General features: G+C 48.0%; 1 protein-coding gene across 2 annotated transcripts; it reads left to right on the top strand.

The window, feature by feature from the left end:
• Positions 1-37945: 37945 nt before the first annotated feature.
• SFXN1 (sideroflexin 1) lies at positions 37946-65927 on the top strand. Of its 2 annotated transcripts, none has more exons than XM_058677519.1 (10): positions 37946-38116; positions 39821-39991; positions 41893-41991; positions 44044-44119; positions 45191-45276; positions 46353-46480; positions 51168-51217; positions 60637-60686; positions 61296-61343; positions 65727-65927. In XM_058677519.1, exons 1-10 carry the CDS (start codon positions 37953-37955, stop codon positions 65821-65823), a joined length of 969 nt encoding a protein of 322 aa, XP_058533502.1. In that variant the 5' UTR covers positions 37946-37952; the 3' UTR covers positions 65824-65927. The 2 variants fall into 2 exon arrangements, with proteins under 2 accessions (XP_058533502.1, XP_058533503.1); XM_058677520.1 differs by having other exon boundaries at positions 37983-38116; positions 39841-39991.
• Positions 65928-71382: the final 5455 nt, after the last annotated feature.

Raw genomic sequence — 71382 nt, 5'->3', positions numbered from 1 at the left:
TGTTCTAAACATCTTTTAATTACCTGGCAATAGTTCTGTCCCTTCAGAGCTTTCCTTTTAAGATTTAAGGAGAACCTGGCAATAAGGGAAATCCAAATTAAAACATCAATGAGGTACCACCTAACGCCAGTAAGACTGGCCCACATGCATAAAAGCACCAACAACACTTGTTGGCGAGGTTGCAGGGAAAAGGGAACCCTACTCCACTGCTGGTGGGGCTGCAGGCTGGTACAGCCTCTATGGAAATCAGTATGGAGAATATTCAAACAACTCAAATTCAACATACCATATGATCCAGCAATAGCACTCCTAGGAATATATCCAGAACACTTGTTTTATGAGAAACCAACATGCATTCCTATGCTCATAGCAGCACAATCAGTAATTGCAAAAACATGGAAGCAACCAAAATGCCCATCAACAGAGGATTGGATAAGAAAGCTATGGTTCATCTACTCCATGGAATACTACTCAGCTATTAAAAAAAACAAAATGCAGTTCTTTGTGGCCAAATGGGCCAAACTGGAAACCATAATGCTAAGGGAAATGAGCCAATCCCAAAAGGTTAAATACCACATGTTTGCCTTAATTTAAGATGATATGATGTTATGTATAACATGCTATGTTTTGAATGTTATATGTTGTGTATAAACTAAAATTGAAGTGTAGGTGAGGTGGTCACAGAAGGTGGCTGGGAACTCGCATTTACTTTTAACATATTGGTTACTCCTTACTATGTCAATTAATTCCATAATGATGTAAATTTTTGCTGATGGTATGTTGGAGCTTTCAATTGACTGGGATGATACTCTGCTAGCTCTGTCTTCAGACCAGAGAGGGTATACCTAAGAAGCCGTTGAACTTGACTGGACAATAAGATGCTGGACTCTGTGTTTGGTATACGCTTGCAATGGGGGAATCTCAACTGAACTTGAGCTGTGGTTATGCAACAAGGTGGAGGAATCCACCATGGTGGGAGGGTTTGGGGAGGGGTGGGGAGAACCCAAGTATCTATGTAACTGTGTCACATAATATAATGTAATTAATGAAGTTAACTAATAAATAATTAAATAAAAAAAAAAGATTTAAGGAGAACCACAGCAACGTTTAATCAGGCTAGTTCTCTGGGTAACAGAGGCTAGATTTTGTGTGTTCTACCCAAGGCTCCATGGACTGTACGATTTTCTTGTCTGACTGGTGGCAGCAACAATCATGTTCCTGGTGCTGTGTGTGTGCAAATTATTATTCCTTCTAATCCTCACATTTGTGTTTCCTCACATTCCCTGCTGGATACTCAAAGGAAACACACTAAAGAGCCAAAAACTCTCTCCTGTCCCTCCTACTCACCGCCACTCCCTCCTTTCCAACATTGATTACACCTGCAGTTATCGTGGTCCCCTCAAACTCTCACTTCTGTCTCCTCAACTCAGGGAATCTCCCAGACACCACCTTGGTGCTCCCTGCTGCACAATGATCTGGAAACATTGCCAGGGTGACTTAGGGCTCACCTCACTGGTTTCTCAACTTTGGCGGCTCACTGTCCTTCAGTGCGTATTGTTCAATATCTTAAGAACCATTGTATCATTAATTTTGCTCATTGCATTGGTTGTTTCATGTGGGAGAATAAATCCAATCCCTGTTGCTCCATCTTATCTGAAAATGCAGATCAGGAAATGTCTCAACTTACAGATTTTAACCTCAACTCTCCAGATTTTTAAGTCTAAAAAAGCAAAGGAGTCTGGGGAGGTGAGGTTGGGGTTCAAAATGGAGACTTCTTTACTAGTATTGGTTGGTTTACAGTTTGTGAGGGGCTTTTTCAGGTTCATTTTTATTATTTGAAGGCAGAGAAATAAACAGAAAGAGCTATGAATCTTCTACCCACTGGTTCACACCCTTAATGCCTGCAGTCACCCTAAATGTGAGCCAGGTCAGGCAAAGCCAGGAGCCAGGAGTACAGGTCTCCCATGAGGGTCAGAAAGACTCAAGCACATCATTTGCCACCTTCCCAGGTGCATTAGCCAGAAACTGAAATGGAAGAAGCAGGACCCGATCCTAAGCACTACGATATGGCAGGTGCGTGCCCTCAGTGGTGGGCTAACCCATTGTGCCACAGTGCTGGCCCCTCTTGAGGACTTCTATATACCCAAACCACTGCTGACTCATGGCTGTGATCTGCCATTACCCCAAATCCAGCCCTGGCTGATGTGACCTTGTGTTCTTGTACCAGTCTTCTCTTGTGTTCATTTGGCACAGCCTTGCCTGCTGGGATTGTGGGTAAAGTCAGTTCTTCACTAGAGAATGGAAATGTTATAAATACTGTTACAGAACCTATGAATATTCCTGAGAGCCTCTTATTGCCAAGATCCTTTCCAGGTGCTGAAATTACAGCAGCCAACCAAGCCAGAGCGCTTGCCTTCATCTATTGCAGGGTGAAATGATGTATATAGAATTGCCACAAGTTTTCAGTTTGTTGAAAACACTGAATGTACTTATTAAACTGAGATCAAAGACAGGCTCCTTTGCAGAAACTATAGAACTATAGAATTTGTTTCAGTCACCTCGGAGAATCCTCCATGGGCCATTGGTACAAAGTGTAGAAACCCAGGGGAGAGTGGTGCAGAGAAAATGTTCAAGCAGATTCTTGCTTCCTTCTTGTAACCAACGAAACAGAAGCTGGAGAGCCTGGAAGTTTTCTGCCCTTTGTGATTCCGCCTTGATGGCTTGGCTGGTGGCTGTGTGGATTCCAGGCCTGACACCCAGCAGGACATGTGGCAGGTCACATAGGCAGACCACTCCTCAGGAAGGACGTACCTGGTGTTTCATAAGATCCACCACCCTATAGCTCATTGATTTGCACTATTTGAAAGTTGCTAGTTTCAAACCCACCAATAGAAGCCTGCTAGATCATGACTGTACAATTAATGGCCTGAAATGTGTAAAAACTGGGGGCTTGGGCTCTTGGGGGCTCTCTCTTGCTCTGGCTCGTGCGCTCGCTGTTTGCTAGCCCTGTGGATCCTGCAGCGGCTGCCCCTCCCCCAGCCCTGCCTTTGCCAGTAGTTGTTATTGTCCGCACAAAGACAGTGCTCACCTTGCTGCCTCTGCCCCAAGCTGCAGGTGTCCCAGTTCCACAAGACGGGAGCTTGCTTCCGCAGTAGAAGAATTACTGAGTCAGACTGAAGCTTGAGTCCCAGTTCGGCTATCTAAAATCTGGGAGGCCTTGGTCATGTTTCTTCATGCTTCTGACCTCCTTGTCCACTCTGGAAGATTCCCATGCTACTATGACTACGAGGCTGTGGAGAAGACTAAATGGGATCCTACCTCTGCCACAGCAGGCAAGTACAACACAGACCAGGGGGTGCCACCTCACTTTAGGCACAGGTACATGTCGCCATCCCTGTATCCATTTCACCTTTTGTGCTGAAAACACCCTAAATTCTTTTAGAGGAATTACTCGTTTATTAAAAGCATCCTGGTGGGCTGATATGGTAGGCTGTTCCTCCCTGGCCAGCGGGTGGACATGTGACCTGAGGGAGGTTTTCAGATGTTTTTCCCCTAAGAGTTGAAATTTTTTTTAAAGATTTATTCATTTTTATTTGTGATGTGGATTTAAAGAGAGTGAAGGAGAAATTAACAGAGAGAGTGAGAGAGAGAAACAGATCTTCCATATGCTGACTCACCCCCTAAAAGACCTAAACGGCCAGGGCTTAGCTAATCTTGAAGCCAGAGTTTCCCACATCAGTACAGGGGCCCAAGGCTTTGGACCATCCTCCATTGCTTTCCCAGGCCATGAAATAATGAACTGGATGGGAAGTGGAGCAGCCAGTACTCAAATCAGCATCCACAAGGGATGCCAGCACTTCAGACAGAGGATTCGCATGATAAGCCACAGCATTGGAAGCAAGGTTTGAATCTTAAGCAAGGGGACAGAGATATTGGAAATATTGGAATGAGGGCCCAGCACAGTAACCTAGCAGCTAAAGTCCTCACCTTGCACCTGCCTGGGATCCCATATGGGTACCGGTTCATATCCCAGCAGTACCGCTTCCCATCCAGCTCCTTGTTTGTGGCCTAGGAAAGCAGTCGAGGACAACCCAAAGCCTGGGACCCTACATCTGCGTGGGAGACCTGTAAGAGGCTCTGGACTCCTGGCTTCAAATCAATGCAGCTCTGGCCATTGTGGCCGCTTAGGGAGTGAATTAACGGACAGAAGATCTTTCTCTCTGTCTTTCCTCCTCTCTATATATCTGACTTTATGATAAAATCAAATAAATCTTTTAAAACAAGAAGATATAGGAATGAAATGTCACTCCCCCTGCCACATCACCCTAACCAGAGCACTTCTGCCTGGATTCTGTTGACCTCACTCTTGCTTTTAGAAGCCAAGGTACTTGACTCCTTGCACGGCCCCGCCTGCGTCTGCAGCCTTTCCCTCCGCTCAATGCTACCTTTCCAGGAAATTTCCCTTTGCCTACAGTCATCACAGCGACACTACTTACAACATCAGGGTGACATTAGATCAGCTCAAAGAGGAGAAAGAGACACATTTTGCATTTTATTTGAATTTATTTGATTAGAGACACCATATTTACTTGCCTGGACTGTAATAAGAAATATTAAGGGACCTTGAATTTCTTTCCCAACAGATGGAGCAACATAACTAACTTGGGGAGTTTATGAGTCTTCGGTGTGACTCATTTCATATGCAAACTTTATTCCCCACTGTATTAGTCCACTTTGCATTACTGCAACAAAACATCTGAAGCGGGCTAACTTGCTAAAGAAGAGAGATCCACTTAGCTCGCAGATCTGGAGGCTGACAGACCAAACAGTGTGGTGGCACAGACTCTGGCGAAGGACCCCATCACAGATGGAACATGAGGGATGAGGAGCTCACGTCTCTGCTGTCACATGGACTCCAAGAGCAGGCTTAGCTTTTCACAAGAACGTCCTCTTAGAGAACTCACTGCAAGAGACCAGCATTTCTTCCTGAGGGTGGACAGCCCTCTGGGATAACAAGGAGCTCCTACCAGGCCCCATGTCTTAAAAATCCCACGCCACCTCCCACCGCCCACCCTAGGAACCAAGCTCCCAGCAGAGACCCCACAGCAGGCAAACTGTATCCAGATCCTAGTACCCATAACAAAAATACTCAATGGATAGAAGAAACCATGCGATTTTTCTATCCCCTTCCATTGGACAACTTCTTGTTCTGGATCCCCAGAGCTTCCCAGCTGCCTCCATCTGTGGCACCTGGAGTCAACAGGCACGGAGTCTTCATGTAGCGGACACCATGACAGAATGGGCAGAGGTGCCCATTCAGCTGTGCGTGGTGAACAGGAGGATAGAAGGGCATTGCTCAGACACAGCAAGCCTGATCTTAAAGGAAAGGGAGGATGTAGTGAGATGGAGGAGGACAGGGAGAATTAGGTAAGCAAAGACCCCTTGAGCAGGTCTGGGGAGCAGGGAAGGGAAGGAGATGGTGGGAGATAGGACTGTGAGGGCAGAAGGAAATAGAATGGGGACCCTGTTCAAGGTCAATGTGCTGCCGTCTGTGGACTCCACAGTCCTTGTTTTGTTGGTGAGGCAGGCATTCTAGAAGCAGAAACTTCACACATTTCAACGGCTCCGATTTGGAAGAGCTGGACCTTGAGAAGGGCCCAAAGAGATGTCAAACGGCTCGCCGAAAGAGTCCTGGGGTCTCCTGGAAGAGTTTTCATCTCTACCAGATCATCATCTACCGTGTCCTTTAATAAATACACCCTCTCCAACTGCAGCGTGTACTGTTTGTCTTGTGATTCAGCCATCGGTGAAAAACATCTATTCTCTCCCTGCAGAAAAGGGGAGACCTGAGCCTTGCTTGACATGTCTGTCCCCTCCTGCCCTCACTCCAGGGGATCTACTCCTGTGCCTTCTTCCCCTGGAGTCATGAAGTCATTTGCCCCCGTTCCACATTTTTTGAAAGTATTTGTTTGTTATTTAAAAGTCAGAGCTACAGAGACAGGAGGAGAGACATCAGAGAGAAAGAGCTTCCATCCACTGGCTCACCGTGCAGAGTCACAGTGGCCATGGCTGGGCCAAACCGAAGGCAGGAGCTTCCTTTGGATCTCCCATGCGGGCGACCACATCAAACACTTGGGCCGTCGTCTGCTGCTTTTCTAGGTCGATTGGAAGGATCCAAATCAGAAGTAGAGCAGCCCAAGTCCAAACAGGTGCCCATTTGGGATGCTGGCATCACAAGTGGTGGCTTCACCTACCATGCCATAAGGTTGACTCCCTTTCCCTATTTCTGTAACTACCCAACATCGACCACAAGGGCGATTACATCTGACCTCCCAATCATTACCACCGCCTTTCTCTAGAGCTTATGACAAAGGCAAAAGTTGTAAGGTCATGGGTTATGTCAATGGACTTTTCAGAGAAAACATCTAAAATTACATCAGTCATGCCTTTAACTGCCCCTTCCATGTTCCTAATGTGAGTTTTCTAGATACGGCAGCTAATAGTGTACGCTACTTGTCCGTCTCTTTAAAATACATTTCACCCTCTGTAATTGTGTCTTGGTGTTTGTGGGGCCTTGGTTCCAGGACCTCCCACGGAGGTCAAGGACCTTATAAAATGCTGTTGTGCCTGCACAGACCCTTGCACGTCCTCCTGCATAGATTCAGTCATCTCGAGCTTACTTAGAATACCTATCACCGTGAAAACATTCTGTGAATTGTTGTTATATTATTCAGGGAACAGTAACAGGAGGGGAGAAGTCTGCACACATTCAGGCCAGACTCAACTTTTCACAACATTTTCAATCTCTGGTTGGCTGGGTCTGTGGGTATAGAAGTGGAGGACACAGGGAGCCACCTGTCTAGCCTTTTGTTAGTTCTTAAGTGTTCTATTGGATCAATTCCAATAAGAGGAATTCTGTGAGTCACCTGGTGTAAGAAACTCTCCTGCATGGACAGGAAGGGGAAAGCTGGTGTGACTGTACTTGGAGAAGAAATCTTACCACAAAGATAAATAAGCAAGTAAGCCTGGCAGCTTCCTCTTCTTCAGTGGTTGCCCATGTTTACAGTTCCATCCTGGCTAGAGCAGGTTCCTCTTTTCCATTAAGCCAGCATCTTTCTCCTTCTGATCATGTGGTTTTGGTGGGCCAGCCTTCATGGAACTCAATCCCTGGGGTCACCTGGGGTAGGCAGAAGACCCTGTCTTGTAGGCACCTGAACTTTTAACGGAGCTACAGAGACAAATGAAAGAAGGAGCTGTCTTTTCAACTAATGGTGCTGAAGAAAGTGCCCAAGAATAAAGTTAGAAACTCACTTTATGCCATCAACACACACACACACACACACACACACACACACAAAAGCAACTTCAGATAGACCGGAAAAATGAACTTAGGACTTGCAGCTGTAACATTTAGGGGAAAACTTCATGACATTGGATTTGGCAATAATTGTTTTACTATGACACAAAAACATAGGCACCCAGGGAAAAATAGAAATGATATTTGATTAGAATCAAAAACTCTTGTGCCTTGGAGGACACTGACGGCAGGATGAAAGCAGAGGCGTAGAATAAAACATCCGTAAAGCAAATATCTGATGAGGAGTTAGCACGCCCAGAGAACTCATGCAGATCAACAGCAGCAACAAAGTTAACTAGAACATGGACTTAAAAGAGACATTTCTTCACAGAAGCTATGAGAATAGCTGAAAAGCAGACGGGGTGGTCATCACCATCCCTAATCGTTAGGGTAATGCAACTCAAAACCACTTTCACATCCCACTTCAGACTCACTAGGAAAGCCATTGTCAAAGGAACACAAAAAGAAAGACTGCAAACTGGCAAACGTTCACAAGGAGGTGGAAACTGGGATGGGGTGGGCATTGCAGATGGAACCATTGAGAGTTGTACGGCAGTGCCTCGAGAAATGAAAAGCAGAACTACCCCCATGAAATTGCAACTCCATTTCTAGACACACCTCCAGAAGAATCGAAAGCAGGAGCTCGAACGGACTTATATGCACTGCTGTTCCTAACAGCACTTCTCACAGCACTGTTACAAGGCAAACGGGCACACTGAAATTGTGAGGAGTTTTTATTTGAGCAAATAGGGATTCGTGAATCAGACAGCACCATGCTCCAAGTGATCTGGGCTCCTCTGAAGGGCATGAAAGGAAAACGTTTGTAAGCTTTCTACTGGATGCCAGACAAAGGAAAGTATGTAATTTGGGCTTAGATGCAAAGTCCCTAGAAAGAGGTGAGTGGGTGGTTTGGGGCTGGTTGAAGCTAAATTTTCTTTTCCTAGGCTGTGATTGTTGACTCTGAGTCAAATTTTTCTTTTCTGCAGAAACTTGAAGTGCTGGAGGCCATCTAAGCCTACTGGGCTCCAGATGAAGTTAAAAATAGTCCAAAGGTAGAAAGCACCTAAGTGTTCACCTCTGAATGAATGGGCAAAGAACACAGAATGCATACACACAATAGAATAGTACTGAGTCTTAGCCATGCTACAACCTAGATGAACCTGAAGGGACCCAGTGCTAAGGGAAACAAACAGGACTGAGCCAAACTGGAGTTGAGAACCCAGAACTCCCCCTAGGTCTCCCACGTGGGTGGCAGGGCCCCAGGGACTTGGCCCATCACTTTACACCTCCAAGAATGTGCGTTAGTGGGAAGCTACAATCAAGAAAAGGAGTTGAGACTTGAAGCCAGGCACTCTGACACAGAATGCAGACGCCCTAAGCAGCATCTTCAGCTCTGTGCCCAAGCCAGCCTGCACAGATGTCACTTTTTTAAGGTCAAAATCAACACCTTAATTAGAGCATAGAAGATTCAGTGACAGAGCACAGAATCACTCAGCTAATTTACCTCAAATTAATTAGTTTAGAAATGACAAAATTCATTGAGTTAAGTTACTGAAAATGCCAAGCCAACTCCCAATGACTTAATTTTGTGAATTCAAGCCAGTATCAAAAAGTTGTTCTGTGTTTGCTGCGACATAATCAATGTTATTTTATTGCTCCTAAGTGCACAGATGAAACACACATTTCCAACTCCCCCCCCCCCCAATAGTAACTATTAAAGCAACAAAGTGTGGAGGAAATGAGTGGGGTTTAGTGCCCTCTGCTGGTCCACTCTGAAGTTTTAATACCTGTATTTTAAATACGAAGAACTTTGCCTGAGAACACATCCTGGTAAGAAAGAAGCAGAGTTTGAAATCACACCTAATTTGTTTTTAAGATTCATTTATTTGAAATGCAGAGAGGCAGAGAGAGAGAAAAAGAAATGATTATTCCACTGCTTCACTCCTCAATCCGTCACATCAGGCAAAAGCCAGGAGCCAGGAGCTCCATCCGTGTCTTCCTCATGGGTAGCAGGAGCTTAAGACCGTGAGCCATCCTCTGCTACCCTCCAGGGCCATTAACAGGGAGCTAAACTGGAAGTCGAGTAGCCAGGACTGGAACCGGCACTCTGACATGCGATGTAGTGGCTTAAGGCACTGCAGGGCAAAGCCAACCCCAGCAAGCTCCCTTCTAGGAAAGGAGACCCGAAGCAGGTTCCTACACTCCGTGAGGTGGGAGTTTTAGGTCTCTGCCACGTAGTGGGAGGCTTAAACACCACACCTGGAAACTGACAGAAAGGAGATAACAGAGATTCTAGCTCTTATCCCTGACGCCATGGTCTGCCACGTCCAGGTTTGAGCAGGAAGTCTTCCAAAACATTATGGGAAAAAAATGCTACTGATGAAAAACTGCATGGAGCTCAATTTTTTTGCCCTTTTCATCCCATTTTCCCACCAGTTTTCTGAAGTACAGTCAGATTAGTGGCCCACCTGGAAGATGGCTCACACCGCAGCCCATCTCAGATCCCTCCTGGTGTGTCTATCTGTGCCAGAGCAGCAGGAAGGCCAAAGGCATGTCTCCCAGGCTCCTGTGCGGTGTTGACACAGGTGTGCGGTCTGGCTCCCGCCCAGCTGAGGCACGAGCCTTGGAGGCAGCAGTGAGCGAGGGAAGCAGGGCTGTGGGGAGACCTCACAGGGTCCCACCGGGCAAGCTTTGCAGCTGAGACCTGACTCTGTAGGTGGGTGGTCACAGCAGCGTGGTGTTTCTCAAACAATGTTTGGCAAGATTGGTTCTTGTGCCCAGCTGTGTTGTTCTTGATTGCTCAGATACTCCGGAGATTTCCAAAGGAGTATCCTTTAATAAGTCCCTCCCTGTTTACACAGGCAGGGGTCTCTGTTGGCTAATACAACAGAGTGACGTGGGGACACAGGACAAGGTCCTGGCTAGAACACACTGAACTCCAAGCAGAAAAGCAATTTGCATCAATGGCTGTCCCACACCTGGCACGCTTCACGGTGGCATTTCTCCTAAACAAATCAAACACGTCTTGGCCTTTGCAACTCATAAACAGCTCCAAAAATCAAATCCACACGTGGCAGGCAGTGTTGTGGCTAAAAGAGTCCAGCTGCTTCCAGATTTGCTTGAACCTGCTTGGGGAGCCAGAATTGTTTTTCCAGCTGTATTTAAATTAACTGTCAGCATCCCTACACAAAGCCAAATACTACTGCTGACGATTTTGAGTTGTCTTAGCTGCAACCCAGAAAAGCAAGTCACAGGTTTCTTTCTGATTTGAGACCATCTCAGAAATTCTTCTTTCTTGTCTTCAACATAATTCCAAGAACACACCTGGTTTTCTCCTCCCTGCCCATCATCCACTCAAAGTAAGTCCAAGGAATTCCCCAAGTGAGTTCCCCCTGAGCTGATCTCTGTCACCTTGGGGACTTCTTCCAAGACAGACGAGGAAGAGAGGAAAGGGCACGGGACTGTGGCGAGGAACTGTGGCGAGGAACTTGGGCCCATGTCTTGGCCCCGCCACATGGACTTGTCCCTTTCCTGAACTGGCATGTCTTCCTCTGTACCCCTCCTTCACCCCCAATCTTGCAGGGTCCTTGTCAGGACTGCAGTGAAAACTTGGCAATGTGGGAGACAGACACGATGGGCTAGAGAGGCCGGGGAGGGATGCAGAGATTGGGCAGAAGTCACCTCCTTACGGAGGAGCCGGCTGAGTGGAACCACCTCCAGTCCTGATACATGCTGATACAAGTTGTGCCTCTTAAAATCATGTCTAAAGCCCTAACTGCTATGCCTTCAGAATGTGACCTTACTTGGAAATAGAAGCATTGTAGTGATGGTTACATTGGGATGACGTCATTCTGGGGCAAGTTGGGCTCTGTCCACTGCCAGCATCTTGGACTACAGTTCCCCAAAGTTACCCTCAGGGCACTGCAAAAAGCACCACCAATCCTCCAAAGTATCACCCTAAAGCCTCCCCTTGTGCTGGTCTCGAAAAGTTTACCTGTTATTGGCTAACAAGCCAGCTTCGTGTTCAAGAACCTCCCGAACTGTGAGCTCGATGGATCTATTTCTTTATAAAGTAGCCAGCCTTGGATATTTCATGATAGCAACAGAAACAGACCCGACGGAGCTGCCTCCAGAGGCACAGCATCAGTAAGTACTGGGTAGGGCTGGGATGAGGGGCCAAGGTGGAGGAGTCCTTGCCATAGCAGGTCACACATCACTGGGGACACAGGCGTCCCGTATTGGAATGCCTAGATTCAAATCTGAACTCTTTTACCAGTTCCGACTTCTTGCTAATGCGCACCCTGAGAGGCTACGAAGAAATCTCAGGTAGTTGGGTTCCTGCCAATCATATGGGAGACCTAGGTTGCATCTCTAGTTCCCAGAAATGGATATGCACACACATACATAAGAAAAAAAAAAGTGGGCCTGCCACAATGGTTCAACTGGGTAATCCTCCCTCTGCAAACCCTGAGATCTCATATGGGCGCCGGTTCTAATCCCGGCAGCTCCACTTCCCATCCAGCTCCCTGCTTGTGGCCTGGGAAAGCAGTTGAGGATGGCCCAAAGCCTTGGGACCCTGCACCCGCGTGGGAGACCCGGAGGAAGTTCCTGGCTCCTGGTCTTGACTCTGCTGAGCTCCAACCATTGTGATCATTTGGGGAGTGAACCAGCAAATGAAAGATCTTTCTCTCTGTCTCTCCCTCTCTGTATGAATCTGCTTCAGATGAAAATGAATAAATCTCAAAAAGAAAATGCACCAAGCATGACATTTTTCTCCATTCCTGTTCTTTACCACCCACGACAGCCTCATCTTCAACCTCCATGTGGCAGGGTCCCATCCCCACACCCTAGCAACTCCAACTTCGCCCTGTGGACCTCACTTTCTCAAAGCACTTCCTGAGCCAGAGGTTTGCAAGGTACTGATATCAGATTCACCAAATCATCCTAGAGGTAAAACCAGGGCTCAACCCCACCAACTCCAATGGGTGCTATAACCGGAGTTGAAGGGTGGGACAGGTGGGTGCAAAGAACCAACTGCTCCTAGGGAAAGAGCCGGGTGTGGAAGAAGAGGAAGCAACTGTCCACTGAACACATTCTCTCAGCCAGGGCCTTAATTAGAGAAACAGAAGCAAGAGAGGTTATTTTGACAGTCAGGATATAATGTAAAAATGATTTAACCAGGTAACAGAACATTGACATAACCATAAAACCATCACAGCGTAGCAACTGCAGGAACCAACTACCAACCTGAATGCTGAGGGAATGGCGGGAAGAGGCTGGGGTTGTGAATCTTCAAGACTTGAGGATGAGAGTGGAGCTTGGCTGGTGCTACAGCTGCAAGAAGAACTCACCAAAGTCCAGACCCAGAGCATGGAACTGAGGCACCACCCACCTGCAAGTGTTGGGGTCACCTAGGGTTGCGTTGTCTGCAGAACTCTCATGGCTCTGTTCATGAAGAAGAGGCTGTGGTGAGACCAGCAAGGACTGGCAAACAGGCAGGGACCAGTCCCTCCTTCCACTCTGGGGCTTCTATCCCGCCCCTGGCCCCAGTTGGCAGAGCCTACATCCAAGCCAACTGGCCAGGCATCAGTGTGGTTTGCACAGTCCCAAATCACAAAGCAGAATTCAGCAAATCGGGTTTGGGAGCAGACGGAAAATTATAGTAACTGCTTCCCAGGATCAGGGCATCGTGAGGGCATTTTGACTGCAAGCAATGGACAGGCCAATTTCATTAGCTGAGACAAAGAGAACATTTTCTGAGTCACCAGAAGAACTATTCTGGATTTGCTTAATTCCGCTGTTGAATATTCTTGTCAAGGAGCAACGTTCTTTCTTTCTATTCTGTCATCTTAACATGGTTTGATCTTCGGCTTGTTCTCTTCATGGTAGCAGGATGGCCAGCTCTGTTCTAAGCCTCACACATATGTAACAATGCCAAGCCACTTTTTAAAAAATGCACTCCCTGAAACTCTTTCTTTGAAGAGGCCAGCATTGCGGTGTGTTGTATCTTTTATGAGCAACATCTCCAAGCCAGGTTAATTCATTTCCAATCCAGCTCTCTGCTAATGCACCTGCTTGGGCTCCTATGACCCACATAGGGGACCCAGATGAAACTCCAGACTCCTGGCTACTGCCAGCCTTTGCAAACACTTGGGAAGTAAACCAGCAGATAGAAGACCTCTGCTTTACAAATAAATAAACATTTTTTTTGGAAGATATGTGTTTAAGAGCAAAAATTGTTCCCAGAAGCCACTGCACGACCACCCTCATTCCAACAGACTTTCACTCATATCTTCCTGGCCAGGGCAGGATTCCGTGGCCAGATGAAAACAAAGAAAATGAAACAGCAAATATCGGTTTAGATTAATCAAGGGTTGCCCCAGGGCAACCTAGAAGACAGTAGATCTCCAAGTAGGTTAGGGCTTGACCCAGAGGTGCAGGAGTAAATGTTTAGCAACCCGCCTCCCCCCCGTTCTGAAACACATGTCAGAAGTGTATTGTAAATACACTGATAACACATATGTGTAAAACCAATGTTCAGATGAGGATAACAGGGCACAATGCTCTTTATTCTAAGTCGAATGCACACAATTGGTTCTCGCAGGATGATTTCAATGACTATTGCCAAGTCATGGCAATGCATTCTTCATCAGGCTATATACTGTGATTTTCAGCGGTGATCTCAAAAGTTCATGTTTTGGAGACTTAATCCACAAAGGCAGTTGTTGAGGGTATTTGAGACCTATCGATTAGACGGGCTCATGAATGTGAGGCCTATAGTAGCATGTGCCATAAGAAAAGCATGAGAGCCATGGGAGGCCCTCTGCCATGTTGTAATATAGTGAAAAAGCCCTTACCAAGTGCCTACAAAATTGTGAGCAAATGAATGCCTCTATCTGCTGACTCATTCCCCTAAATGGCCACAACAGCCAGGGCTGGGCCAGGCCAAAGCTCAGAGTCAGGGGTTCCATGTGGATCTATCGCACGGATGTGAACGGCTTTCTTAGGCATGTTAGCAGGAAGCTGGGTCAGAAGTGGAGCAGCTGGGACTGGAGCCAGAACCTCTATGGGATGCCAGCACTATGGCTTAACTTGCTATGTCACCCTATTCTTCATAACTTACCTAAGTCTTGGATATTTTGCTATACTCATAGAGAATAGATACACAATGCCTGTGGTTTCAACTGCAGTTTAATTCTATCATGAAATCAATTAATACGGTAAGATAAAAGTGAAACAAGAAAAATCTGTGTTTCACTTTCACTACTCAGCTGCCAAAATGAGCATCTTCCATAACTGAGTTCAGTCTCTATCTTGAGTCTTTAGGCCACTAGGATGGTTGAACGATTACCAGTTAATTCAAGAGTCACCTGTGCTCCCACTTTTGTGGGGTGGGAGGACTCATCTGATTCCTCATCAGTGCAAAGAGGTTGCTACTTCCGTGTGCACACGTCCAGACAAGAACGTGGGCCTTTGCATCAGCCTCAGGTGTGCCTGACAGGACCCTTGGATTCCGCCAGCTGCGTCTCCAGATCCCACCCTGCAAGTGCTAAGGTACTTCAGCATGAAATCCTGTCTCCACAGACGTTGTGCGGCTCTGCCGGGGAAGCAGGATGCAGTCTCCTCTCCCTGGCGCTCATCAGTGTGGGAGTGTCTCCACTCTTTTTCCCTGCTCTCCTCTTATGTCAGAAGCTCAAATATGCCACTGCCTGTGCAAGGGCTAAAACCCTACACACCTTTAGCCCCTGACCCACCATTTAGTAGAATACAGGGAAGACCAGCTCACTCCTGGAAGCAAACTCCAGTTGAATTCCTACTTCACATCTGTATAGCAACCTTAAATAGATTCTTAGAATCTAGATGGAGTGAGGACATAGATGTGAGACAAGAGGCTTTGTCACTGAAGAGCTAAGCTTCTAAGCACATCGTGACAGCTTACGGTAGAGGGGGACCTTTTAGACGAGACCACAAAAACTCAAGACAGATGAACAGATGATGGGCTCAGTTACAGATTTCACTTAATGGCAAAGATTTCTGCCCAGCAGAAGGCGCTGCAGGCGACGCCAGCAGAAAGATGAGAAGATGTTCACATTGCCTTCCGCAGACGTGGGACACCTTCAAAGAAACAAGGACAGAAAGCCCGATTTAGAAAAAAACAAGACAACAACTATGATCGAGAAAGTGCTAATTAGTAGCTGTGAGGATTCTCAAATTCTTTTATAACTAATTAAATCCAAAACCAAATGAAAATATGACACTTTGTTCCCGGCAGATTGGCAAAATTTCGGATGGTTGACAGTGCAATCACAGCAAGAGCTCCCCCTGGTGGTGGCGCCGTGCATTGTGGTGGTCCCACACCAAGGAGCTTCACCAAAAAACAGAACAAACTACATCTCTGCAAAAAACTACGAGTATGTCCCCAAAACTCAGTGCTACTTAAACAAGTGAGAAGCCAGATAATATCTACAGAGGAACTATTTTTGAAAGAGGCCATGAGCCACTAGAGATTCACAATATGCTGATTTTGACCACAAGACAATAACAGGAAAAAAGGGCAGAAGGTAGGTGTCCCATCAGCAAGGGACAGCTGGGAGGCAAGTTTGCATTGGAAAAATCTGCAGAAAGAAGAGGGGCAGAGTAGGACAGCACGGATGGCAGTGAGCAGGACACGGAGGGAGACTACTGCAGCCAGCGGCTGGAGGGGATGCCATCTTCCTCCAGTGGGGTCAGAGGAACCTGTGGCAGCCCAGGCATCTAGCTCCTGGTCCTCACTGAGCTGGAGTCTCCCCTGAAGTGCCAGCAGGGGGCAGTGTGACCACCTAGACCCTATGAAGGAAGAGCATGTTGCACCTTGCAACCAGCAGGAAGTATTTAAGGCTTCTACAACCAGCCACCACTGGAAGACTTTCTCAGAGGGATGAGTCCATGGTTCCGGCTGCCTGAGTCTGGCCTGGAGGTGAGGCAGGGGCAGTCACACACTTAAGTCTGTGAAGCACTCCGTATCCTTGGCAAAGTATCCAGACTCAACATGCCGATGCAGAAAGCCCATCGGCCTCTGTTGGAGAGGCAACTGGTTCCAGGAATGTTGCAGCTCTCTGTGTGGACAGGGGAGGCTTCTAGGGCTAAGAGGCTGTCCTCCCTGCTGTCTGTGGCTGCAGTCTATGATCATATCAGCCAGTGCATCAACCCCCAACCCTCGCTGATGATAGAAGAGATCCACCATACCCAACTTGGGTATCACTCCTAACTCTTGAGCCACCTTTCCTGGCCTCACCCACCAATGTTTCTGGATAGCCAATGAAGGAACAGGCAATCCACAAAGCCATAAAGGCAGATTTCAAAACCCAAAGTCCTCAGAAGAGAAAATCAACCACAAATATCTAAAAATAGTTTTAAAAAACATAAAAATACAAAAAAAGAACAAGGAAGATAACATGATTCCCCCAAAAGAATGCAACACCCCAATATTAGAATGTGAACAGAGAGCCCAGCTTGATAGCTCAATAGTTAAACCTCACCTTGGAAGCACTGGGAGCCCAGAAGAGCTTCAGTTCATGTCCCAGCTGCTCCACTTTCCATCCAGCTCCCTACTTATGAACTGGGAAAGCAGTGGAGAATGACCCAAGGCCTTAGAACCCTGTACCCATGTAAGAAACCCAGAGGAAGCTCTTGGTTCCTGGCTTCAGATCAACTCAGCTCCAGGCACTTTGACCGACTGGGGAGTGAATCAGCAAGTGGAAGATCTTTCTCCATCTCTCCTTATCTGTGCAAAGCTGCCTTTCCAATTAGAATAAATAAATCTTTTTAAAGTAATGAAATGCCTGAAAAGCAATTTCATAAATGATCATAAGATTACTCAAACACCCACAGAAGTAAATGCATGACCTTATTAAAAAAAATCCATACGTGATATGGGTGAGAAATCACCAGGAGACAGGGACATTGAAGAGAAAACAAGTTAAAATATTAGAAGTGAAGAGCTAAATGTTAATAGACGTGGGAATCAATGGAACAGATTAGAGACCCAATAGCTAATGCATGCGTCTACAACCAACTCATCTTTGATAAACTAGCTAAAAGCACTCCCTGGACAAAGAACAGTTTCTTAACACTTACTGTTGGGATCATTGAATCTATACATGCAGAAATATGGAGCGAGACCTTTACCTTGCACCATATACCAAGATCAACTCACAATGGGTAAGAAATTTGAGCCTAAAACCTGAAACCATCAGATTATTCTAGGGCAACATAGGGGAAACAGGAGACAGTGGCTCACGCCTGGACTTCTTGGATAAGACCCCAGATGCACTGGCAACACAGGCAATAATCGACTAATGGGATCACATCAGGCTAAGAAGCTTCCGCACAGCACAGGAAACATTCATCAAAGGGCCATCAACAGCATGGGAGAACATATTTGCGAACTATACACCCGATAAAGGGCTAACATCCAGGGTACACAAGGAGCACCAGAAACTCAACAGCAACAAGTGAAGACATGAGCTAAAGAGATCAGTAGATGCTTCTCAAAGGATAAATGCAAATGACCAGCAAATACATGAAGGAAAGGCTCATGCTCACTAGCCATCAGGGAAATGCAAATAAAAGCCATAGGAGGTCACCACTCCCGGTTAGAATGACTGTCATCCAAAAACAACAAATACATAAACAGTAAATGCAGCGTGCAACGCACCGCTGGTGGAACGGAAATGAGTACAGTTGGTGAAAACAGTGTGGAGATTCTGACCATAGATCTACCACACGACACAGTCATGTCACTCCTGGAAAGTTACACAAAGGAGACAAACCAGCATCTGGACCACCATGTTGAGAGCAGCTCAATTCAAAAACAACCAAGATTCAACCCAGAATCAACCCAGACGTCCATCAGCTGATGACTAAGAAAACTGCTGCATATATACGTGATGGACTGCTACTCAGTCATAAGAATGAAATCCTGTCTTTGGCAGCAAAATGGATGCAACCGGAGATCATGAGGTCCTTCTGTCCACAACAGACAAAAATCCTGCTTTCCCTGATTTGTAGTAATTGATACGCACAGTGCAAACGAGCCAAGTGCATGAGCGAAGTCGGCATTCTGAGATCTGATGATTGCAACCCATGTCTGTGCTCCTGAGGAGCAGCAGTTTTCCTGTTCACTGTGTCTTGAATTACTTCCTTAGTATAGGGTGAAGCTTGCAGGTATAAAACTTGTATGTCATTATGAAAATTAAAAAAAAATAAGGAAGCGGAGGGAGAGAGGAAGGGGAGTCGAATGCAAACTATGTGTGTGCTGTTAAAACTGTAGATATGAAATACATGAAATGCGTTCCCTTTATGTCAATGTCTAAAATCAAAAAAGGGAAGCCTATGATCTCTGAAAACAACGTTGTATGTTCCACAGGATGTGTGCTAGCATCATCGCCACTGGGAGGGAGGAGAGCAGAAACGGAGGCTGGGAATCGAGTGAATGAACAAAGGCGAGGAGACGTTTCTTCCGCCCAGCTTGTCTCCATCCAGCCTCTCTCCATCTTCCCAAGGACTCAGGCTTAGGGAACCCTGCAGCTGACTCTTTTCTTTCCTCCAGCTGTCTCTACTTCACTTATCACTCCCTGAAATCGATCCCACGAGGCTCCGATGGGTGGGACTCAGTCTCTCTCACTGATGGGTGCTTGTCTTCCGCTGGACAGTGGTGAGGGAGCCTGGGAAGAGAAGCTGGCCAGCCTGCCTGCATCCTTGTCAGCGCGTGCACAGGACAGAAGCCCCTCCTAACACAGGTGTCAGTGAGGACATCATCTAGGTTTCTATATTAAATAAATAAATAAATACATCAGCTCGGAAGGACTCATGGTGATTGTCCGCACCTTCACGGTAATCGACGTATAACCACTATCTTGTGTCTTGGAAGTGGCCCGGTAAAGGCAGGCAAGTACCTTCAACCTGCAAGAACTCAGCAGGTGGGTCTCCCTGTTTTTATCAGCCTCTCTGATTATATCGCTTGGACTTTCATTTCCTCTTACGTACATAAAACTATACTTCTCGTCATTGTGTCCAGACATCTCAATTGTCATCGACACTGGAACAAGAACCCAGACTCTTCTCACCGCTTTTCCAGCAGCAACAGAAGGTGCTCAGCAAATATGGGGGAAACCGTCATGGAAAATGGATATGATGAAAAGCCATGCCTGGTTTTCAAACTTTGGCACCAAAACAAACTTCACTTTGAACACTGCTTTGCTAAGAAGTTATTAAAAAGAGTTCTTTTATTTTTTGTTGGAAAGGCAGGGGTTCAGCAGAGAGAGGGAGAGATAGAAAGAGATGGATCACAATGGCTAGAACTGAACTGACCCAAAGCCAAGAGCTGGGAGCTTCTTCTGGGTCTTCCACATGGATTAAGGGACTCAAGGACTTCATCTATCCTCCCCTGGTTTCCCAGGCCACAGACAAGAAGCTGGATCAGAGTGGAGCATCGGAGATACTAACTGGGGCCCAAATGGAATGCTGGCGCTGCAGGCAGAGACTTAGCCTAAAACACCACAGCACCAGTCCCTTCTCTGTGAACTTTTTGAAAGTTCACAAAAATTGAGTAAATGATAGATTGAGTGGAGTATTCTTCTTGAGAGTTGAAGAAACACGACAGCAAGTGCTGACAAAAAGAAACAAGAAGTATTATGTCCTTAGTTCTGTTTTCTTGTACTAAGACTCATTTGGGGACCAACATTGGAGTGCGATGGGTTAAGCTGTCACCTTCAACACTGGCAACACACAAGGGTACTGATTCAAGTCCTGGCTGCTTTACTTCCATGCATCTCCTTGCAAATGTGCCTGGAAAAGCAATGACAGATGGCCCAAGCACCAGGGCCCCAGAGCTCTACTGGGAGTCCTGGGTGGCCTGCCCAGCCACTGCCCTAACAGCCATGTGGAGCGTGAACCAATAGACCCTGCATCTCCCTCTCCTGCTTTCTCTTTCTTGAAAATGCAAACATAAGCTTAAAAGAGAGATTCGTTTGACTATTGAACTGGTTGTTTCAAACCCATAAGGAAGACCCCGGTTAGGATGTGCGTCTGCGTCCCCTGCCCAGCTGCAGCTCCTGATTCCAGCTTCCCACCAGCGCAGCCCCTGCGGGCAGCAGTGAGGCTCAAGCCATGGGCTCCTGCCTCCCACATGGGAGATCTAGACTGAGTCCCTGGATCCTGGCTGATGGGTGTTTGAGAAGTAAATTAGCAGGTACGATTTTGATCTCTCTCTCTCTCTAATAAATACAATTTTAAAAGAGAAAACAAACTCATAATGGAGTGACTCAGCTTGCTCAGAACAATCCAATTTCTCTTTAGACTCCAAGATCTAGTTAAAAGATATGATTGGCTTCCAGTGACAATGTGGCTTTCTTCTTACACAAAGAGACCACGCATGCAGGATGTGCCCTCCAGATGCTGTGTGTGAGACATGCTAGCGTTCCACTCCAAAACAAGATGATGCTTTAGGACTATTGCCCCTTTTATTGTTTTTTTCTAAAAGATAAACACACCGCTGTTACAAGAACTCAGATTTATTCAAATTGCCTATAGAGAAAGTCCATACATGTAACCAGAAAATGTTTCGTATAACTGTCCTACTGTCCAAGATGCATATGCAAAGCTTTGTGTGTGTATATATATACACATGTACATATGTTGTATGCTTGTTTTCTTTTTGATGATGTTTACATAGTTAAGAATGCATGGGCCCGACGGCGGTGTGGCCTAGCAGCTAAAGTCCTCGCCTTGAATGCCCTGAAATCCCAGATGGGCGCCGGTTCTAATCCCGGCAGCTCCACTTCCCATCCAGCTCCCTGCTGGTGGCCTGGGAAAGCAGTCGAGGACGGCCCAAAGCCTTGGGACCCTGCACCTGTGTGGGAGACCTGAAAGAGGTTCCTGGTTCTTGGCTTCGGATCGGCGCAGCACGAGCCCGTTACGGCTCACTTTGGGAGTGAATCATCGGACGAAAGATCTTCCTCTCTGTCTCTCCTCCTCCTCTGTGTATATCCGGCTTTGTAATGAAAATAAATAAATCTTTAAAAAAAAAAAAGAAAAGAATGCTTGCCGCCCATGTGGACCACAGATCAGGGTGGGGAGGATAAAGGAATGGGGAAAGTGGATGAGACAACCGTTTCCAATCTTTCTCCTTTTTCCTTCCTATATCTGGGGGAACTGGGGAGAGGGCCACTCCCAACAGCCTAACTGCATCAGTACCCCCAGGATGGGCAGTGGCCACCTGATATCATTCCAGGGCCCCCAATGTGCAACATGTTCCAAGGGCACTGCTCAGATATTTTCAATAGTTCTGAGATGCTGTTGATTTCATTACTCCAAGGTTGAGGAAATCCTTCCAAGGTCTATCACCTGACATAATTCACCTTAGTGTCTCCACTCGCCCAGATATTGGCTGTCAAAGCTTAGCTAGGAGAGCTGTCGAATTTGTTCTGCCCTCCATGGTATTAGATACCTTCTGCAGGCCTTAATGAACTGGCTGTCATGTCCTGAATATGCATCTGGACATGTTGTCCACTGCGCAGACTTCAACAACCGAGGAGACAGAGTTTTGAGAGGATGTTAATAATCAAGAAGCAAGGTCATGGCAAGTAACTGGTAACTGCCTGAAGTTGGAGAGGAGCCTTACCAGAGGGACCAGCACCGTGGTATAACAAGCTAAGCCTCTACCTGCAGGGTCAGCATCTCAAATGGGTGCTGGTTCAAGTTCTGGCTGCTCCACTTCCAACCCAGCTCCCTGCGCATGGCCTGCAAAAGCAGAAGAAGACGGCCCAAAGCCTTGAGCCTCTGCACCCAGGTGGGAGACCCAGAAGAAGTTCTTGACTTTGGATCAGCTCAGCTGCAGCTGTGGTGGCCATTTGTGGAGTGAAATAGCAGGAATCTCTGAGTCTCTCCTCCTTTCTGTAACTCTGCTTTTCAAATAAAAACAACACAAATATTTTTTTTAAAAGATTTATTATTATTGGAAAGCCGGATATACAGAGAGGAGGAGAGACAGAGAGGAAGATCTTCCATCCGATGTTTCACTCCCCAAATGAGCCGCAACAGGCTGGTGCTGAGCTGATCCGATGCCAGGAACCAGGAACCTCTTCCGGGTCTCCCACACGGGCACAGGGTCCCAATGCATTGGGCCATCCTCGACTGCTTTCCCAGGCCACCAGCAGGGAGCTGGATGGGAAGTGGAGCTGCTGGGATTAGAACCGGCGCCCATCTGGGATCCCGGGGCTGTCAAGGCGAGGACTTTAGCCGCTAGGCCACACCGCCGGGCCCAACACAAATATTTTTTAAGACAAATTAGTTTACCAGAAGACTGGAGGAATTTGGAGATGCATGTAAGAGAATGCCTACAAGACTGTAAACCTAGTGTTGTGATGAAAGCTTGGAAGTCCTGAATGCCGACAGGGCTGTGGATGGTCCGGGTTATGCTGGTAAAGTTCCCAAGGCAATGTGGATCCCACTGGGAAGTGGACTTAAGGAAGTGAGTTCTATTGGACCCCCTGACACTCCGTGGGAGGTGAAGTAAGAGCTGTGATGTGTTTGAAAAAGACGATTTTAAGGTGCCAGAGTGTCCCAGCTTCAGCCTAGATGTTGCTGGATGCTTTTAGAACCAGGTGCAAAAAGGAATAGAGAAGAAAGACTTGGAAAATTCACAGCCTCCTAGGGAAAGAAGGAAGCAAAAGCTTGTAACAGGAAGATGAAGTAGAGAAATGCACTAGCTACAGAGATTAGCTCAGATAAAAGGAAGGCATGTGTTACTGGGCACGACAGTTGGAGAGAGAGTCTAAAGGCGTTTCAGAAACGTTAGCAGCAAGCCTTCCCTTCACAGTCCATCTGAGGCCTGGAGGTGCTAATTACGCATCCCCAGCACCCTGCTGGCCCAGTCCAGCTTCTCAGGCGCAGGCACAGCTCCTCCTGGTGGCAGACCTTGGTATCATCCACTTCCGACTGGATTTGCAGGAGTGTAGGCAAGCCTGGGGAAGCAGGCAACGTTGCGCTGCAGTGTTAGAACCCTATACAGACGAATGCTGCTCTGGAGCTGTGAGAATGGAGCCACAAAGAAGACTCCAGAAAGACAGAGGTGCCGGCCATGTGACATATACCTGCTGACAAACACTGCAAGCAGAGCACCAGGCATCCTGGGAAGGACACAGGCATTAGTACATGAACTCAGAGAACAGCCACGTGGGCAGAGCCCAACAGAACAGCAGAGAATGGAGATTTTTCACCTCTGTTTCCACTTTGGACTAACTGGGAGTCCAGTTAGAGATTGGCCACAGGCATGGAATCAGTCCACCAAGGAAATACCAAGTGGAAATGTGGGGCCAGAGCTTCTGCAGCCAATTCCCATGTGGTTGATGTTGGTGCACCTGCAGAAATAAGGTTCCAATGGAAACTGAAGCACGGGCTGCCAACGCACAAAGCCCATGGGTGGAACCGTTCCTAGCCAGGTGGCCAGGACACAGGACATAGGTCTTTTTGGCCCCATGCAGCCTTCCTTTTTCCTGCTCAGCTTTTTTGGAATGGATGTCTATACCCTGTGAGGATTTTGACAGGGCGAAATTCATTTTTGATTTCACAGAGGTTCCTAACAGCTAAGGGAGTTTGCCTTGAGGTTCAGCGGATACAAACAGACTTTAGACTTTTGGATTATGATTGGACTCAGAGCTTGGAACTTTTGCTAATGGTGTGAATACATACTGTATGTGAGAAAGGTATGGGTTTAGGGGAACTGGGAGAGATCATGATAATTTGAGCCAGATATGAGTTTACAAATCCCCAAAGTCTTGTGTTGGTAACGGACGGGCTAATGCTAACAAAGTGGATGGATTAAAGGTGGAGAGTTTAACTACCAGGAAATGGATCTAGTGTGAGATTTTTAGGCTCCTCTCTTCAGGGAAGGTAGATTCTGTAGGTGATGTTCCTAGTCTCCTCTCTCTCTCTCTCTCTGCTTTCTGGCTCACTGTGTGATTGACCTGCCATGATTACCCAGCATCACCAGTTACCTGAACCAACAGGGATGCTCCCTCTTGGCCCGAGAACCTCCAAACAGGAAGGTGAAATCAGCCTCCTATCCTGACCATCCCTCACTCAAGTGTTTCAGTCGGAGTGGGAAAAGGCTGAGGGCTACAGGTGACAGACTTCAGCTGCCCAGATCAGCTGCCCACAAGCTTCCTGTGCAAGCTTTAAACAAGCTCTGTGGGCATTTCTCCAAGGAACTGTAACAGGAGATGAAAGATGGCTTTACCAGCCCTGAAGACAGAGGACCAGAGGAGGTTACCAACAGGTGAAAGTGGCCCAGCCAAAGCAAGAGTGGACCAATCCACAGCCAAGGTAGTGGCAATCGACTTAATTTTTTTCTCTTTACAAATAAATACTCAATGTATTTTGCTTGTGGGCTTTCGCTTGTTGGAGAACCAGAGAAGTATGACATCTATTTACTTAGTGAATACTTAGAGAAAGTTCGCTAAGAAAATGCCTGGGAAACTTTACCAAAGAGTCCTTCTCCGCCATAGCAATGTTCTTGGTCATTCTTCTTTCTTAAAAAAAAAAATTATTTGAAAGGCAGATTATTACAGAGAGAGCAGAGACAGAGAGAGAGACCTTCAATCCACTGGTTTGCCCCCCTAGATGGCCACTATAGCCAGAGCTGAGCCGATCCAAAGCCAGGAGCCAGGGGCTTCTTCTGGGTCTCCCATGTGGATGCAGGGTCTCAAGGACTTGGGCCGTCCTTGACTGCTTTCCCAGGCCATAAGCAGGGAGCTGGATAGAAAGTGGAACAGCCAGGACACAAACCAGCACCCTTCTGGGATTCTGGCACTTGCAGATGGAGGATTAGCCAGCTGAGCCATTGTGCTAGCCCCTGAAGTTTATATAGTTTATTTTTTTATCCCGTTTTCCATGAACTTTTTAAAAGCCCTGTTGTATCTCTTCCATCATTAAAAAAAAAACTGATTCATATAATCTGGAATTTAAAGTTTTCCTTTGACAAGTTAACTTAGGGGGAAAAAGTTGGTTCTCACAGGATTTCCTGTTTCACTCAACAAGATCTTTCCTCAGCTCCCTGAACTTTCACTTTGCTCGGAAGTGCCCCCATTCTCTGCTGACTCAAGCACTGGTTGGCTTTCGCTGTGCCCTGAATCGCTCAAAGTCCATTTGAAACGCGCAAGAGTTTTGCAACCTTCACCAGTGCGAGCTTAGCAAGCTCTCCCAGGTATCCAGTACGGGAGCGGTTTCTGAAAGAGGCACACGTCCTAGTTTTCGCTCCAAATCTCATGCCTTCCTCCTTGCCCCACTTCCTTTCCCAGTTTGGCTGCTCTCTGTTCCCATGTCACCACCTCTTGGAACCCTAGCCGTCAACCTGAGATAGAAATTCAAGCCACAACAAGCTTAAGGAGAGATGGAGAGCAATCGGAAGGGAAAAAGGAGGCGGGGAGGGAGAGGAGAGAGAAGAAGCAAGGGAGAGAGGCGCACAAAAGAACGAAAACAGTAACAAAGGAAAGCAAGGAGAGAAATTTAGGAGCTCCAAAAGCTGAGGAGGTAGATCTAATTTCAGGGTTGACAGAATCCCGGGGCCAGAAATGATGGAATCTGAATTTTTTTCTGCAGCCAGCAGGCTGGGCAGCCTGGACCATCCTGATACACAGTCCCTCAGCTCTGTAACCCCCATAAAGTGGGGCTGGGGAGCTTCCTATGTAGCAAGTCCGGCAGGGTTTTGTTTGGTCCCCAGGTGGCTTGTGATTAGTCGATCTGAAACATAAATAAGGCAGGGGAGGGGGCTGTGATGCTTGCAAGGTAAAAGGGATGCCAGGAAACACTTACAAAAGGAAATGCTGTTCATCCATCCGCATATCTGGACATGTGGACAATGCCGGAGGGCACTCCTCTCTTTCACAGAGAGCTCATTTTCTGCCCTGAAAAGGGGGGAGGGGACTAGCTTGGATCAATAGGATGCCGCATAAGGGAAGATGTGCCAAGCGGTAGCAAGGTCGCTCTCGCCCCCTCTCGGCCTCTGCCATGTGTACTTGCTGCAGCCAGCTCGCTGGAATACCACACACGTGGAGCATACCCAGGGCAGTCCGGCTGTTCCGGGGGTGGCCCCAGGCCCTGCAAAGTCCTGCCAAGATCAGCAAAGCCAGTGACAGCTCACAGCTGACCGCGGGCATGGCAGGAAACCCTGTGGGCAAGCCACACACTCAGGAACACCAGTAACCCAGAGGGTCTATGGTTGTGATGGCAACAGGTACTGGATTCATTCCTCACTACTGAACCTCCCCTTCCAGCCAACGCTGTGTCTCCTGGAGATCACTTATAGCTCCCACCTCGGCCCCCACTCCGCTGTGATGATGAATTTGGGAGTTAAGTAAGAGAGCTAAGGAGCCGGGCCAGACAGAGCAAGGGCGCGTTTCAGTGATCCTGCCTGGCTCTAGCGAGGCTGGGAGGATGGCTGAGACTCTGAGGGCGGGTCGAGAACCGCCCACGGAACTGGTTCCAGGGTGCACGCGCAAGCGCGCGCTCAAGGGCGCGCTCCAGGAAGGCGGCGGCGCGCAGGGCCTCCGGGGCGGGTGAGACGCTTCCGGTGCCGGTGGCAGAGGAGGAGGCGGCGCGACGTGGGACCTGGAAGCAGCGCGGGCGGTGGCCCGGGAGAAGCGGTGAGTCGTGGGTTGCTGGCCCGGCCCTGGCGGATGGAACAGGTTCAGGGAGTCCAATGGAGGCGCGCAGGCTCCGGGCAGGGCCACGCGCATTTGCAAGCCAGCTGCAGGAGGGAACCCTTGGGTTCCCCGGTCACAAGCCACCTCCTCCGGAGCAGGGGAGGATGCCTAAGGTTGGGGAGAGGTGTATCCCTGTCCTCCTTACAGATTCCTGCCCCGTGCCACCGCCACCTGGCAGCGCCCCCAGCACCTGGCAGCCACCCGGCTCTTGGCATCCCGAGGTCCCTGGCGACCCCTGAGCCCGCTGGCGGAGCGAGGCTTCCACCCCCAGTGGGAGGGGATCGGTTTTCCACGCGCCGTGCACCCTGTCGCGCTGCCCCAGCGCCCTGACTGCACACACCAAGATGGCTGCCACGGGCACGGCCACCGAGCCCCGCGCCTGCACCCTCTCGGTGGCCAGATGAAGGCTGGCCCTGGACTCTCACTCAGGGGCCTGTGAGAGAAGACCCCGGCCCCTGCTCTGGGACTCTGAATCCTGCCAGGCTGGAATGGGCATGTGCAATCCCCTGGAACAGCAGTGCGAGCGCGACACGTGGGCCTTGAATTTCCTGCCTTATTTCCTCATCTTTTCCATGTGCCTCAGAGCCCTGTCTTACCATGCAGGGGGATTTAGATCCGTTTGCTCTTACGTTCTTTCAACCCTGCTGGAGGCCATGTCTCCTCTGAATAATGCAGGGCTGAAAAGTTGGGCTCAGAGAGATGGAGTGTCCTACCCAAGGTCACACAGCCATTCATGTGTGAGGCAAGGCCCCCTGACTCTAGGGCTTAACCTCCTCAGACGCTTTCCCATAGCAATGCTGTCTAAAACCAGCCATCCCCTGCACATACCTTTATTCATCCCCTCTGTGCTTTTCTTTCTTTCTTTCTGTTTTAAGATTTATTTTTCCTGGAAAAGCAGATATACAGAGAGGAGGAGAGACAGAGAGGAAGATCTTCTGTCTAATGACTCACTCCCTAAGTGGCCACAACGGCCAGAGCTGAGCCGATCTGAAGCCAGGAGCCCAGAGCTCTTCCGGATCTCCCATGCAGGTGCAGGGTCCCAACACTTTGGGCCATGCTTGACTGCCTTCCCAAGCCACAAGCAGGGAGCTGGATGGAAAGCTGAGCAGTCTAGACGCAAACAGGCACCCATATGGGATCCCGGCACTTGAAGGGAAAGGATTAGCCAGTTGAGTAGTTGTGTCAGGCCCTGTTTAGTCAGTTTGGTCTCTCTCCACATGCACGGGTTCTCTGTTTGTCTTGCTTGGCCTGTCTGTCCCCTGTACCTTGCAATAGCTTCCACCCAGAAGGCCCTCAGTGAGTGAGTGTTGAGAGCCTGGGTCTCAGAGCTTGGACAGATAACCATCGGTGGACAGGTGCCCTCTGGACCCCAAGCCGTTCTCCGTACATTCCTCATGTTGCCTAATCTTGCTTCAATCTCACCATCTCGATTCTGGCACGGATGCCTCCGGATCCTCTTCTGCATGCAGCCCCCGTTTACTGAGCTGCTGCCATGTTCTGGATATCGTAATCAGTAGAGGGTGGGCGAGTGAATGCACGAGGGACAACAAGGCTGGTGCCGAAGTCAGGCTTAGCCTAGAAGATGGGAGTGACCTGTTTGGAAAAGAGGAATGGAGCCTTTGGCAAGAAACTCTGGATTCCCAGTAGCTCGTGTCTTCTCTTGGCCCCCCTGCAGGTGTCTGACAAAAGCAGTGCTGTTTGCAGAGCAGGGCCTGTCAGTCCTCATCCAGCTGTAATCTGTAAGTGTTCCAAGTGTACATTCCAGGTCTGATTGCATGGCGTTTGAGGCCATGTGGGTGTCCAGGAGAAAGACTAGGGTAGTTGAAGCAGACAGAAGACCTCTCCCATTCCCCTCAGAAGTCTGCCTTTCGAATAAATATATCTGTTTTTTTTTTTTTAAGTGGGGCCGGAATTGTGGTGTCGTTGGTAAAGCCTCTGTATGCATCCCATACTGGTACCAGTGCATGTCCTGTCTGCCTCCTTTCCCATCCAGCTGCCTGCTGGTGTGCGTGGGAAGAGCAGCAGAGGACGGCTCAGATGCTTGGGTCCCTGCCAAGCACCTGGGTGACCTGGAAGAAGCTCCCAGCCAAGGCAACCGTGTGGGGAGTGAGCCAGCAGGTGGAGGGTTTCTCTGTGTCTCTCCTTTCTCTTTAACTGACTTTCAAATAAATAAAGATATTATTATTATTTTTTAAAGGCCACGGTGGGGGGGGGAGGGGTGGGAATAGCAGGTGTTTGGCTAAGATACTGAGTCTTTGAGTTGGATATGCAGTCACAGCCCCCGCCTGGTGCCCTGCCTGTGCACACCCCGGGACATAGCACTGATGGCTCAGATAATTGGGATCCTGTCATTTGAAACTCGCTGGCTTGCTGGTTTGTGGCTCCAGCCCCAGCTTGTGGTGGGGCACAGTTATGGGTAGTAGGTAGGGGTCATTGGGCACATGTAAAACATTAAGTTAGACTGCATATGAAAGCTATTCTAAACTACACAAAGTTCAAGGTTATTAAGTTTTTATTTCACTCATTGCTGTTAATGTGTAAAATGTGCTCGTAGACTTTGCTATACGTGAGCTCTGCTTTATCTGAAGAGCAAAAACATTGGACAGCATGTGTCCAAAATATTGCAATTGGGTTACATTGTATCATTTTGATAGGCTTGGTTACATTGTATCATTTTGATAGGCTTGTACTACTGTAGCAAGCGAAAATCCATTTAAAAAGTGGATGAAAACTTTATTCTAAGTCACTGCTCAGGAAACCCAGAGTCGATCCTGAGGTCTGAATGTGATCAGTGGTCACATTGTCACCTGTTAAACAGGACAGGGGGGTGGTGCTGCAAGGAAGAATGTGGTGGTGGCGGGGAGGAAGGCCAGAGGTGGTAGACTGCACAGGCCCCGTGTCTCCTGCCGCACCATCCCTACGACACAAAAGCATTTGCCAGTCTGTCTCCAACAGGAAATGCCCTTTGAAGGAATCCAGGTCTATGCACCAGGTTCAGCTTTCTGCCCCCTTTCTCTCCCGCGGCTGTGTCCTTGGACAAAGAGCGCTGGGAGTGGATGCCCAGCCCGGAGCTCACTTGCTTTGCAGGCTGCTCGCAGGTCAGCACGATTGCCCTCGGTGGCCGTGTCACCGCTAGCCACCAGCTGGTGTGCAAGGTGGTGTGCACATCCCTCGGGGAACTGGATCGGAGGGTGCGAGTGAGGACGGAGTCATCTCACAGTGCAGGTAGAGCCTGGGTCCAGGACCAGATGGGCACCCCTGGTGTCCCTAGGGTCGTCATGGTAACCCTAACAGGCTGCTTCCCAGCCTGGTCAGAACTTAACACTTTGAAAACAAGTTAATTTGCACCCACCCGCAACAAATTTCTGGCTTCATCGCTTGGTTTAATCTTCAGCTGGGTTTGAAGGCCTTTGTTAGTAAGTCCCTAGTGCAGCACAGTTACTGCTAACTTGCTGTCTCAAGAGATCTGGAAAGATCTTTTTTTGTTTGTCTTGGAGAAACGGACGGCCTCTCCTTTGGCCGTCCTTCCATCAGGGACGGCAGCCAGAGGGGACAGGATGATCTGTTGGTTCATGCTGACCCCTTTGAGAGCAGAAGAGCCAAGCCCATGCTACCTGGCGCTAGAAGGCAGGTCGACCAGACACAAGAGCTGATACAAGAGGGTCAGCAATCTTGCGAGACAAAGCAGACACCGACTTCCATTTCAAAAGTGCTTGTCTCAGTTTGCATGTGGGGCCACAAACCTCAGCACCACTCAAGGCTTGGCTGGTGGGACAAAGGGACAGCCCCTCCCCGTGTCCCTCAGCTGTCAAAACGCTGAGACGACTAACACCCAACTCTCTGAGGACCAAGGGTGAGCACCCTAGGAAGCCCACTTGAGTGTCACACTTGTACCCCCATCGCTAGCTGCTGCGTAGTCCAGCCGTGACACTCATGGACCCTACTGGTGCTGATTAAAGTGTGAGCAGCAGGGAGGACCCCCCCGGAAGACCCCCCACATAGCTGCCAACGCAGTGAGGCCCTGGATCAAATCCTGGCACAGAGTTGCCCCTGTCGTAGCAGGAATCCGCAGCCCCTCCCTCCTGAATCCAAGGCACAAAGAGAGACCAGGTCTCATCAATTTAATTTAATGTGCAGTTAGGAGATAAGTTTAAAAAAATAAGTTTATGACATTGTGGCATATCAGGCTAAACCTCCCTTGCAACATGGGCATCCCATGTGTGGGCCAGTTTTAGCTGCAGCTGTTCCGCTTCCGATCCAGCTTCCTGCTAATATGTTTGGTTAGGCCACACAGAATGGCCCAAGTGGTTAGGTCTCCCTGCAGCCACATGGGAGACCTGAAAGAAGCTCCCAGCTCCCTCTCGGCTCCCTCCCGGCTCCCTCCCGGCTCTAGCATCAGGCCAGCCCAGCCGTCTGTCCTTCCGGGAGTAAACTAGCAGGTGGGAGCTCTCAGTCACTGGTCACTGTATCTTTGCCTGTCAAGTGAAATAAAGACGCAGGGGCCCCTGGTTATAAAAGTTGGCCGATCCATTTAGGGTGGAGAAAGTGAGACCGTTGCACTCTTGTGAGAAAGTTCACAGGTGGAAAAGGCTTGTCTAATTAAAACATAAGGTCCTAGTTCACGAAATGTATCTGCTCTGACATCAGCTGTTTGGGGAGAATGCTAACATCCTTTTCATTTTGGGGGTAGAGGAGACAGAGTTATGGCATCAAGCGGGTACTTGTCATGCTGCTACAGGGAGTGCAAACGGGACATTCCTGTCTGTTGTAAGACATTGCTGCACGTTGAACAAGAGAAAGCGAGGCAGCTTTGGAGTGTTGTGGCTCTGGAAGCCGGAGTCCAAGATGGGCAGCTGCTCCCACGGGGACTTTGGGGGAGAGAGGTCCCAAGTTCCTTAGCTCTGTCTCTCCACAGGAGGCAGCCTGCTGAGTGACACAAAAGCCTCCTGTAGTTTGCAGCTTTGTTTCCTCCAAATCCTGGAACAGGCAGCCCTGTTGGATTGGGGCCCTGGGGAGGGTGATAGTCACAGATTGGGGTGGGAGAGGGCGTGAGGGGGTTCGCATCAACAGACAACAAGTGAGGGAGACACTGCCCCCCACCCCGAAGCCTCTCAGAGGCTCCTCCACCTTCCAGGAGTGCCACCCTGAGGCCTGAGCCTTTCCCTCAAGGGCCTTGAGGGCCACCTACACCCACAAGGGCACGTGCCCAGTCCCTGCCTTTTGGGAACCAGAAGCTCTGGCCTCGGCACCTTTGCATCTTGCTGCGCCCACTGCCTGTCTCTCTCTCTCTCTCTCTCTGCCTGTTTCTTTTTGAATATATAAAAGATCCTATTTATTTACTTGAAGGAAAGAACAAGAGAGAAGTAGCATGTACGTCCATCTACTGGCTCACTCCCCAAATAAATGCAATAGTTAAGTCTAGGCGGGACTGAAGCCAGGAGCCAGGGACTCTATCCTGACGTCCCACCTGAGTGGCAGGCATTTAGACCATCTTCTGCTGCCTTCCCAGGAGCGTCAGGGAGCTGGATCTTAAGTGGAAGCCGTAGAACTCAAACTGACACTGCATTATGTGTCAGCATTGCAAGCGGCGGCTTATCGTACTGTGCTACGACACAGGCCTCCCCTCTCCCTTCATTGTCTTAGAGGGACCCTTGTTGCATCAGCCCCTCCAAGGACAGTCCGAGACAGTCTTCCCTTTTCAAGCTCCTCAATCGCCTGCCTGGTCACATGTCCTCAGATGCTGAGGGTTAGGAGGTGGGCATCGCAGCGGGCCTGTGTAAAGCCACCCATGGACCTCTCTGTCAGAGCCCCCCTTCCTTCCTGCTGGGCTGGCCCAGCCTGGCTGTGGGATGACACCTTGGGATGTTACCTTTGCTCCTGCGTTACACGTGTGTCATAGGAGACCCCTCGCTGTGAGCATGGGGGATACTCTGACTCTGGTGCGTAGTAGGAGCTTGCATGCGTAGGCAGAAGTGTCTAATCCAGTTCCTTGTGTGTAATAGAAACCACCCCAAGCCATTAGGGGTCCTTGCCCCATCCCTCTCCTGTCCCTACCCCTGCCAGAGGAGGCTTGCCAGTGTTCCGACTCACTAGCAGTGTGGCACTGCTTGGTGCAGTGGGCAACAGGAGGAAGGCGGGACCTGAAGGACGCCGACCCTGCACACACCAGTTGACAGCGTGGTCTCGGCGTGCTCACTAGCTGGAGAGAGAGTTGGGAGTAGGAGTGCCCTGGAGCGCAGTCTCTCTGGATTCTCTAGCTCGGGGTGGCTCCAGGACACCAGCCACACAGCCCCCACCCCCTCCCTGGCCTTCTGCTTCCTTATCTCTGGTGAACCCAGGGGATGGGGCTGGTGTCAGATGCTATCTTTGCCCTACCTAGCCCTTCTTTTCCTAACGCAACCATTTGATAAAAGGAGACCTTCCCTGCAACGGCTGACTGTGATGGAGCCACTCCGTCCCTGCGAAACTAGAAATCTACAAAGCTACGCTCTAACTTTTGCTTCAACTGTTTGTGTTAAGCCTAAGGGAGAAATGGCAATAGTAAAAACTGTAAAGGGAAGAAAGGTGACGTGGTACTTGGTTTTCTGGTATCAGGTGTCCCCTGGGGGACGTCACAGGCTGTGTGAGCCTAGGGAAGGCAGAGGCAAGGCAGGGAGTAGCTCGCAGCCTCCTGTGTGTGCAGCCGTGACCGAGCCCAAGGTCAAGGAGCGCCGCAGGGGTGAATGGCCAGGGCAGCTGTGGAGTCCTGTGTCCAGCCCTGTGCTTGGGTCAAAGTCTCTAGGCGGGGCTGTAATCACTCTACATCACCACCTGAATCCTGTCTGGGCTACTTAGGGAGGAAGGAAGCATGTTTGGGCTCTGGTCTGGGGAGTTTGCAGTTAAGGCAGCCCACTGGTTGGCACATGATGTGACAGCATTCCAGCCATCACAGACTAAGCTCCCTGAGGCATCACATGGCAAGAGAGAACATATGGAGGAGGGATCCCACGGCGAGTCTGGAAGCAGTGCGAACAACCCAGGGAACACTCCATGCCAGAAGCGCCTGCCACCTGGCCCACCCCTAGAGCACGTAATTGGACTAAGTTTCTACTGTTTTGCTGCCATCGGTTTAATTTTAAAAATTAATATACATATGTATTGTCTGAGATTTATTTATTTTTATTGCAAAGAGGAGAGAGACAGATATACAGAGAGGAGGAGAGACAGAAGGGAAGATCTTTCATCCGATGATTCACTCCCCAAGTGACTACAATGGCCGGTGCTGTGCCGATCCGAAGCCAGGAGCCAGGAACTTCCTCCAGGTCTCCCCCGTGGGTGCAGGGTCCCAGGCTTTGGGCCATCCTCGACTGCTTTCCCAGATCACAAGCAGGGAGCTGGATGGGAAGTGGGGCCGCCGGGATTAGAACCTGCGCTCATATTGGATCCTGGCATGTTCAAGGACTTTACTCATTAGGCCACTGCGCTGGGCCCTAAGATATATATTCTATTTGAAAGGCAAAGCTACAGAGTCTTCCATCTTCTGGTTCACTTTCTAAATGTCCACAACAGCCAGGGCTGGGCCAGGCTAAAGCCAGAAGCTGAAACCTCCACTGGAGTCTCCGTTGCAGGTGGCAAGGGCCCAAACACCCAGGCTGTCTTCTGCTGCTTTCCCAGGTGAGTTAGCAGGGAGCTGGATCAGAAGTGGAGCTGCTGGACTCACATGGGATCAGAGGTTGGACAGCCAAGACTCACATAAACACTGTTAGAGAAAGCGGGTCCCAAGTGATGGTGACCCCACTGTGTCTCAACAACCAGGCACATCTTGGATGCTTCAGACATCGGGCTGTTGAGGGAGTTCAGTTCAGAATTCAGCTGCTTCCCCACAGATGGATGCGACTCTCGGATGTACAAGAGCCCCCCTCCCCGGCCCACCCCTCTTCACAACTGCTCTTTCCTCTTTATCAGTTAGTTTCCCCTGGTCCACTGAGGTTTGAAAACAGCCACCAGAAAATTGCCAACTGTGAACTCTTGAGGAATTTTGAGAGCAAGGAAGGGATCCCATGAGCTCAACCTTTGCTGTAGTCGATTGTTACACTTGTTCTGTTTGATTGGCTGCTGTTGTTGTTCACGCCTGGGCCTGATTTATAAACTAAGCTGGAGCACAGGTGTTTATAGAGAGGGGGAGAAACCCTCGGGTGGAGAGCCTTGAGCGATGTTGCGCTTTCAGGAATCAGCTGGGAGGCTTGGAGTGCCTCACTTGCGGATAACTGGGGACTTCCAGTTCCTTCTAGTTCTCTATCCATTGGCCTAACAGTCATGGTTTGAAATTCTAGCTATTTCTCTTATCGTAGTTCGTTTAGCCAAAGACTATCAGGGACAAATCAACAGAGTCTAACACACCTTGGCTTGAGGCAGTGGGGAAGATCAGGCCTGTCTCTCGCAAGAAAACAGGCTGAGTCTCCCATGGCATTTTGGAGAGGGATGGAGTCAGGCACAATCTTAACGGAGCCATATGTTGATGGACCCAAAGCAGAACTAAGGGTAGAGGTTTGGGCTGGGAAGCTGACACTTGTGTCTGTTTCTGTAGAAATGACGGAATGAACGCAGGATTGGGGAACTGTGTCCCACCCAGCACCCCCTGATCTCCAACATCCTACCTGGGTTGTCAACCCAGGAACCTGGCTGTGTCGAGTGGCGTGTTCTCAGTCTGTCTGCATTTCAGGCAGCCAAGTTTCTGATGTCTGTGACTGTAAAACAAGGCTTCTTCATGAGATGGGAAAACAGCCATCGCTCAAAGAAAGAGGGTTATGTTGACATTTTACAGCTGCGTTGTGACCTTGGGGGAGAGGGCTTGTGCCTTCACTCTGGGGTCCCGGCAGGATGAATAGCCAGGCTGACTTTTGTTTTCCCTTTCTCGGCCCCGCTGTTTGCTAGCCTCACGTTCATCACTTCCATGGTTCGCCCGTGGGCTCCCGTTTGGATGCAGTGGTCAGCGACCCAGATGAGGGTACTGCTAGAAGTCCGTGGGAGGTGCATGTTATGAAAAACCTTTGCAAGGAGTTCAAAAATGTTTACAGTCATTTATCTGGAAATTCCTTTTTCCATAAACTTTTTGAAGGACCCTCATAGCAATTAGAGGTTTTGATCAAGTGCAAATGAAGTGTACCTACCATTGCTTCTGATGCCTTCAAGTGCCGGTAAAGCATTCAAAAAACAACTGAATAATAATAATAAAAAGACCTGATAAGTAAAGTTATAGTTAGAAATAGTATCAGCAATATTGACAAGATATAAGAAAACATTAGTTGAAGTTTTTATAGCGCTTAGATCCCAACATGCACATATCATACAGAAAGGGCTAGTCTAAGGAAATCATCTGATATGAGGGGGATTTCACAATTTCACAGCAAGGGTACAGCGTACGTAATGGTGAAACATTGAAAGCAGCATCAACATAAAAGTTACTTTCAGTGTAGTTTATATTTAAATGCTCATGAAATAAATGTTAAAAAAAAAATCAGTGCGTAGGTGTTGTGGTGCTGCATGCTAACCCTCCTTTTGCAACACCTGCATCCCAAATCAGTGTGCCTGGGTTCAAATCCCAGCTACTTGGTGCCTGCAGTGCAGCTGCAGCCAGCTGCTGATGCGCCCGAGGGGAGTGGTGGATGTGGGAGGTCCCTGCCAATCTCACGAGAGAGCCAATGGGGCTCTTTGGCTGCAGCCTGATCCAATCCTGGCCATGAGGGACACTGATCCATCACTCAGTGTGTCTTTCAAATAAAATGAGTCTTTTTTTTTTTTTAAGATCAAGATATGAAAATACAACGCAAGGATTAGGGGAAGGCACTTGGTCTTTGTGGGAGATCCGCACTGAGCTCCTGGCTGCCAGCTGAGGCCACAACCGGAGAACACCGGGAGCATTTGAGGGAGTGAGCCAGAGGTTGGGAGCTCTGTCTGCCTCTCCGTCTCTCCTGTCTTTCTGTGGGTCTCTACCACTCCCATAAAAATATAATATAAAATATAAGGTACAGTGTTCTATACCCTTCTCGTTTAAGTTATATGATAACATGTATAGAAAATGTTTCCAAAAGAATGTAACAAAATATTAACCATGATTATTTCAGAGTGGTTAGATTATGGGCATTTTTTTTTTCATTTTCTTTCAAATATATTTGTATTTTTCATTATGAAGTATATATTAGAACAGTACAGTACAGCTGTAAAATAAGCATGCATTGCTTCGAGAAAGAAGTTAATTGGCATTGTGGGAAAATGCTGGTTCTTGGAAAGACAGTAGAAGGTTTATGGGGGAAATTGCATACTGCATTGCTACATCTTTTCATAGGCTGTCAGACCGGTTTTTTTCTTTCCCGTGTACCCAGCACTGGGGATGAAGAACAGAATTTTTCATTTTGGGCCGGCAGCATGTGTGCTATACAAGGCTGAATGAACCTCAGTCATGTCATGTCGGGGCCCTGCCACTTTTTTCTTGGTGTCACTAGTCAGTCCTCTTGGGACACAGAGTTCATCTGGTAGACCAGAGCTCAGGCTAGCTTACAGCACAAGGGATTCAGACTTAGGCCCCGTGGTTGGCTACGCTGTTTGAAAACTGTCCATAGTTCTATTTTTCTCCACTGTGTTAGGGTTCTGACAAATGGAGAATGTAGGAAAACATGCATTTGTAAAGAAAAATACATCTGGGAAAGTGTTGAAGTTTGATGGAGTTCAAGTGAGACTTGAGACCGAGTTCGCCTCTCTGCTGTTGTCTTCCTGTTGATTTTTCAGTAGGAGGAGTGAGTCTGGGGGTGTCAGGGCAGTCCAGGGGTGTAAAGCTCACGTGGCCTTGTCTTTGGACTCTGCAGTACAGGACGACAATGTCTGGAACACTCCCACCCAACATTAACATCCGTGAGCCTCGATGGGACCAAAGCACTTTCATCGGGCGTGCCAATCATTTCTTCACCGTTACGGATCCCAGGAACATTCTGTTAACCAACGAACAACTAGAGAATGCAAAAAAAATAGTCCATGATTACAGGTACTGCGTGTGTAATGGAAGCCGTTATGTTAGTCTGTTTCCTCTAAACCTTCACTTAGTGGTTTCCTAATTCTTTTTTATCTTTTTATTTTGTTGGCAATAGTGCCCCCCCAATTTTTTTTAACCAAAAAACTAAAAAGTAGGAAGACCAGTATCCCCCATTGCTGACCCTTAAAGGCCAATATTCAAAGGCAGTTCTTCTTCCTGCCTCTACGTGCCAATCTGGGACATCCTCTTTTCCCAGCACCCCGCCTCCTCTTCCCTGATGCAACCACCCCTTGCTTTTTCTTATCCCTGGAAGAGATGGCGTCATGCGGAAAGCAAGTTGCCCATAGCTGGGAGGAAATGGGAGCTCACCTGCAGCTGGGTGCTGAGATAGGAAGGGTGCTGGAGACAGTGGGGGACGGTAGATTTGGAATGTACCCCACCAAGCTGAGAGAGCAGGTACGGTACAGACGGTCGAACCTTTCTGGCCACCACTTCTACATTCTGGGATTCAACCGACCATGGATCCAGCACATGCCGAAAACAGTTGCATGCACACTGTCCTTGTCATTATTCTGTAAACAAGACAGTAAAATAAGCATGTACTAGCACTTACACGGTGCTGCCGGTGTGAGTAGCCAAGGGTGGATTGGAGTATGTAGGGGATCGTGTATGGGCTCTGATACTGCAGCATTCCGCACCAGGGCCTTGCATATCCATGGCTTGTGGTCACCAAGGGGCACCCTGGAGGCAAGCCCCTCTGGGTACAAGGGATGGCTGTGTTCAGTGCAGCCCTGGGCAGCGTGTCCTGTTGTCAGAGTGCTGCGGTCATTGCAGACCCTGCACGAAGGTCTCTGATGTTAAGTATCCAGAGCATTGCGTAGCTTCTATGCAAATACTACACCAGGTCATCTACAGGATCAGAGCACCTTGGACTTGAGAACCCCAAAGGGTGGCTGTAATCGAACTGGCAGAGACGCTGTTTCTGAATGAGGTCACATTCTAGATGAACATGAATTTGAGGGGCGACGTTATTCAGCTGCGCATACGTCTAGGTGAAAAGGGTGGTTTTGCAGCACCACGTATAGCGTGCTGTCCTGAAATAAACACACGGTTGCTATGTAGATGCTAGAAGAAAGGCTGAAGATATTCACCGAGACTGCCGTGTGGCTGTGGGGAGGAGGAGGTGACGGGTTCGGTCACACTGATGCGTTTCTGAATTGTCTAATTTCTGGCAGCGAACATGCCTTTTGATTTTTGGCATTTTGTGTGGGGGAGGCAGTTATAGAAGAAAAAAAGTAACACATATGTACCTAAATCTTTACTTTTCACCTATCTGGATGTTCCAGCCAGAGGATTAAAACAAATTCATTATCTTTGATGGCCACAGCCTTTGTCTACATGGGTAAAAATATTTTACCATTTGTACAGGACATCTTTGGGGATGGCATTTCACACAAAGGCCGATTCAAAGTTGGAGACTTCCTCACTGCAGTAAAGATTCAGATTTCTTTGCTTCTCCCAAATCTCAGACAATGTGAGAAGAGTTGGGGTGCAGTGTTGGAGGTGCCCGCTCTGCTCCGGGGTCTCTAAGCAGCCCCCGACTGACTGTGGCAGTTAGGCGGGTCCCAACACCCAGGCCCAGTTGTCTCCGCGAAGCGACACTGGTGAGAACCGGGAGACGGACGGTCGCCATGTGATGTGTTGTTGTTTTCCCAGACAAGGAATTATTCCTCTAGGTCTCACAGAAAATGAGTTGTGGAGGGCCAAGTACATCTACGACTCGGCGTTTCACCCCGACACGGGTGAGAAGATGATCCTGATAGGGCGGATGTCAGCTCAGGTCCCCATGAACATGACCATCACCGGCTGCATGATGACATTTTACAGGTAAGCTGGGCATCCGGTCTGGAAAGGAAGTCCTGTCCGTAGCTTCCGGCCTGCCTTCCACTGCGAGTAGTTTAACCACACGCTTGTATGGGATGATGACTGTGTTCACTCGTTTGATTCCACAACATGGGCGTGTATCAGAGTATCACATTGCGCCCCAGACACATGTGAAAGCAAGGAAAATTGGGGAGCCGAAAGTGTTATCTGGAATAAGTTTATCTCTTATTATTTTGTTGGTGGTGGGGTGATTTTGTTTATTTGGGGGAAGACTAGGGAAAGGAGATGCACAAAGAGTTTGTTTTCTGCTACAAACAGCTTTCCCCAAGGGCAGGTGTTCCTTTACACATCTCAAGACAAATGTATTGTCCTGGCTTTCATGACATTTTGAGTCCCAGGTCATCAGTGTAGGATGTGTTGTACTGAAGTCCAGTATATGCAGGTGCAATTGGACCAGTGGATGGTCTTTCTTGTTCACATGTGAGACATACTGAAACTCTAGCTTTCAGAACATTTTTAAAAGAGTTAGAGAGAGAGAGAGAGATCTTCATCTGCTGGCTCACTCCCCAAATGACTGCAATGGTCAGAACTGGGGCAGGCACTGCCGGGACCTGGGAGCTTCTTCTAGGTTTCCCATGTGCGTAGCAGAATCCACAGTATTTGGGTCGTCTTCCACTGCGTTTCCCAGGCCGTTGGCAGGGAGCTGTATCAGGAGTGGAGCAGGTGGGACACACACTGGCACCCGTATAAAATGCCAGTGTTGTTGGTGGCAGCTTCACCTGCTGAGGCACAACATTGAACCCATAGAACAAATTTCCTAAAAAAGACTCATCCAGCTTGTCTGAACTAGTGACCGTGGAAGCACTCGGCAATAATGTCCTGAAGTATTGAAAGATCCTTTGAGACTACAGTTAATTAAGGGGCACTCACCCCTGAACGATGCCACCAAGAACGGAGTGGGGGAAGAGATGTAAATGTCTAAAAATATACTGAATATTTTAATTTTCTCTGTAATAGATAAGGTATAGATAGACTACTTTTTTTTATAAGTTAAAATTCAGATGTTGCTGCTTCAAAAAGAAAATGTCATTTTACTTTTAGTTACATTTTGTGAGTCAGGACTGGTAACTTTTTATTTTCCCTCTGCCAAATAATATTCTCTGTGTTGTTCCAAAGGAGGTACCGTTTTTGTCTAAGTCTCATATTGGAGAGATTTCAGTAGACAAAGGAAGGAAAAAAAAAGCAGAGGCTGTGAGCAGATTGTCTTAAATGCATTTGTACAGCTCAGGGGTGGGCAAGCTGCTCGGCCTGGAGCCAGCTGGATGCTTTAGGCATTATCATTCGCAGGCCATACAAAATAATGCGCTGAAAAGAGCCCTCTATAGATTTGTTGAATTTTGAATGTCACCCCAAATTGCGGAGCCAGACTGAAAGATTTTGCTGGCCTTGCACAGCCCGTGGACTGACTGTGCCCCACACCGGGTCTAGGTACAGGTGTAGGTATCAGTAACTGTACGTGTGACCTCGGCACAGCCTTGGACCTCAGACATCCATCAGCACAGGGGACATCAGGTGCAGCGAGAAGGGGCCGGGACTGCCGGTGTCTGCCAGTGGCTACTTTCTTCCCGAACAGAAAGGATCTGTACCTGGCTCTCCTTAAGTCTGACTCCGTGCTCCTAGGCAGCCTCTGATCATGGTGCCATCCTTAGGGAGAAGATGAGCAGAGAGGGTCGGGGTCTGCCCAGCCTCACAGATCCCGAGCTGTAGCTGTTGTGCCCTTGGGATGCCCCCTTCGCCAGCATAACTCATGTCTCACGACTGGCCTCCTCGGATGTTCTGTTTGGCATGGGGGGCTGGGTCCTGGTGACACGTGGCAGGGATGGTGACAGAATGCTGTGTTGCAGGACCACGCCGGCTGTGCTGTTCTGGCAGTGGATCAACCAGTCGTTCAACGCTGTGGTCAATTACACCAACCGGAGTGGAGACGCGCCCCTCACTGTGAAGTAAGGCTAAGGTCTCGCCCCATGTTTGATCTGCATGCTCTTGCCTTTTTTCAAACCAAGCTCTCTACATTTTCCCAGATAGCGCACAGTATGCTTAATAATGTCTCCTCCGATCACGATAACTTTGCTTCCAGCCTGTGTGCTCAGACCTCACTCTCACATGTGGGTGATGGTCCTGGAGGACAGTTCCTTTCTGACAACCTTGAGGTCACTGCCCCCACACGACTCAGAGCAGGCCGCGCAGTCTCTGCTAAATGATTGACTGCCTCTCACCCCCACTGGAATCCATCAGTGGCCACCAATATCAAAACAGAGATGTCAGCCATGAGGTCTCGGCAGAAATCAAGGGACACCATGCCAGGGTGACCTTGTAGCCAGTCTGTTTTTACAAAACTCACTGATGAAGCCCAAGAAAAAGAACTTGAAAATTTGCTTCTTGTAAATTATTTTTTAAAGATTCATCCATTTTTATTAGAAGTCAGATATACACAGAGGAGGAAAGTCAGAGAGGAAGATCTTCCGTCCAATGATTCACTCCCCAAGTGGCTGCAACAGCCAGAGATGAGCCAATACCAAGCCAGGAGCCAGGAGCCTCTTCCGGGTCTCCCTTGTGGGTGCAGGGTCCCAAGGCTTTGGGCTGTCCTCAACTGCTTTCCCAGGCCACAAGCAGGGAGCTGGATGGGAAGCAGGGCAGCCAGGACACAAACTGGTGGCCATATGGGATCCTGCACTGCAAGGCGAGGACTTTAGCCACTGGGCTATTGTGCCAGGCCCTCCCATAAATTTTTGTTAGACAGGCTAGAGATTAACCACAAATGCTAACGTAACTTGTGTAACACTGGAAAGGAAAAAATAGTTTTTTTTTTTAATCACTTCCAATTGTTCTCGACTGCCCATATTCTACTGTCGTTGTACAGAACAAAGATGATTAAAATCCTCAACCAGCCACGTTTGTCACTTTTACAATTTTGAGAGACTTGCTTGTGCTTAATTAATTGCAAGTTGAAAACGAGCCTTTGCAATCTCATTTTAAGAACAACACCAGTGCATTTTTTCCTTTGCGTATGTTTGTTTAATATTGAGGGAGGATTTTCATGTAAGCAGATACCTCCAAATATCTAGCCGAGTATGCATTTCCAGCCTCCTCCTTCCCTAGCAATCCCTGCTGCTTAAGTGCATAATTAAATATGCACCTGTGTAACAATTTAGTCCAGGATGAAGACCTTTCTGGTCTTCTTCACTTTTTTTTTCTTAAAGATTTATTCATTTTATTACAGCCAGATATACACAGAGGAGGAGAGACAGAGAGGAAGATCTTCCATCCGATGATTCACTCCCCAAGTGAGCCGCAACAGGCTGGTGCGCGCCGATCCGAAGCTGGGAACCTGGAACCTCTTCCGGATCTCCCACGCGGGTGCAGTGTCCCAATGCATTGGGCCGTCCTTGTCTGCTTTCCCAGGCCACAAGCAGGGAGCTGGATGGGAAGTGGAGCTGCCGGGATCAGAACCGGCGCCCATATGGGATCCCGGGGCTTTCAAGGCGAGGACTTTAGCCGCTAGGCCACGCCGCCGGGCCCCGTCTTCTTCACTTTCTTTTCTAGATTCTTCCTCTTGTAGAGTAACAATGCATATTGCTTCGTACTTTCTCCTTTCTTCATTATGCCATTTTATGGTTCTCATTTTTTTACATTTGTGTTTCTTTGAGAGAGACCGTGCATACCCAAAGGCCTACATGGGTTGCGGCTGGGCTGAGCCAGAGCCAGTGTCTAGGAACTCAATCGAGCTCTCCCACATGGGCGGCAGGGCTCCACCTGTGAGAGCCATGGTTGATTCCTAGGATCTCTGTTAGAAAGCTGGAGTCCGGAGCAGAGGCGTGTGTTCAATTCAGATGTTCTGGTAGGGGCACCACATCTTGATCAGCATCCTGAGGTCAAACATCACGCCCCCTGCCCGATTCTCCATTCATTGTCGTCTTTCTCCTTTAGTCCCAGTAACATATCCACAGTTCCTGGCGTTCTCTCACCATTCCTGCAACATCTTTTTCTCTTCGCAGGGAACTGGGGACAGCTTATGTGTCTGCGACGACGGGGGCTGTGGCCACAGCTCTGGGACTGAATGCGCTCGCCAAGGTACTCGGATTTCTATTTCAGTAGTGGAGCTTCTTCATTTGTTTTCACTAGTCTTGCCCTAAGCCCCTGTATTATTTTTCTTCAATTTTTCAAGTTTTTATTTGAAAGTCACAGATGAATAGGTTTAATTCTTTTTTGTTCAAGGGACAGATGTTATTTGAGAGAAAAGGAGAGACAGAGAGACCTTTCAGCCTCTGGTTCACTCCCCAGATGGCCATAAATGACCAGAGCTGGGGTGCTCCCAAGCTGGTAACCTAGAGCTTGTTCCAGGTCTCCTATGTGGGTACAGGGGCCCAAGAACTTGGGACATCTTTTTCTTAGGCATGTTAGCAGGCAGCTGGATGCGAAATGGAACAGCCAGGATGCAAACTGGTACCCATATAAGATACTAATACAGCAGGCAGAAGCTTAACGTACTATGCCATGATGCCAGCCCAAAAAGTAAGAATTTACAGAGAGAGGCAAAGACAGAGAACTCTCCTGTGCATTGTGTCACTCCTCAAATGGTTGCAACAGTCATGGCTGGGCCAGGCTGAAGCCAGGAGCCAGAAGTCACCTCTGGCTCTCCCACGTGGATGGCAGGGGCACAGCCATTTGTATCATCTGCTGCATCTCCCAGGCCACCAGCAGTGAGCTGGCTCAGAAGGGAAGCAGCCAGGGCTTGAAGTGGCACCCACATGGGATGCTGACATCATAGGCTGTGGCTTTGCCTGCTACACCCCCTCACTGATTTCTAGTTCAAGTCACATGGCTTTCTTAGAATCATTATCTTCTGCTGCGTATTTAAGTTCTATCTTCAAATGAGTTTGGAAAGGGTTATCACTAATACCAGTGGCCAAGGCCAAGGTTGGTGCTTCTCTGTGTGTGTAAAATGCTCACATTTCAGCCCTTAGAGACCATGTGGCTCAGAAGAGGCAGGGGAGCCAGCAGTGTCAGGACTCACTGCACGCTAGACCAGCACCTGCACCTGCAGCTACACTAAGCTGTCAGAATGACCCAGACATATGTGCCTAGTCAACACTTCCTTTCAGGGAAAGCAGGATAACGCTATTGGACCTGTCTCGTCCGCAGCACGTGTCCCCTCTGATAGGACGCTTCGTGCCCTTTGCTGCGGTGGCCGCGGCCAACTGCATCAACATTCCGTTAATGAGGCAAAGGTAAGATGGGGTGCGAGGCTCTTGTGTGGTCGTACTTGGTTTTGATTGACCTGGGAAAATCTGTCTGAATTCATCCAGGCGACATTACGTAAGATCTGGGACTTGCTTTGAAATCGTCTAAAGGTGGGGAGGAGGATGAAACAAGCTTAGCCAGGGTTGCTGACTACATAGGAGTTTTACTTGGAGAAGCATGCGGAGAGAGGCTGACGGAGCTCCCGTTTGGCTCATCCCCAGATGCTTGCGACAGCAGGCCACAGCCGGAAACTGAGAACCCAATCCAGGACATCTGCAGATGTTTGGCACATGACTGCTGCCTCACAGGGCATGCGTTAGCAGGAAGCTGGATTCCAGAATAGTGCCAACACGCAGGCTGTAGGAGGTGGGCATCCCAGCCAGGCTTCCCACTGTACCTTACCTGAGCTGCAGGTGAGGGCATGGGTGTCTAGAATAGTCTTGCTCCTGTTTAAAGATAAAGTTTACAAGATGTACCTCCAGTTCATATTCCATTGTGCTTGGGGTAGACACAGAAGGTCCATGAAAGAGCATTGGTTCAAATAGGTTCCTCCCCTGAACCCTGACATTTTTGTTCTATTTTATTTTGTTTTGTCTTTTGAATAGGCAAAAAAAAAAAAATTATAGGAGAAGAAACAAAAGGAAAAAGCTTTCTAGGGTGGATATGAAAGTAGGGAACTCCAGGAGTTAAAATGACAGTAGGCCATGTGCTAAGGTTTCCTTCCATGGCCAGACAATGAGTTGAATGAATAATGCAAAGAACTTTTATCTCAAGTTTGAACATGCACATAGACTTGAGTCTTCTGTTGGAGAAAATCCATGCTTCACATCAGACTGTTATCAGAAAAATCATCCCCTATTGTAGAAGCTTCTAAGTGTCCCTGCGGCTTTTGTGTCTGTCACAAGGTGGGCGGCGGGGCCATATTGTTAAACTTGTTCATGGTGTTTGAAGATAGACCTGTCGGTGCCAAGTGACACTTGAGTGGGTATCCAGATGGAGCAGCGGTTTGGTCTTCCCCTCGTGGCCATGGGCACACTTCCATGATGGTGTTTCTGCTCTGCAGGGAACTCAAAGTTGGCATTCCTGTCACCGATGAGAATGGCAACCGCTTGGGTGAGTCGGCGAATGCTGCACAGCAGGCCATCGCTCAGGTTGTCATATCCCGGATTCTCATGGCAGCCCCTGGCATGGGTGAGTAGGGCTTCCTTCTCCATATACAGAGTGTGAAGAAGCTCGTGTGTGATCAGTCGACAAAAGAGATCGCCCCCCCCGTTTAGGAGCCAGAGTTCTGGCGCAGCAGGTTAACCTGTTTATGATGTCAGCATCCCACGTCTGGGTACTCGATCAAGTCTTGGATGTTCCACTTCCAATGTAGTTTCCTACTTATGCACCTGGAAAGGCAGCAAAAGATGGCTCAAGTGTCTGGGCCCATGCTGCTTGTGTGGGACACCTGGATGAATTTCTAGGCTCCTGGCTCCATCCTAGCCATTGCAGCCGTTTGTGGAATGAACCAGTTGACCGGAAGATCTGTATCTTTCCTGTAACTACTACCTGTTTGTGCATGACTCTACTTTTTCAGAAAATTCAATAAGTCAATCTTTTTTGAAAGACAGCTTTACAGAGAGAAGGAGAGACAGAGAGAGACATCCTCCCTCTGTTGGTTCATTCCACAAATGGCCACGATGGCCAGAGCTGAGCGAATTTGAAACCGGGAGCCTAGAACCACTTCTGGATCTCCTACATGGTTGCAGGGACCCAAGGACCTATGCGTTCCCAGGCCACAAATAGCGATCTGTATCAGAAGTAAAGCTGCCAGGACTAGAAAACAGGTGCCCGTATGGGATGCTTGCACTGCTGGGTGGAGGATTAACTGGCCCCATCAATAAACACGTCTTTAAAAACACAAACCAGCTCTTTTAGTGGGAATTACTTTCCACTAGAGGAAGCAGAAAATAAAGAAAAATACCTGTTCCAGGTTGAATATGCCTTACCTTGGACTCTTTCTCATTAGAAATTTTTTCGGGTTAGGAGAATTTGGGGATTTTTGCATGGGATTACACATAATGAGTTATCCCAAGTCTAAATAAGGAAGTTCATTTATGTTGCATATATACCTCATACACACAGCCTGAAAGTAACTTTGGACCATCTTTTTAATGCTTTCCTGTTGGAAACGAATTTGTATATCCCAACTGAAGGGCATCGAATAGGTCTTGGGAGTTCAGAATAAGCTGTGTTGTGCCCCTGCCTTTTAGCTGCGAGCTGTCCTGGGATGCCAGGTGTGGGATTTTGTGCATGGTCTGTCATGTCAGTGCTTGGACTGTTTCTGATTTTGAAGCATTTAGGATTTTTGGCTTAGGGTTAGTCAATCACTGAACCAGGATAAGGGAGGAAGGGGACAAATGCTTTGGGACGTGTTGGTATGGAAGTAGAAAGAACAGCCAGAGAGAAGGTCTGGGCGGCTGGAGGTAAGGGAGTAAACCAGCAGAGTGCCTGGGACAGGTTTCCTGGGCAGAGGGAACAGCAGCTTCCAGAAGGCAGGAGCTTGCCTGTTGCAGTTGGAGGCATCTTTGGGAGGCAGGTCCGCCGGAGAGGAGAGACGGACATGGAGGACCAAGGAAGGACTTGGGCATCTCAGGAAGGTCATTCGGGAGCTGCAGCATGCCTCTGACCTTGAATCTCTGGGCTAGGGAGCCGTGCAGATGGTATGCGTGGAAATGGTGTTATCCCACTTAGATTTTCACTGGGTAGCACTGGATGTTGTGCCAAGAACAGACGGAGGAGGGAATGAGAATGTTGGCGAGACCATGTAGAGGCTATCTCTCTTTCTGCAGGCAAGAGGCAGTGGCAGGTTGGACCTGGGTGGCATGCTAGGGGTGATGAGGAGCTGAAGGGTAGGACTTTGGTGTCTTTGTCAATCTTGGAAGGTCCATGCAGAGAACTAATTTATATCAAAGGTTTATTTCTGTCCATTGAAAACCGCTTGGAACACAGAGTGAGTGTGGAAGGCTGGAGCAGCTGTGAATAAAACATGTGCCAAGTAATTACTCAGTTTTCACTCCTGGAGTTGGTGTGACCAAAAGCGGAAAATCTCCATTCTCTGTGGCTCTCCTGGGAGTCCCTGGGCCACTGGTGAGCTGCTAAGAAGCACTTTGGGACCGAGGCCTGGCAGAGATCCTGCCATGCTAGGAACCAGGGCCTGGGCATCACTGGGCATCGCCATAATCTTCACAGAAAGCCACAGATGCCAGGTTCGATCCCACTGTTTGTCATGAACAGGACATGGCTGTTCACACGGATCCCCCCCGAGGACGCACGCTGAATCAGCTGCCGTTGGGTATCCCCATGAGTATTCTTTGTTACTGTCTTTAAATCCCTTTTGCCACTACAGTGCCCCTTGGCTGGCAAACAGGTGTCACCGACAAAAGTAGAAGTGCAGGAAGGAAGACTTTGAGGAACATTCTAGAGTCAGGTTCTGTATGCACAGGTTGAAGCAATGGAGGCTTGAAAATATGTGTAAAAACCAAATCGCATTTGTACTAAATGAGTACAGCCTGTGTGTGTGTGAGATTAATCCCCAACCAATACTGTGTAAGAAGGGTGCTACTTCAGAAAGCCCACAGGAAGTGGATTAAAAGACATATTTATTTTGCTTCAAAAGATTTTCTTTAAAATCAATGACATATGAATCAAAATGTTCATGAAAGGAGCCCCACTGAAGTGCTGGCATCCCACATGGATGCAGGTTGGTGTCTGACTGCTGCACTTCCTATCCAGTTCCTGATCATGTGCCTGGAAAAGTAGCAGAAGACAGCATAAGGCTTTGGGCCCTGCATCTGTGCAGCAAACTCAGGAAAAGCTCCTGGTTTCTGGCTTCAGACTGACCCAACTCCGGTTATTGCAGCTATTTAGGGAATGAATTTCTCTCTCTCTCTCTCTCTCTCTCTCTCTCCCCCTCTCTCCCCACTTCTTTCAAGTAAAATAAAATGAAAAGTTTTGGAAATACATATTATGAAAAAAGAAAAACCCTGCAGCATAGACACAAGAGTATTTATACCAAAATAAACTGATTTTAATTTCATTCCATGAACGCGTTTGAAGCCCCTCTGATTGACATAGTGGTTACAGTGTATTACGTATTCCGAGTTACCAAGAGATCAGCCCATGGGTTGGAAAACTCGAGCCCATGGGCTGTATGAAGCCTGTAGGATCATATGGTCTGGGCCCCCCAAGGGAACTGCAGATGAACTCAACACTCAGTAAATCCAGAGCAGGTTGCTTTTGTAGTTGCTGATTTCTGTGTGACCTAGTGTCTCCATGGCCCCTGGCAGAAGAAAAGTTTCCAGTCCCATTTACGGCATGCAGGAGTTTGAGCGAAGGTTAGATGCAAGCATCATACCGTTGATAGAAGCAGCTTGGGCATCTATGGATTGGCCTGTATCTGTAGGGGAACCCCTGTCTTCACAGCCTGGCCAAAGCTCACTGTGGAAGGGTCAGAATGGCCCGACTCAACAAAAGAACACAGCCTCAGCCTTGTGGGATGCCTGGGCGTCGTGTGGGGATGTCTGGGAAACCACAGTCCTGAATGTGGGCAGACTCCCCTGAGTTCAGGACCAGCAAAGGCAGCAGTGATCCAGCAGGTAGTGTAGGTCCTGCCCCTACAGAAGGCCAAGTGACTCAGTGCCAGCTTCCTGCTGCGTGAACTCTTGGTTTGGGTCTTCTTTGTTATGTAACACCTTTCCTCCTCCTGACGCTCAGCCAGCCCACTCATCTCTTCCCAGTCAGTTGTCTATTCTAAGTACTCTTTAGGCCCCAGAGAACACACATTCTTTGTTTCCCAGGGAAATCTAGAAGGGTAATTGGCATGGATATGACAGTTCAGTCTGACAAAATGTGTGAGCGGATCAGCCAACGCTGCCTACCACATCCCTGACATCTTACAGACATAGTTGCGTGTGATCATCACAGCCAGGTCTAAAGCAGTTTGCCTCCCTTTTGTAGAGAAGAGAAGCAAAGAAGGGCGGCTCAGAGAAGACAGGGAATTTTTGGAGGATCAGGTGCATAGCAAATGGCTTGCTTCCACTAAAGCACTTTCTGTCTTGTCTCAGACAGGATTCTGCACGCTGGTAGCCATGTGTGAATTTCTGAATGTTTAACTAAAACAGAAGAGCAAAGTTCCTACTGTTTGTGTACAGTAGCCTACTTAAAGTTAAAAGATAAGTTCCAGGTCCAGAACAGTGGCATTTCGGGCTAATTTTCCACCTGTGGTATTGGCAAGCCTAGTGGGTGGTAGTTCAAGTCCTGATGGCTGCTGCACTTCCAATCCACCTCCCTGCCAATCAGCCTGGGGAAACAGCGGAGCTGGCCCAAGTCCTTGGACTCCTGTACTCATGTGAGAGGCCTGGGCGAAACTGCTGGTTCTTGGCTCTGGGCTTCTAGCTTTGGACTAGCCCAGCTCTGGCCATTGTAGCCATTTGAGGCATGAAGCAGTGTGGAAGATCTCTCTCTGTCTCTCTCTCTCTCTCTCTCTCTCTACTTCCGTGTCTGTAACTAACTGCCTTTCTAGTAATACTAAATAAGAGAAATCTTTCCCAAAAAAATGTGAAGTTCTCTTAAAGGTTATAAAACTTTTTGCCTGGCAGGGGGCATTAGAGTGGGTTTGTTGTTGTTGGTTTTAAATATAGAAAATGGTTACAGTTTTTAACTCAATAAAATGGAATTTAATCATTTCAAGGATTACTACACGTAGCTTTTACTCTGCCGGTCTGAATGTGCCATGAAGTTTATTGTCAAATGTTGGGGATGGGGACGATGGGGGCATTTGAGTTGGAAATAAGATGTTAAATAAAGAATTGAAAAGTCCTGTCTTGACTTTCAGCCATCCCTCCATTCATCATGAACACTTTGGAAAAGAAGGCCTTCTTGAAGGTAAGCCAGGTTACCCTCTGTCCCCTTCACAGCCCTCTCCACCCTCTCTCAGACTTCAAGCTATGCAAAATATTGCCTGTGTCAACATGGAGTTTGACTTTGCAAGTCAGTTTCTCTCAAGCGGTGATGGCAAAAAAAAAAAAAAAAAGAAAAAAAAGGTGTTTTGGGAACATTGTCTTTCTCATCTCAGATATTTGAAAGGCTTGTCGGTGAAGACCGTTGGGTGCAGACTGATCTTTTACCTCACCAATGCGCTTAGGCATCTGTGGGGTGCCTAGCCAGGCGAAAAGGAAGGCACGGTGTGAACTTGGCGTTGATATGTTTATTAGTCCCTAACTGTACAGTCGGAAATTAGAAAAATAGTTTAGAGTGGTAGCTTTCCAGAAGATTGATTTTTATAGCCCTGGTACATTTCTCGTCAGTGATCATATCTAATGATTCATTAGGGGCATCTTGACTCCCCTCAAAACCTAAAAATACCACAAGATGAAATTTTATAGCTAAGACATCTCAGTGTATTACAACAGGTCCCATTGTTGTAGTCCACCGTGGTCCAGAACTACTGAGTGAAAAATTCCAGACCAATCCATCAGTTACAAAGTGCACACTGTTCTTTGTAGCATGATGCATTGTTGTTGTGATATACAGTATGATAGTCTGGTTGGACTGTATGATATTTCCATTTTATGATTAATTACTCTTCATCTCTTGCCAAATTTATAAATGAAATGTTATCATAGGGAAAAAAAAAACAACCACATGGCATAGATAGGATTCACCAGTGTAGCTTCCGGCATTCCTTTGGCAGGAGTCTCAGAACATATCCACTATGCACTATGCGTGTGGTAGGTTCTTTGACCGCACACATTATCACACCTGCCTAGCCTTCATTTGCTTATTCCCACAACCAATAGGGGACCATGGGATAGGGCAACTGGGCTCAGTGCTGGTTAGAAATTGCCGTGGTTGATCTGCCGGAAGAGATGGCTCGGGCTCCTCCATGAACGGGCAGAACTTGGCGTTGGGAAGAGTGCATTTCTCTTGAGGTGAATTGCCGTGAGTCCCAGGACCACTAACCCCAGGGACGTTATTGCTGACCGCGGTCGCTGTGTCCGTAGACATGCCTGCATCCGGCAGCTGGGATGTGCTGAGGTTTGGTTGCCCAGGTAGAGGCACTGGGAGGTGGGACTTGTCATGGCTTCCTGGAGGCGGGGCCAGAGCTGAGGAAGGGAGAGGAGCTCAGCTCCTTGGTCCCTGCCCACTTCCCCTCTGCTTATCCCCATGCAGCCCCCAGCAGAAGCCGAGCCGGTACCGCGGCAGTGCGCTTGGATTTCACAGCCTACAGAACAAATAAGCTTCTGTTCATGCAGCGTTCCATTTCAGCTTTCCTAGGCTGGCCACAGGAAATGGACTAAGGCCCTCTCGGTGGGTCACAGAGGATCAGTGTTAAGTGAACCCTTTGTGAGTGCTTTCTGTGCATTGATGTTCTTGGGCAAACAAGCTGAGGAACCGTGCTATGTAGAAACAGCAACTCTGGGGGCCTCTTGAACAGGCAACCTCAGGATGCTGTGTGTCATTGCACCCACCTCATGGGAGGGAACGTGGCCCCTGTCTGAGTACCTGCTCTTAGATTTGTTCTTAGAAATTTTGGAGACATGCAAGAGCTGCATCCTTGAAGCTGCCACGTGCAGCAATCCTACGGACTGATATGTAGTATGTGACTCAGTATCCTGGTGGTTCTGCTCCTGAAAACAAACCCGCAGGCCCTGCGCTTTCCCAGAAAGTACACCCTTAGAAACCCACCAAGCCCCCCGTCAGTCTTCACTGTAGCTCTGACAGCTGCATCACAGCCTGAAACAGAAGTACCAATCAGCTGTACACATCCAAGTAGGAGAAATTTTTTTTGGTACTACCTCTTCTGGCAGTTTTGCCTTCCGGTGCTTTTCATGGCTTGTGGACCACTGCAATCCAGACGTGATAAATGGGATATTGCAAACAGAAACAGTCCATCAGTTTGAAATTGCACAGCATTCTGCATAGTGTGATGGAAGCCTCACGTCCTCCCCATCTGTCCAGCAGATCCACCCCTAGTGTCAGTCACATAGCAGGCATCTGGTTTATGAGAGGGGCTGTGTTTCGGGGACCCTGATTTAACAGTGCTGATACCAGCGGGCAGAGTAGTGATGCTGGCACTCCTACTGTGGTCTGTTGTCATGATTGCTCTGTTTTTGAGTATGTTGTCATTAACATCTGCCTATGCCCGATTTATCAGTTCACCTACATCATGAGAATGTGTGTTTAGGGAAAAGCACAGCATATGTGGGATCCAACACTGTCTGCAGTCTTAGGAGTTCGTGGACATCTGAGGGTCAGCGGAAGCTGTGGCAGCCAAAATGTGACGGTGGCCTCATTGGGCATGTGGCAGACATCAGCAAGTTCTTACTCGTGTGAAGGTGTTCTGTAGACCTGTTTCCAGTGCAGAGTTTAGGCAGTGTTAACTATGCAACTACTAAGGGATGACGGACTAGGGGAGCTGCAGCTATCTGTCACAGCTACCACTTGATGTCAGCAGCTGGGCTTCATCCATTTTTGACATTGCCAAGACTTCCGGTTCATCTGAAAAGTCAAAATGATGCACCATCCACCATCCATCCCTGTCTTAGATGAAGTAACTCAAGTTTTGAGAGAGAGACACCTACAAGATGAACTTGGCATGGAGGCTAGTAGCATTACCCTCCCTGACAGGGTGGTCGTAAGGAACCCGTCTGATGGTTGCATCGCTGAACCGCTGTCCTGGGTTGCTCTCTGCCAGTTCATGGTCCTGCAAAGGCATTGGGATTGTAGTATTTCCAGGAAGGTATGTGCTGACCCAAGCACATTTTGACTTGCACACCTCATTGGTGACTCTTAAGGTATCGTTGTCTCACTTTGGACTTGACCAAAAATTGAAAAACACATTTGCTAAAGCAAAGTGCCCCTCCTATTCAATGCAAGTGAAAGCCGCCTTTGAAAGCTAGTCCCTGTTGCCTTGCCCGGAGGATATAAGGCTTGTAAATTCTCATCTTATCAGTTTGGCAGATAAGCCAGACCATCCATGAGGGAGGAGTCGTGAATGCAGGTCATTGAACCAAGAAAGACACGAGGTCATCGTGGGAGCTTGCAGACACCCAGGAGTGCAGTCCAGAGGTCGCCCCTGGGGATCGCATCCCCACTGCTGTTCAAGCTTGCCCTTTTTCTTTTCTCAGACTCTCAAATGCCACCTGATACCCAGTTCTGCCAAGCATCTTAGCAGCTCGCTCCAGAGTCTCAGAATGCTGCCAGAAGGACAGTATTCCATGGAGTCTGGCTGCAACAGTAAATACGTATCCTGATTGTGGCTTGGAATTCCAGAAATTCTATAAACCTGCCCTTCAGCCTGTCTCACTGCTGAAAAGTTAAGTCGATGAAATGGAGTGACCACTTCATTCTCCCAGGTCCCATGTCTCTGAACTCCCGGGGCTTCCGTGTTGGAAGTGTTGGTGTAGGTTACCTTGGTCTCTCAGTTACAGACACTGGGCAGGTGACAGACACCGTTAGATAAAGTGCGTCACTTTTTAGCTGTCACAAATGGAAGTTGCTGTGAATAAACTGGCATGGTCTCATATGAGAGAAGCAGCTAGCCCCCCTCTTTAGCCCATCATGGCTGTGGTGTGTGATTTTTATATAGTAAATGCATCACATGAATCTGTATCATGTTCGTTCTTTCTCACCGTCACCTTCGCTTCTGTTATTTAGTTTTGCCTAGTGTCAGACCTATCAACAATGGTAGAGCGTCACCTGTCTCATTTCTACTCAGACTCCCTGCACGCCCTGCCTGCCACATCGAAGGGTCCGTCGGTTTGAAAACACCTATGGTGGCAGGTGGTCAAAGCAGAGGGTCTGCTTGTAGCAACATCTTCTAGGCCACAGCGGAAGATGTGGCCTGAGGAAAGTCGTGGGTGACTGCCATCAAGGCACCCATATGTAACTTCCTCCCAGTCCAAAGCTACTTCAGTGTTGCATTCAGTGGTTGGAGGGAGGACTGTGGGCTGTGCTGGACAGTGTACACATTGCCGAAACACCCACAGGTGGATATCTGACGGTATCCCTACTGGTCCTCTCCTTTCCCACATTCCAAGCACTTTGGCCACTCCTTGGAAAGCAGGCTTTCCCATACCCCTCTTCCAAAGGCTCAGGGCCCCAACCTCACGGCAGCTCAGGTGTAAGTCACCTCGCGCTCTCCCCTTCTCATTCTGCGGCTGCAGGGCCTGCGTGTGCCTCCGCCGGGAGGATGAATGTATCTAGGCTTGTATCTTGGAAGGAAACAAACCCCTCTGCCAGTGTGAAACTAGCTGAACAGCCATGGCATTTTTAAACAGCGATACGAGGGGAGCATTTGGTGTGACTCATCCTCCCTCCCCCCCGCCCCACGCCTCATCTCTACCCAAGTGCATCGGCTGTAGGCAGGTGACTCATGGAAATTTTTGCAGCTAAAGCTGAAAGTTCACTGCTTAAAACTGGGTGCTTTCCTGCACAGCTTTCTTGCTGTGGCCTCTTTAAGCTTGGGTCATCCTTTCTGGCGTGGTGTACCATTGGATCCTTGTTCCTGAAGTTGTAGCTGTCACGTAATGCTTTTAGTGAGAGTGCATGACCATGTCTTCCTCAGTAGCTTTTCAGGCTTGCCAGCAGCCGCCTGTGAATGTGGCGTCTGTTTGTTCATTTCTAGATTTCCTTAGCAGCCTTTTGCCCAGTTCCTCTCATGTGCCAGGCAGTGGAACAGGCACTGGAGCGACACAGGGAATGGATAGCATGGCAGGGAAGAGAAGCACAGGACAGGTGGTCACGAGACTTGGGGCACAGACGAGGTGTGGTACCCAACTGCTGTCGGTCGGGGGGTGGGGGGGAGACTCGGCCCAGGGCACTTGGGGCACAGACGAGGTGTGGTACCCAACTGCTGTCGGTCGGGGGGTGGGGGGAGACTTGGCCCAGGGCACTTGGGGCATAGACGAGGTGTGGTACCCAACTGCTGTCGGTCGGGGGGTCGGGGGGAGACTCGGCCCAGGGCACATGGTCTGTACAAGCTCCGTGAGGACAAAGGGCGTGTCTGGGGAATTTGTGGATGCTGAGGTGGGCTGGGTTGTTTGGGGAGTGTGCCATATACAAAAATTACCTCTTGTTGACTCGTAGATCCAAAGTGGCGAAGTCTACCAGCATAAAGCTACTAGAATAAAATGTAACGGAACAGTAGAGTTAGACACAGGTTTATTTCTGTCTCTCTCTTTTTCAAAAAATATTTATTTATTTTGCTAAAGAGGCAGGTTTTTTTTTTTAAGATTTATTTTATTTTTATTGGAAAGGTAAATATACATAGAGGAGAAGAGACAGAGAGGAAGATCTTCCATCCGATGATTCACTCCCCAAGTGAGCGCAACATCCGGTGCTGTGCTGATCCGAAGCCAGGAGCCAGGAACGTCCTCCAGGTCTCCCACGCAGATGCAGGAACCCAAGGCCCTGGGCCGTCCTCAACTGCTTTCTGAGGCCACAAGCAGGGAGCTGGATGGGAAGTGTAGCTGCCAGGATTAGAACTGGCGCCCAGATGGGATCCCAGCGTGTTCAGGGCGAGGACTTTAGCCGCTAGGCCACGGTGCTGGGCCTAAGAGGCAGATTTTATAGAGGGAAGGAAAGCTCTTCCATCTGGTAATTCATACCCCAAATAGCTGCAATGGCCAAAGCTGAGTTGATCAGGAGCCAGGAACCTCCTATAGCTCTCCCACATGGGTACAGGACCCAGGGACTTAGGCCATCCTCCGCTGCTTTCCCAGACCACAAGCAGGGAGCTGGATAGCAAGTGGAGCGGCTGGGGCATGCACCTGCGGCCATAGGGGATGCCGGTGCTTCAGGCAGAGGATTAGCTGACTCCTAGGCCCAGATTAAAAAGACACAACCCCAAAAGCACAGTAAGGGAAAACTTGACATATTGAACTTTGTCAAGAATTTGGAATGCTGTTCTTCAAAAGCTGTAAAGAGAATGAGCTACAAGAAACAGCCTGGGAGACCATTACTGGAAAGTGTGGAACGCACAGAGGACTTCTGTTCACTCAACTGAAGAAAACGCCCAGGAGCTGTGTGCTCTGTACGAGAGCACCGAGGGTCGAGGCCTGCCCCTGGTTTCTGATCCCAGCTTCCTGCCAGGGCAGACCCTGGGAGGCAGGGGGCAGGGATGGCCCGAGGGGTTCCTGCCACCCGCGTGGGAGACCTGTCCTAAAGGTCGGGTTTGTGGCCTCACTGCAGCCCTGGCTGTTGTATACGTTTGAGGAGTGAACCGATACATGGGATAGAATCAATCTCTCTCTCTATTTGTTCCTGTCTCCTCAAATACGTTTTCGTAGAAAAAAGAAACAACTAAAAAGTGGGACAAAATAATCAAGCAGACACTTCACCAAATATGCAGGCATTCGTTATGTCATTGGAGAAATTCAAATTAAAACTGCGTGAACAGCTACTGAACACCTGTTAGAATGGCTGAACTAAGGAAAGACTGACCTTAGCAACTGTGGGGGATCCAGAACCCTCTACGCTGCTGGCAGACCTGTCAGATGGTACTGCCGCCTTGGGAAATCTCCTGGAAGTTACTTACAAAGTTAAGCCTAGGCAACCATATGACCAGCCATTTCATCCCCAGTACTTACTTGGGAGATGTGAAGGTATGTGTCCGTAACCCCAAACTAGAAGCATGAGTGAGCATCCAAGTGATTACCCCAGAGAGGAGATGCTGTGTGTGAAGTCCTGGAGTTGGAAGCTAATAATAGATAATGTAGGTCAGAGGGCACAGAGAGTTGGGGTGTAGGGTTCAGGAATGAGGCAGGAGTAGCTGAGGGTCATAAGAACACATGGGAGATGGTGGATATGGCCATCAGGCCGTGCTGCTAACGACTTCCCAGTGTCGCCGTATATTGCCACCTAACACTGCACACATCCAATAGGTACAGTTGGTTGTGAATCAGCAAAGATACTGAAGTGGGCAGAATCCTTGAGGAAAACAGCTATCAAATCTTATCCAACCTTTTGAGCTTTTTGTGATGATTACTGTATTGAGTTCATTTGAACTTTTTACTTAAAATGTCTTGCTTTTTCTTTTTTTGAAGATTGATTTGACAGAGAGAGATAGAGGGAGAGAGATCTTCCATGGACCTAGACCACTCCCCTGAGTGGACAGAGTAGCTGGGGCTGAGTTCCCAAAAGCCAGGAGCTAGGAACTCTACTGGAGTTTCCCAAATGCCTGAGCTATTATGCAGTGCCTTCTTGGGCACATTAGCAGGAAGCTGGATTGAAACTGGAATAAATGGGACTCAAATCGGCACTCCAGTGTGGTAGTAGCTTGAATCTACTACTATGCCACAATGTCCATCACTAAAACACCATTTATTTGTGTGGTTTTGTTAGGCAAGGCAGTCTAGCTAGTGGGAGACGCAGCCTCTCCATGCACTGGCGTGATCCCAGAGTGAGTTTTGCTAAAGGTGGCAGGAAAAGAGAGACACCCGATTGACTTTTTTTTTCTTAAAGATTTATTTATTTTATTACAAAGTCAGATATACAGAGAGGAGGAGAGACAGTGAATCCGATGATTCACTCCCCAAGTGAGCCGCAACAGGCCGATGCGCGCCAATCCGAAGCCGGGAACCAGGAACCTCTTCCAGGTCTCCCTCGCGGGTGCAGTGTCCCAAAGCCTTGGGCCATCCTTGACTGCTTTCCCAGGCCACCAGCAGGGAGCTGGATGGGAAGTGGAGCTGCCGGGATTAGAACCGGCACCCATATGGGATCCCGGGGCATTCAAGGCGAGGACTTTAGCCGCTAGGCCACACCGCTGGGCCCACCCGATTGACTTTTGCAAGGTCAGTTGGGATTCCCTAAGATTCATGTCATTTAGGAGCCTTTCCATTGAAACCCTGAAGGACCGTCCATTCAACCTTCTGTCTGGCTTGCTCATCTCGGAGGTGCTGGGTGGAGGACAGGGTAGCCGGTTTGTGGCAGAGCAGAGTTCATTTGTAATGAGGAGGCTGCTCCCATGGGCCCAAGTTCATCTGTGTGTGCAATGGCATTCAGCATTCAGCTCGCCTTCCCGTCACCAAGGCCGTGACCCAGCCAGCACAGTTGTCACATATCCAGAAAGTGCTAGAGCAAGTATTTACTATGTCCTTAGGAAAACCCTTCATCAAATAGAGCCACCTGTCAGCAGTGCAGCTGGTGACAACCCACCCGGGCAGCAGTCGTCCCTTGAGACCGTGTCACCTAGCGATGTCGTGGCCATGTTTGTGTATGTACACTTTAGCATCATAGATGACGTCACTGCTCAGCAGATTTCTGAGAATCTGTCATTCTAGTGACATATCACTGCTTTCCTTTTCTCTCTGTTCTCTAAGGGGTAGCCATGTGGACCCTCTTCCTGTTGACCGTGTTTCTCGCTCTCTCGCCCGTGCCTTTCTGTCTTTACAGCAACCCTCCTGAGTTACCTTTGTTGTCAGAGGAGTCTCCTTGGAGACAAGGGTACGCCACTCTCGCACGCTATTTCTAACAACTTGCATTGACTCTGGATCCAAGTTGGCTGATCTCATTACCGCCCCACTCCCACTCCCACCGTGGCTGCAGCTCTTTTCATGGCCTTATTTGCATAACCATAGACCTGATTGCGCCTTATATTGTGTATTTTGGTAGCTCTCCCTTTTAAAAAACCTAACAGTACTCATTCCATGAAAGGTCAACTCATTTATTAAAAAAAAAAAAAATGCAAGTAGTACAATGTTTTGTGGCAGAAATGGCTTGAACCACCCTGACAGCAACTCAAGAAAGAGGAAGTTGCAAGGCAGGTGGGAAATGGCAGATGCTGTGTTCAAGGCATCTGGACCAGGCACATCCTGGACGCCGGCTGGCATCTCCTCTTCTGTACATGATTAGGAAGCTGTTAGAGCTTGGAGACATCCATCGATCTTCAGACCGTACCACCAGGCTATGTTACCTCCCCAGCCGGGAGATACTTTACAGTCCAGCCTCAACTGTTTCTCCACCTCTTCCATGAGGGCACTTTAAAAATGTTCTTGGAAGTTGGAAATCTGAGACATTTATTTGGAGGTGCAAAAAACTTTCCGAAACGCTTTGTTCACAAGTTTGCGTATTCCGTGCCGTTGGTAACAGCAAAGCAGTACACCTGTGGCCAGGGCGAATGCAGACAGAAGCCGCTGGCCATTTATTTGCATGCGCGTGTGTTTACAGAGCAAAGAGGGTTCCATGAAGTCCAGACTAACACACTGGGTGCCGTGTCACCCGGCATCTTACTAACCCATTCCATCTGATTTTGTGAAGGGGAGAGGTGCCTTCCGCTCACCGTCATCTCTTTCTCAATACAGAGGTTCCCGTGGATGAGCGCCCCCATTCAGGTTGGATTAGTCGGCTTCTGGTGAGTAGAAATCACCGTGTACAACGCGTTTCTTGTTTTCAAGGCTAAACATGCAACCTACAAAAGGTGGAGAACATGGGACCATCCCCCAGCATTCCAAAACCTGTGGTTTTACACACCCTGGAGAAAAGACTTTTCAGCAAAGAACAAACATTTCAAGGATTCCTTTCTTTAATTTTGTAATTCTTTACTGTGGGATAGCTCAGAATGTCAGTTCTGTTAAGGAACACGGTTGATAACTGAGCAGAGAGATATAATATGAATTATGGAATTCTTGCTTTGATAAAAAAAATTCCTGATAGAGAAAAAAAATAATAAAAAACATCCAGGGCTCATGGTCCTAATATTTAGATTAAAAAAAAAAATGACCATTAGAGGAACCTTTGCGTGGGTTTTCTAAACAGTTATCTCTGCCGTTTTTTTTTTCTCCACTGTTTTGGTAATAGGAGGTCATAAAATTGCCACAAACAGGACCTATTTGTATAAGGGAGTGTAATGCTTTAAACAATAACCGGTTATTGTTAAAAAGGTAAAATGAAAGAAAAAAAAAAAACTGAAATGTCAGGCATCTCCAAGTGGTCTGATTTGTGTTTTTGTGTTCTTTGGAAGTCTGGTGTTTGCAACGCCCCTGTGCTGCGCCCTGTTTCCCCAGAAGAGGTATGTACCTGCCGACCCTGTTTCCCCAGGGCAGCGCGTCTGGGCCCCGCCATCCTGCTGGGGGTGCGCAAGCGGCTGGGATGCTGGTTTCACGGGTAGGGACGTTTAAGCTGCAAAGATCACAAACCAGGATCTCTGATGGCCCAGCCGTCCCTCATCTCAGCTTCTGACCTCTCTTGTACCAGCTCTTTTCTGCCCTCTAGTGTTGGATTTGAACATGCTTGATTCTTTGGTGAGAATCAAGTTAATTCCGGTACAGTTGTGCTTGTTTTTGCACAATGCAGCGATTGCTCAGGTGTGTTCGCGTTCAAGTTCTACCCGGGTCTCAGGGATGATCGGCACTCACCTTAAGGCCCAGGGTGTTTGCCTTGCCTCTTCCTTCTGACTCCCCCGTGGGCTGCCTGCATCGAGTCCTGGTCCCGGCTTTAGCCCAGCCATTGCAAGCATTTGGCAGGAACCAGTGGGTAGGTTGTATGCTTGCATGCTGTCTCTCTCTCTCTCTCTGTCTCTCCTCTGTGAGTGTGTGTGTGTGTCTGCCTCTCAAGCAAATAAAGGTTTTCTTTTTTAAAAGAAAAAAAATCGCATGTAAGGGAACATTACAGCAGTTACATGCACATGCTGTGCCATTGCACGCGAGACTGTGGGCCTGAGACTCCCAGGAGCGTGCAGGAGCTTACCCCCCATGCGCATCAGGGGACAACTACAAGATCTGCAAACCCAGAGACAAGCTTCCTGTTGAAGCCATGATTCTTGTTTTTGGAGTGTTGTGAGAAAACCAATGCATTCTTCCTAATATCTGTTTTTGTGATTCATTGTAATTTTTAGGTTTAAGAAATCAAAAGCTTTCTGTACCTTTTAGCGTCCAGAGGGCCACGCCTCGTGGAGTTGATGAGTTTACTTTTGGGAAACCTCTGCTTGTTTTGGGGCCTCGTTCTGTTGAAGATGAAGGCTTTTCCATCCATCTGTAATGCATGTATTTGCCTTTCACTGGGTCTCTGGCTCCTTGCTTGTGCACAGTTGGGTCAAACACAATCTTGGGTTCCTATGCTGTCCTGTCCGCCTTCTCACTCATGAACATCAGTGAATCCACTGTCCAGCCCTTCATTTTGTCCGTAAAAGTCCTGCCGCTCAGTTACACCCTCAGGCTCCTCCAGCCCCTCTCCCTGCCTCTCCTGCTCTGCCACACGGGGATGTCTGTATGCTTGGCTGTCTACAGATAGAAATGTAGATACAGGTATCTAGAACATTCTGGAACTCCGCCACTCCTCACACTGCAGCACGTGGCTATGTGTCAGTCACGGTTTTGCAGCTGTGTGATCATCAGCTGTGTGACCGCAGTCATCCTTTCTCCTGTGGGAATGTGTGGTGAAATAAGTTGCATTAAAATGTGTTGGAAGCAACAGACAAGTTGCTTTTACAGAAGTTTACTTTACCTGTTTATGTTAGGAAGAAAGAATGGCTGAAAACTAATTAAAAAAGAAAGATCAAAGAATAAATTATAGGTAGCAGGAAGAAGATAAGACAATTAGAAACAAGTGAAGCAGATAACAAAGCAAGAGGTTTAACCCAGACAAAAGTTGGTTTTTGAGGTTGACACAATGGCTCAACTGGCTAATCCTCAGCCTGCAAGCACCATCATCCCATCTGGGCACCAGTTCTAATCCCGGCCGCTGCACTTCCCTTCCAGCTCCCTGCTTGTGGCCTGGAAAAGCAGTCAAGGACTGATCAAAGCTTTGGGACCCTGCCCCCACGTGGGAGACCCAGAAGAAACTCCTGGCTCCTGGCTTCGGAAAGTAAATCTGAAAGTTGGGTCTTTGAAAAGAGTTTTGGTTCTCTGGTGAGGTTAGTCGGAGCACAGCGAGTAATATTATAAATGGGAAAATGGCATTACTATAGAGTTGGCAGAGATTAAAACTATACTGTCAGTACTATTAGACCAATGGAGTTGAGAACATGGAAAAGCCTAGTTTCTAGAAAAGCATTAGCAAGCCTGCAGCTCTCGGAAGTCTGTGTAGGCAGGTGCTCACGGTGGAGGCTGGCGCACCACCTGCTCCTCGCTGGCACAGAGCTGGCTTAAACACAATCCTTGGACCTTCAGCCAAAGACACGCAGCTGGCTTTACTGTGAACCCAGCCCAGATAGCAAAACCAGAAGAGATGAAATGAGTTGTACCAAATTTCTCCTAAGAAAGAAAAGACGCTCCCTATCACGTAGGCAGGCTGAAATTGTGTTCATCGTGGTTGTAGACACGCACAGATCAGTGGAGGAAGGGCCTGGAGCCGACCTACGTGATGGTTAGGAACCTGTGGCCTTTACACAGGAAAGGTCGGCCTTCACATCTCATTTGCCCCTTGGGTTTCCTCAGCTGTAAAATTATTACAATAATAAGTTCCCTTTTGGGGGTATTATTCTTAATTAATATTTATTTACTTATTTATTTGAAACTCGGAGTTACAGATAAAGAGGGAGAGACCCAAAGAGAGAAATCTCTTGTCCACTGGTTCACCCCCCAGATGGCCACAGCAGCCAGGCCAAAGCCAGGAACTTCTTCCGGTTATCCTGTGCAGGTGCAGGGCCCCAGCAGCTGCAGCATCTTCTGCTGCTTTCCCCAGGCCATTAATGTGACACTGGATTACAAGTGGAGCAGCCATAAAGTGGCGCCCATTGAGACACAAAGCTGCAGGTGGCAGTATCACCTGCTAAGTCGTAAAGCTCCCCCCCAGGGTTTCTAGAAGGTTCCATGTGCCACGTCTGCCCTGACAAGTGATCAGTAAAGCATGGCCAGTGTCATTAGCAGCAGCAGTGGCGTTTTAAAATGACCCAAAGACCCACTACATAGAAATAGCCACTGCGGGGTGGTTTTTTTTTTCTGCATGCATATTTTTTTCATACTTTTTGCCTGTTTTTGTGGAAATTTATCTTTGCTTTTTTTTCAGCTTCACATTTTTACCTAATCTGAATTGTATTAAATGCCAGTGGTTTTTGAAAGACATTATACGTCAGTATTACTGCTGGTCATTCTGGCAGAAAGCACGGGCAGTTTTTCTTACACTTCCACAAGGATGCCCCAGGAAGTTCATGGGAAACAGAGCTGACACAGAAGTTCATTTGGGTCTGAAGAGTTTTGACATCTATGTATAAAAATGTATCCAAAGTACAGATTTTCCATGAACTTTTTAGAGACTCCTTGTGTTTGGCATTGACTTACAATATAAAGCAAGTGTTCCTGGAGATGCTCCCACGAGACATGCTAGCCGCTTAGAGTCCTTAAATCGATGATGAGCGTCACGTCTCTCTCAGTGAGGACAGGACACATGGGCTGTTTTTTCATGTACGTGTTAGTATTTTCCAAACATGGTACAACAAGCATATATTAGTTTATAGTAAACAAAAGCACTCTAGGATAAATGATTCTTTTGCTGCTGCAAATCACCCTGGGTGCATAACACTTGCCCCGTCAAAGCTAGACACAGACGGTATTGTAACATCAGCACAGTAGTCATGTTGGCACCAGCAAGGGCTGGGGGTCATTCCCCGCCACTCCTGCCAGCAGCAAAGACTCTGCTCATCTTTCAACAATGTAACAAATAAAAAGATAGGCAGGAGGTTCCTCTTTTTCATTTCTATTATACATATATTTTTAAATTTTTTATTTATTTTTGTTTTTTATTTTATGATCCAGTTCCATACATTCTGGGATTTCCCTTATCGCCTCCCCAAAATCCCTCCCCCGCCCACTGATTTCCCCTGTCTTATTACAATAGTATAGTCCTTCATAAGCAGTCATAAGTCCTGACCTTGAGGGGTACGGAATGCCAGACAGTCCGGCATCCTATTGTCAAGATATATTTAATAGTTTCATTGGGAGTCCATCTTTGATTTGGCAGTAGAGGTACAATTTTTATTTTTCAATTCAAAGGTTTGTTGGTTTTTTGTTTGTTTTTTGGTTTTTGGTTTTTTTAATTTAAAAGGCAGAGTTGCAGAGAGAGAAGAGACGAGAGAGCGATCTTTGATCCCCGGGTTCACTCCCCCAAATGGCCACAGCAACCAGAGCTAGGGCCAGTCCAAAGCTGGGAGCTTCTTCTGGGTCTCCCACGTGGGTGCAGGGTCCCAAGGAATTGGGCCGTCCTCCATTGCTTTCCCAAGCACATTAGCAGGGAGCTGGATCAAAAACGGAGCAACCAGGACTCGAACTGGTGCCCATATGGGACGCCAGTGGCTTAGTTTACTGTGCCATGGAGCCAACTCCAGGTAGGTTCTTATGCACAGTGCATTTCTTTGATGATGGACAATGTTCCAAAAGGAGCAATCACTCACCTCGTTCTGGGTCCTGATTCCCTGTGCCTGACCCTCAGTCACCCTGCCTTTTCTCCCTTCCCACAGTTCCATGTCTGTGACCAGCTTGGAGGCGGAGCTGCAGGCCCAGATCCAGGAGTCCCATCCTGAATTACAGCACGTGTACTTCAATAAAGGATTGTAGATTCGAGAGAGACACCTCCGCAGCTCCGTCCTGCTGCCTGCAAGCCTGGTGGAGCCATGTCAGTGAGGAGACACCCCGTTTGGCCTGCGTGCTCCCAGGTGCAAAGGTCCCTTTAGAATAAAGCTGCTACTTCCTGCACAGCACCTGGTGCAGGCGAGGGTGCCAGGCACCCACTGGCGCCCTTCTGTTGAAATCATGTTAATTTACAGAAATACCCTTCCCGTGGCCTTTCTGTCATAATCATTTCTCAAAGATAATATCCCAGCCCTCAACTAGGATTCTAAAAAGCAGGCTAGGCCTAGAGGAGGGGATTCGTATAAAGGTCATCTGTTTAAGATTTTCCTCAATTTTCCTTCCTGTTCATATTGCAAATCAGGAAATTCCCAGTGTCATGTTGGAGAAAAATGCAAAAACTCGGAGGCTAAACTGACAAAGCGTATCTGTCAGTAACAAAAGCAGTGTGCTCCCGGTTTGGGCAGTGAGCAGGCCTGAAGTAGATGATGAAGTTTTGGGGTTTGTAGTGTCAGAACTCCCTCAGAGCCAGATGTCAGTCCCCACCCCAGTGCTGTCTGCCATCCCTGCTATCAGCGCATATTACTGATGGTGGATCGTCTCGGCTGACAGAAGTTTAGTGTCTTGACATCCTTATAAAGATATTCATTTCACCTTGCTCTCGCTGTCTTTCAATAACTGAATTGTCAAATTTTGCCAATGCTCTGTTACTGGGTTCAACCTGAACTGTTGGATTTATTTCTTAAGTGAGACCACCGTTCCAGCTACCAACACGTCTTTATAGATCTTCAACTTTTACAAAGACAATGTCTGGGTGAATCCGTCAAGGAGACTCTTAGGTGAATGTTGTCTATTCTGTTGTGCGATTAATGAAACCATATGTCACTGTGACACCATCTGTAATGGCTTAAACGGATACTATGTGTCAGGTCTAGGTAGCCGTTCCGCTGAGATCCATGTAATTCAGAGATTATTGAGTTTGGGCCATTCTTTTTTTGTGTGTGACCAGACTGAATTTCACATAAACCAATGCTGTGCCTTGTGTCTGCTTCTCTTGTCTCTGGAAGGATTCACAGATCAGAAGCTGTAAACCTTTCTGGATGCCGCCAGCATCTTCTCCTTAGATTTCTTGTCTTAAACCACTTGAAGCCAAATGGCTTTCCACAGGACAATTATGTCCTGGGACATGCTGCATGTGCGTGGAGGCTTCTCTTTCAAAAGAATGGTCACCCCTGACACACAAGACTGAGCTGTGTGTTCCTAAGAAGTGAAGTCCCTGAGGCCCACCCTACTGGCAGTGTAGTAGAGCCCTGAGCCCCCAGTAACTTTGTAGCCCCAATTCGGAATGTTAACCTTAGGTGAACGGGTCTTGATGAGTAAGACGAATAATGAACTGATCCAGTCAGGTGAGCCAAGTCTACTTCTAGAAAACACAATGAACTTGATTGCAGGTGCATCTGTTTAAATGTTGCTTGTTGACGCTTCAGACTCTTAATGCTTTTGTATAGAAATATTAATTGTATAGTTTAATCTTCGTTTATGGAAATGAACAAATGAAGCAAGGTTGGAAATCCTTACAAACCAGGTAGAAATACCCTTTCTGGAAGGAAAAAAAATGATATCCATATGAAGTGCAATAAGCTTGCAAAGGTAAATAGTGATTCATACTTCTATGGACAGGATGCGAAGAATTATGATGGGATTTGTCTAACCGGCCATTTTTATTTCAGTATTAGCACAGTGTCTTGCCAGCATTGAAGTCAATGTATTATTTAGGTTCAATTGGATGAAATGTTAAATAAACTCGAAATGAAAATAAGTTCTCTCTGTTTATTTGTATGGCAAGGAAAAACAGTTTGTATGTTTCAGAGTTAATACCTTTGGCGCCATCCGTAGCTCTGAAGGAAAAGTACTTGTATTATGCCTTTAACAGGAAATGTGTTTCATCCTGGGCTACCAGTCTTCAAGTTTCTTGAACTGTGTATGTAATAGGTCCTCAAAAAGTTCATGCAAAAACTATGGATTTCAAAAAAAAGTTTTTAGAAACAGAAAACAAATGTATCCTTTGGTACCATTTCCCTTGAACTTTTTGAAGTGCTGGTTCAGTTGTACCCCCCATATTCTTAGGGTGTAAGTTCCACGACCCCTAGTACATGCCTGAAAACCATGGTTACTACCAAAACCTGTTTATGCTGATTTTTCTATACCTACATGAGTCTATAGTTTGATTTATAAATTATGCACAGGAAGACAATAGCTAATAAAAATGAAACAATTGTAACAACATCCTTTGTTCAAAGTTCTTTCGAGTTATTTCTGGAAATTCCACATAATGTTTGATCAAAATGCAGATCCCTGAAGCTGTATAAAAAAAAAAGGGCGGATAATGGAGAACTACTGTACTTTGAGGTGCACCTGTCACACCCTAACTACAATTCTGTGAGTACTAATTCTGGACGTGAAGAGATGTGAGTTTCTGCTTGAGACCCTAATAACTAATGTCATTGTGTATGTTGGTAAATTGGCTTCTCTTGTCTCAGCTCTAATGTGGAACTGGCATTTGCCACTGTACATTAACCTAAGATAGGCAGCAGCCCTTTCAACAGACTTCTGAAAAACCATGCATTTTAACCCTCCTCCTGTTTGTACACCAGTTTTGCTACTTCAAGAATTTAAATACAGTCAAGAGTGTGGATACAGGAGTCAGCTCAGGTCCAGTGTTTGCTGGACCTACTTAGAAATGTATGCTTTTGAGCTCAGTGACATTGGCTGTGGCCTTCAGGGTGATTGGTTTGCTTCGATTGTTTGCAGAGCATGATTGAATCTGCCCCCATCGAGTGATCAAGATGGCACAGGATAATCCTGTGCAGCAGAGAGATGGCGCATGGCCTGGTACATCGTCAACATTCAGTGAATGTCGGCTGTTTGCTCTGGAGACACAGTCATGCATTCAGAATGCCCGCATATGGTAGTTAACGCTGTGGAACGCTGGCCACTTCCTCCGGGAGAACTTACAGCTAAAAATAGTAGAGGACAAAGGTCACACAAACTGTCCCTTTTGAAGTGTCTAGCAGAGGTAGAGGGAAGAAGGGTGTCTCCTCACAGGAGAGGAAGCTGGGGCTTCCAAGGTGTGGGGGGCCCACATCTGACACCCACACCTGCAGCCCTGTGTGTGGACAACTGCAAAATGTTCATCAAATGTGTGTGCGCGTGCGTGCTCAACATGAATTCATGGCAGGGGTGACATAAGATAGCATCCAAAGCCTAGATCATCCAGATGTGATCTGTGAGCCCACAGCAGCCAAGCTTGTCAAGAGGCACAAATTCTTGGGCTGGCCTCTGCAACAGGATCTTCAGGCAACACGAGTCCCAGGTGACTCAAACTTACCACACAGCTCAAGAGGTTCTTCTGGCCGCCCCCTGTTTTTGATGTTGCCAGAGATCAGAGAGGTTTTTTAGATTCATTCGAAGTTAACTTGTGTTTTTCCAAATGAGCATCGGGGCACCACCGCTGACCTGGGTGGGGCCGTGGTACCATCAGGCTCCTGAAGATAGCAAGTTCTGTCTTGCCTGTATCTCTGCCTGCAGCTCAGGGTTCGTGTAGTCCCTGGGTTCACCCCAGCACTCCAGGAATCTGCAAGGTATCCTCATGTCATATCCCGTGGTCATGGAGAAACAAAGGAATACTGTTCCTGTGAATGCAGGGTTGGGGAAAGAGCTGTAATCAGCCCAGCCACAACACTGGTCCATAGCCAGCCTTTCTCACAAGGAGGATGCCACTGCCCTCAAGCTGCTGGTGCAGCAGGGAGCCAGGAGATACACAGGTATTCAATTAATTCTCAAGCTATTACCCCCTCCACACACTTCTTTTTTTTTTTTTAAGAATCAGAGCTAGAGCCAACATGGTGGCATATCAGGCTAATCCTCCACCTGCAGAGCCTATATCCTATAAGGGCACAGGTTCAAGTCCCAGCTGCTTCACTTCAATCCAAATCTTTGCTTATGGCCTGGAAAGGCAGTAGAGGATGGCTCAAGTCCTTGGGACACCGCACCCAGGTGAGAGACCTAGAAGAAGCTCCTGGCTCCTGGCTTCGGATCAGCTCAGCTCTGGTCATGGCAGCCACTTGGGGAGTGAACCAGCAGATGGAAGATTCTTTTTCTCTCTTTGTCTTTCCTCCTCTCTGTAAGTCTGTCTTTCAAATAAAAATAAATAAATCTTTTAAACAAATGTTAATATGTTAGTGTACATATTACATACAATATATATTATTAAGAGAGCTCCCATCCTCTGATTTATCCTCCAAAGAGCCGAGAACATCATCAAGGCTGCCAGATAGATGCAGGGAACCCAAAAATGAGCCAACGTTGCTGCCTCCTAGGGGCTGCATTCGCAGGAAATTGGAGTCAGGAGCTGGATCCCCAGGGACTGTGAGGCTGAACACAGGCACTGCAGCATGTTTCTTGGCAAAATACCCACCCCATCTGCATTGGCAAGGGGAAGACTGTTGAAGCTCAGGCATCTCTCATGTCAGTGGATGGCAAAACCATGATGGTATCTTCCCTCATGCCCCGCCCACAGCTTCTCCATCGACAGCACTGACCACTGTGAGCGTCGGTACCCGGACTTCACAGCCTCCAGACTGTACACCACTGCATGTTCTTTGTCGTAAGCGTCCCCCAGAGTGTCTCCATCAAAGGGAGGAGGGAAACCACTTAACCACAAACCTATGCATCCTCCAAAACCCTCCAAAAGCAGAGAGGTTGGATAATGAGTTCCAAACTACAGTTAGATAAGAGGACCAATCTCGAATGTTTTACAGAACAGCAGGGTGATAATGGGTTACGACAGTTTACTGTGTATAATGAAGAACTAGGAGAAAGCAGTTCGAGACTCCCAACACCAATTAGCGGGTCATTGTTTAAGGAAACAGAAATGCCGATGACCCTTAGGGTATTGCTGCCCATTATGCATATGTATTAGAGTTTCACATGATCCCGTACATGTGTACTGTTGCCTATCAACTAAAATTAAAACTAGTGAATTAACACACACCTGATTTAAGTACAAAGGATTACATTACCATTGCAATTGTGAATCATCACATGAACAACTAAAAACAGTACGTGTCGGAGTGGGTACTATGGCACAATGATTTAGGCTGCAGTTTGCAGCACCCACATGTCATGTGGAAGAGTTCCAGTTCCAAGTCCTGGCTGCTTAGCTCTTCTCACCCAACTTCCTGCCATATAGATCCAGTGCTAGGGCCACGCTGCCCCTGGGGGACACCCTGTTGGAATCCTGGCTTCAGCCTGAACCAGCCCTGCTCATTGGAGAGTGAACCAGTGATGCTTCCATGTCTTTCTCTCCCACTCTGTCATTCTGCCTTTCGAATAAGTTATTTATTTATTCATTCATTCATTTAAATTCACATGCCAGGCCCAGCATGTTAGCCTAGTAGCTAAAACCCAAGCCTTGAATGCTCCAGGATCCCATATGTGTATTGGTTCTAATCCCGGCTGCTCCACTTTCCATCCAGCTCCCTGCTT

This window comes from Ochotona princeps, chromosome 19 (assembly GCF_030435755.1).
Source record: "Ochotona princeps isolate mOchPri1 chromosome 19, mOchPri1.hap1, whole genome shotgun sequence".
Taxonomy (NCBI): Eukaryota; Metazoa; Chordata; class Mammalia; order Lagomorpha; family Ochotonidae; genus Ochotona; species Ochotona princeps.
Note: the sequence above shows the minus strand (reverse complement) of the source record. Positions and strands in the feature narration are given on the sequence as shown.

Bases quoted from the DNA above. Each gene is read 5' to 3' on its own strand.
- SFXN1 (XM_058677519.1), top strand. From the start codon at position 37,953: ATGTCTGGAACACTCCCACCCAACATTAACATCCGTGAGCCTCGATGG. The intron at 41,992-44,043 runs GTAAGGCTAAGG...TTCTCTTCGCAG, and splicing joins GACGCGCCCCTCACTGTGAA to GGAACTGGGGACAGCTTATG. The intron at 60,687-61,295 runs GTGAGTAGAAAT...GTTCTTTGGAAG, and splicing joins GTTGGATTAGTCGGCTTCTG to TCTGGTGTTTGCAACGCCCC.